Raw genomic sequence first — 72,089 nt, forward strand, 5'->3', positions numbered from 1 at the left:
TAGTCAGGATGTTATAGGCTAGCCTCATGTTTAGCTGTAATCGGCCAGGGCTTGGAGAATCCAAATAAAAAAATAGAACCCAAGTACTTATTAAGTATTCGCTCTGTATGGAATGGTCAAGACTGATGGGACATAAGTCTGTATCTTGACACGAGATCATTACATGGTATGTGAATTTTCATTTCGTACAGGAAGTCATTCTTTCAAATTCATTATCCGAGTTTAGAAGAGCCAGTGCACATGTTCTTTGAGAGGACCCCTATAATTGAGTAGGATCATATCGTACAAGGGGTACACCTATAATCCATTGAGAGCCAAATGATTGGAAGTTCTGGCTCAGCAGTTTTGATATGACCAATTATGTATCCTTGTTTTAGACTGTGGAACATAAGTCTATTGGATCGATCTAAGACTTAGCGAAACATCATTCAGGACTAGCCCAAGGAGTACTCCGATACCTATAGTTAATGCCTGAGATCTCAATATACCTTTTGTCTAATTTTATAATAATGAGAACAACCTAATAATTGCTCAAAAATACTTTAAATATTTATTGTGAATTTTAAAGAATTTTTCAAAATTTTATTTGCTAAAAAAATGAGGGTTTTTATATTATTTGGCTCAAATTCAACTTTAGTCCTGACCTGGTAGTACAATGTGGCGTCCGAGTGGCTATAAGGCTGCCACATGGCACCCCACATTTTGGTCGAATCTTTGGAGCCCACAAGAGAGCTCAGAGCAAATACTTAATGGAATATCGAGTCCTTTATCCTCTTCGGCCCAAGATTACTCCAATCGATCACAGTTTTGGCTTGAGGTCCTTCAAAGCCTCAGAGCTAAGTGTGATAGAGGTCTGCGAATTATAACCAAGCAAGTGACTAAGGCTATCAGAGAAGCCAGCTCTGACGACCCTCTGTGCCTGAATTCTTTCTACCCTCTTCAGATAACGAAGCTTAAAGAAAAGCTCTAAGAGCCTTGCATTATGGTTAGTGTCGTAGAAGATGACCTAGCCTCTTAGCAGCCATGGTCCCAAGACCGTCGAGAACCGGTCTTCACGTGTTCGCAAGCCCTCAACTGCGGTTAACACTGATCTTCGTGGAGAAATAGTTTGCGTAATGGTTGTAAATGAGCCTAACGACTCACAAGAAGAGCACATGAACAAGTTCAAGGATATGGTGCCCGCGATGATGGAAAAGATCAATCGCATAGACGCCGCAAGACAATCAGCTAACCATGAGATCAATTCCCATCACTCATATGGTGCACCTTCAAGGCAGCCCCTTCCCTCTGCCACATAGGATAATTTCGTCCCTCACCCCGTCTCTCAAGCCGACATTGATGCTATGGTAACCCAAAGCCTAAAGAACAGACAAATTTCGGGATACATTGTGCAACACCTTATCAAAGGCTGTATCCTTCATACATTGACCAGGTCCCGATTCCCTCAGATTACAAGAAAGGGAAGTTTCCCAAACCACGTCCCAAAACCTGCATATCACCCACTTTCAGGTAACATGTCAAGAAACAACTACTGATGGGAGACTTCTTCTCTGTCAGTTTGTTGCCCTTGACGATCTAGCTTTTCAATGGTATGCTGGACTCCCTCCAAACTCAGTACATACATGGGAGGAAATGGAGAAACTATTCCACCAGCGCTTCTATGAGGTCGAGAGAGAGGTTCAAACCATCGAGCTTCTCACCCAGACCTAGGATCCTGACGAGCCCGTGGACTAGTTCATATCACGATGGAGAAATTTGGCTGCTCGCCATCCCAATCCTATGCTTGAGAAGGAAGTAGTTCAAACTTGTGTGCGGAACATGCGACCTAAAATTGCTCTACACGTTGAGGCCTCTAATCTGAATTCCATGTCAGAGTTGACCTCCAAATTAGACCGCATAGAAAGTCTATCACGCCACCATGGCTAGTCACGACAGTGGCCTCCAAGCTCTAGGAACAATCGAGGCAATGATAGCTCTTGGAACAACACCTGGAGTAGCCAACAAAAAGGAGTAATCAGTGCAGCCGTCACGGTCACCGATCCAAAGAAGGCTCCCTCCCAAACTTTGGACCTCTCCAAAGGGGTGACCACGGCGAAGACAACGCCTTGGCAAGCAAGCAACAACAACCATATAACCGAGTACCCCCGCTGGCGAATCTTATTCGAGATGATTATTTCACCAGGCATAGGAACAAAGTCTACCCCTTTGAGAAGGAATAGGTCCCTGCACGACTCCGGTTATTATTGGAATAGAATATGATCGAGCTTCCAGAAGCCACGTTCCCTGAGCAAGCTGGGCTCAACACTCAGGAAAATTATTGTGCTTACCATAGAAGGATCAATCATCCCTTAGATGACTGCTACAAGCTAAAATATATTATCGAGGTCCTGATTTAGAAGGGACTGATACAGCTCGAAGAATTAAAGAAGCCTCCCATGCAGTAAATGTCCAAGAGGAAGAAGAAGCCACGCCTTATTTGTTATAATGCTTTAGGAAGGCCTAATCACACTGAAGCCTGCAAGGTAGCCTCAACGCCTTGCTCAGGGGACTGAGGATCATTGGTGCTCGTATCACCAATATGGGGCCACTACCTATCAGAATGCACCAATTTCCATGACATCTTCGTAAAGAAAATGTGGGAATGTCATGAGTTTTACAACGTCCCAGTAAGTGATCCCCAAGCCACTGCTCCATCAGTGAAAGAGGACCTCCCAGCACAAGACTTTCTTAATTATTCAGACTCTATTGATCCCTCGACTTCTCATCCATGGATAGTCTACCACGGGCGAAGCATACTCAAATCCTTAAGGCGAGAAGCAGTTCGCCAAGCTAGGGTTGTTCACAAGCCTAGTGAGAAGGAGACGAGCACCAAGGGCTGCTCACAGAAGAAACAAGACCGCTCAACCGTTAGTTGAGCAGGAATTTCTCAAGCCTCTTCCCCCACTGCCAACTTTATTGAACTTTTATCCCTGGCATGATCCTGCTTCCTTCTCATCGAGAGGACCTCCTAGAGTCATCTTCGACTCAGAGCACGTCCAATGAGAGTGATGACATTCAAAGTACTCCCCAACGGTCTAAGCATGGGAAAAACCTATACCCCTAACACACATCCAACCCTGGTAATGACGTAAAAAGCTATCCAGATCAGACTGATGAGGGGAACGACCTTAAAAGTCCCCCACCTTCTGACCCTTCTCCTTCTTCTTCTTCTAGTTCTCATCCTTCCTCTTCTATGTCTCCTACAGGTACAACCTTGATATGTACGGACTTCGAGGCTCTCGACAGAGAACTTGAAAGATCCAATATAACCAGGATGCAATGGAGGCGGTTGAAGAAGACGCTCGATTAAACAGCAGGGTTCTTAACAGTTGCTTACGCCCTGACAACTCGAGCCAAAGCACAACCATCCTCTTCAAAGATGCACAAAAATTCAATGCCAAAGAAACCCCAGTGGCTCCCTGAGCCAGACTTTTAGCCGACATTGAAAGAATCAAGGGGGCAGAGTTTTTATTCTTAGGAAGCTTGCCACATGGTACAAGTCTATAAAGCGCCACCCAGTGCGGAGCAAACACTCTAGGCACCTGTGCAAATATCGTGTGATTCATACGAGGAAGCTTCTCCCCCAACCATCACTGAACCTCAATTTCCCTCTAACTTTCAAAACAAGTTCCTGCAACCTGATTTGTTTTCCACGTTTGAGGTTGACCCTTCCACTCCTCGGTTTGAGAAAGGCGTAGAAATCATGACCTACTTTGGGGCCCTATTGGAAGCAGAGATGTCAAGGTCATGGGTCTCTACACTTGAGGTTGGTGAAAAGACCTCTGAAAACAACACGGAAGAGTTGCTAGAAGCCCCAGAAGAATGGGAAGAAGGTGGTGAAGCTACTACTGACGAGCTTGAAGAAATAAATCTAGGGGATGAAGCTGACCCTAGGCCTATTTTCATCTCGGCACATATGTCTCCAGAAGAAAAAAAACATTTCACTACATTCTTGAGAGCAAACTGAGACGTCTTTGCTTGGCATTACCATGAGATGCCTTGTTTAGATCCTCAAGTCTCCATTCACCATCTCGGCATTGATCCAACTGTCAAACATGTCAAGAAAAAATCAAGGAGGTTTAGGCCTGACCACGAGATGCAAATAGATGCCGATTTGACCAAACGCAGACAAGAAGGCTTCATTCACGAAGTCAAATACCTAAAATGGCTAGCAAATGTTGTTCCAATCAAGAAGAAGAATGGTCAAATCAGGGTTTGCATTGACTTTTGTGACCTCAATACCGCCTGTCCCAAGGATGACTTCTCGTTGCCATTCACCGAGATGCTCATCGATTCTACGGCTCACTATCAAATTTTTTCCTTCATGGATGGATTCTTCGAGTACAATCAGATACGGATGGCGCCCGAAGATGAGGAAGCCGCTCTCCAAAAGGAGTCTTTTGTTACACAATGATGCCTTTTGGATTAAAGAATGCTGGTGCCACATACCAAAGAGCAATGACGACCATCTTCAAAGACATGATGCATAAGGAGGTGGAGTGTTATGTTGATGAATTGGTGGTAAAATTTGAAGAAAAGAATGCTCACATGAGAGACCTTGAAAAGGTGTTCAAGCGATTATGCCTTCATCAACTTAAAATGAATCAGTTGAAATGCGCATTTAGCTTGCGTACCGGAAATTTATTGGGGTTCATTGTCAGACATGGAGGGCTTGAAGTTGAGCTTGTCAAGATCAAGGCGATCCAAGAAATGACATCACCAACTACATTGCGAGAGTTACGCTCTTTTCAAGGGCAGGTAGCATACATCCACAGGTTCATCTGAAATCTCTCAGGTCACTATAAACCCTTTACGCATCTACTAAAGAAGGATACTAAATTCATCTGGGATGTAGCATGTCAAGCCGCTCTTGATGACACCAAACAATATTTACTCAACCCTCCAGTACTCTCTACACTAGTGCTGGGAAGCCTCTCATCCTATACGTGACCGCTCTAGACGAGTCACTTGGGGCATTGTTCGTGCAAAATAATGACAAGGGGAAAGAGACAATGTTATATTATCTCAGTCGTAGAATGCAAGGGGCCGAGAAGAATTATCCCCCTATAGAGAAGATGTGCATGGCCCTAATCTTTGTAGTATAAAACTCCGACATTACTTGATTGGTTATGAAGTGAAACTTATATCAAAAGCAGATCGTGTGAATTTTCTCATGGCATGCCCATGTTTGTCGGAATGGGTGTTCTTGCAGATGGAATTCGACGTCACGTATGTGCCACAAAAGCCCATCAAGGGCCAGGCTTTGGCTAACTTTCTCGCAACACACCCTGTACCATTGGAATCTCTGTTATCAAGCGACGTCCCTGATGAAGAAGTATTTTGTGCTGAGCTTGCTCATCCGTGGGATTTGTACTTCGACAGAGCCTTCCAATCAGACTAAGGAGGCGCCAGAGTTGTAATCCTAACCCCGAAAGGAGCATTGCCACATTCTTTCTCTCCGCCGATGTCTGTTCTCACAACTAATTGGGTTGGAGATAGCTTTTGATCTAGACTTGGAGCAGCTCAAGATCTATGGAGACTTTGAGTTGGTTATTTTCCATCTCAAAAGAATCTATGACGTGAGAAAAGATACTCTCAAGCCTTATCACGATACTGCAAAATCATATATGGCCCAGTTTGAGGATATATCCTTGAGTCGCATCCCCAAGAGGCTAAACTCTTAGGCTGACGCACTTACAAAACTCGGGGCTACAATTCAATTATCCTCATCAGGGTCTAGGTGGTAGAATGGAGACATATTGAACTAAGAACTGAGGTCGACGCAGATGATGAGAAAAATATCTTCCCTGAGTGCCCTCCTTATCCATTCGGAGCACTTATATCAACTAAAGAAGTAATTAAGATTGAACAAGAAATGGCACGGAGTCAAGGAGCTAAGGTTTGAAATCAAATCCCATCATTGTGAGTCGCTATACATCAAGGACTTACTAAAGATGAGATAATCGAACTTCGATATCAAGAGTTTGATGCACTCGATGAAAAGCGGCTAGAGGCTCAGCAGAACCTCGAACTCAACCAAGGGAGAATGAAGAGGGCTTTTGATAAGTCTGTCAAGATCCGCTCATTCACCTGTGGCGATCTACTTCTAGTTGTCAAGAGGCCTATTGTTGTGCATGGCCAGCGTAAAGGGAAGTTTGAACCTAAGTGGGAAGGTCCCTTTATTGTAAAAAAGTCTCACCAAATGGAGCCTACATTCTGGCACATCCTGATGAAGAGGAGGCAATGCCCCCTATCAATGGGTGACATCTAAAGAAGTACTATACGTGATATATATTCAAGAAAAGAGACGCAATGTAGAGCAAACAAGATAGTCAAACAAATAATAACTCTTTTTATTGCATTAAAAACGAGTTACAAGATATAAGCCAAAAAGCCCATTATTAGGGAGGTTACAATTCTCTTATAATTGAGGGAAAGAAAACAGCTGATACTAAAAGTGTTGCTCTAGCATCTAAGGATAAGAGGATGGTTACAAACCAAAACCTGTAGTGTTGCTCTTACATCTGAGGATAAGAGGACGGTTATAGGTCAAAAGAAAAGCCTTCCTCATGAAGAAGAAGCAAACCCACCAAAGATATGCTCTCCTCATGAAGAAGACGCAAAACCACTTGGAGAAGTTAGCTTCAATTCATCTGACAAGTAAGAAGATTGTTACAGGCCAAAAGAAAGAGCCAACCATTTTCGAGTCATCTTTAAATCATCTGATGTGTATATCAAACATACAAGGCAGACTTCTCTGGCAAGGAACTGACCTATGATGGAGAGCATACCCTGTTCACAGTGGATGCCCTTCCACTAAACAACGTGGACTTCACTGTTGTGTTGGAGGACTTGGCTCCCAACGAGTATCATAAGCTAAGCCTTACCACCCATCACCACCCTTTGCCGACCCAAGTCAGCACTGTGCATGAGCACTGCCACACATAGCTCATTGTCATGCACATCAATTCCTACACGCAATGCACTACCACATGTGAGTAACATTGTGCACATCATGAAGCTCACCATGGGCTGATAAGCGCCGTCTGAGGCCAGCATCGGCTATGTCCTCCAAAGGCCAGCACCAGTTGTGCTCCCAACTCTTAGCGTCGACTGCCTTTTTTGAGGATCCGCGTTGATCATGTCAACGTCGGCTGGGTCAGCGTCGGCTACTTGTCCTAAGTCAGCATCGACCATGTGCTTCACCGCGACTGTTCACCTCCCGAATACTCCTCGTTTTCCAAGACCCCTTATTTTCAGGGCCTAAGACGTTTCGCCTCCCCCACCTCTCGTGACCGTTCGCTTCCCTGCGCCCTTTGATCTTCCTTCGGAAACCCACTGTGAGACTTTCCTCGCTTGTGCCTTGGTCAAAAAGTCACTCAAACACTGTCGAAAACCTCTGCAACGTCACTAAGTTATCAAAAAACAACTTACGCCCCTCAAAAATCCCCTAAAACCTAGTGAAAATGCCCACTACTGCAGTACCCGCTTCTTCTACCCTCGATAACCATGACCAGGATTCACTATTTCTTGGGCAAAACTCGTTGTTGGAAACTATTGCAACTCTGGTAAACCTTGACGTCCTTGTTAGAGTTACCCCCTTCTTCAGTCAGAGCCTTCCCTTGATGCCGATGAATTTCTGTTGATCTTCCCGAAATAATTGATCTCCTTGCCGGAACACCCACTGCTTGTCGGAGCATCCACCGGTAACCCTCTTCTCACAATTAAAAAATTTGCTTAACTCTTTTTTTTTTAACCTTTGGTGAAAAGTAGGGAAATGGAGTTTTACCCCTTTATATAGACAACACTATTCTCAAATGCCCCTCGCAAACTGGAATTCCAATCGCCTCCAGGAAAGCAAAATGACAAACGGGTTGGACCGGGTCGGGCTTTGACATGAGGCCCGAGTAAAGTTTCATTGCTGCCTCATCAAATGCCAAACGACACAGACTAAGACCTAGTCGGGCTCAGGTCATGGCTCGAATATCAATCCCTACCTAGCAACGGCTACGCAGTCGAAGTTACCTAGCGTCAGCTGTGTTTCAACAACTCTAGTTCCGGGTGTATGCTAAAAAACGCAGCACCGACTATGTTCAAGCAATAGCACTGGCCGTCCTTAGTGCCGATTGTGTGCTCAGCAACTTAGCATCCACTGTATTCAAGCGATAGCACGGGCCGTCCTCAGCGCCGGTTATGTGCTCGACTGCCCAGTGCCGGCTGTGTTCAAGCGATAGCATGCGTCATCCTCAGCGTCGGCTGTGTTTTTAATCCAACGCCGGCTGAGTGGTTAAGAAGCAGTGTTGGTTGTCTTTAGCATCCGTTGCATCTTCGAAGACTTATCGCCAACTGAGTGCTCAAGAAATAATGGTTGCTGCATCTGGCGCCGACTGTATTTTAAATAGCCTATTGTCGCCTACTCCAGGCCGAAGCTATGTGTGTCTTATTATTATTATCCCCAGTGAAGTTGCACCTTGACTCTGACCTATTATCCCAAGCAAAGTGGAACATAGGTCGATCAAACTCAAGTCATGACCTCTCATCCCCAGTAGGAGAGTCATACTCGTACTACAGCTTGCTATCCGCAGTGGAGTTAGGGTGATTTTTGCTGCTGTAACCCCCAGTGTCTGTCTCACACTAATTTATTTTTTCCTCAAGGATATAAAAAACCCACATTTGTCCCCTTTTCCCTGATGAAGTCGGCCTTCCTATCTGAACCCCTTGCTGGTCTTACCTATTTTGTCGCTAGGGAGTCATAATACTATCTATAAACCTATTCCCCATGGAGTCTCACCTACATGACGACCTAAGCCTCAATCCGCACTGCATGACCTTAAACTGCACAGGCTCGGTCTACGCTGCATGATCTTAAAACTACATAGCCTTGGTTTGTTGTATGACCTTAAATTACACAGCCCTGGTCTAGCTACACGACCCTAAATTCCATGGTCCAAACTATATGACCATAAACTATAGTGAATGTCTAGTTGCACAACCCTAAACTGCACAGTCCAAGCTATATGACTTTAAACCATAATACATGTCCTGACTACATGATGTAAAAAGGCTTCGCACTATGGTACAAATTATATGACCATAAACTGTAGTGGACGTCTAGTTGCATGACCTTAAAATGCATGGTCCTAGTTGCATTACTTTAAATTGCATAACCACGATCCAGCTGTATGACCCTAAACCATAGTACACGTTCTGATCGCATGACAATAAACTTCTTTGCACAGGTCCCAGAGGCATGACCTTAAAACTTACCCCCCATATGCGCACACAGCTTTTACGTCCATTTTCGAGCACGTCTTCCCTAACCGACCTGTTCGTGTGCGGGGACCACCTTCACTACCTCCCCAGTGTGTCCATTCATTTCATCGTCCTCCATCATTCCCTAGTGAGTCTCATCCTCGCTCGCGAAACAACAAACCATCCTGCCATTCGCAAGCTGGTGGGTCACTATTTTGTACCCACCTTTCATACATCATCCATCTTTTATAGGTAGCCTCGTGCCATCTCCCCAAAAGTGAGCTAAAATCGCTACCATACTCACTTCATGGCCCCGACAGACTGCTATCCATCCCCATTATGGTCGAGCTATATGACCTTAAACTGTAGTGCACATTCTAGCCACATGATGTTAAAAGGCTTTGCACAGGTCCCAGAGGCATGACCTTAACCACGCCTCCACAAAAATAAGGGGCATAGTGTATACCTTAACAAGGGAACGTCATGAGTAAAAATGACGGTTGGGCATGGTCACGAAACCATGAGTAAAAGAGTTTCATGGATAAAAAAATGGGCACGGTGAAAACTTGAAAGGGCATCGTAAGTAAAAATGGAAGAATCAGGGTGAACATGGCCAAATTTCATGGGTGAAAGAGCCCTAAATTAAAAGGAAGTTGGTGAAAACCGTCTCTACGACGTCGCTTCCCAAGTTCAAGTGAAAACCAGCAAAGGGCGCTCGGATCAATAAACAGGCTAATGCAGCACTCGCCTGAATAGGGGCCTTCAGCCCACACTCAAAAGAAAATTCCTTGGTGTCGCAATACCAAGGCCTCGAAAATATGAGCTGCAAGGAAACGATTCTAACAGCCTGAGTCCAGTTGGAAAAAGGACTCGAAGGACAGAAGATTCGCCAAGACGGCAAGACAAGTCTCATAAGGAAGAACAATATTCCCACTAGGTGACAAACATACTCTAAAAATGCTAAAGACCACTACGAAAGAAAGAAATTGACAGCTTACCTGCCAGATACTTCAGTCTGCCTCGCCCAATTCCCTCTAACCGACAAGCCCAAACTTTCAGGATCGGCTAACAAAATGCCCCCAACTGGACCCTGCAGATAGGGCCTACAAAGGTATCTTGACTGTCAAAAGCAAACTTGGTGTAGCAGCAAACAACGCCAACCAAAGGCTCTTTAGCAAACCATCAAGGAAATCATTTTGACAAACAAAAAAATGCTCCTAGAAGGCTAAGTCAGCCATGACTTTTAGCCTGCTATGTAACGACCTGCATAGTAGTGGGTAGGGGTTATACCTAGAGCTGGTCACCTCGATAAACTGAGGTACCCTATCCGCCAAGGAACAATTGGTGCACGACATAGACGAGCGCCACCCAAAGGCTTTTTTGTTGTCTATCCAAAGATAAAGAAACCCAGACCAAGTGGGAACAATTCCCTTCAACATGGCACTTAATTGCCAGACAGGCCTGATTCTAACTGACGAGGTCTGTACAAAATCCTCAGCTTTAGAATCACAAACAATCCATACGAGGGTGAGGACTTCGATAAGATCCCTCAAAAAGTCTCTTCTCCCGCTAAAGTCTCCACAAACGAACTCGCGAACAATGCATCCCTACATCTAAGCATCCTAATTGTACCATTGTGTGAATCTCTTAGGCGTTCACATGGTCTTGTGGTTAGGAAGAAAAAAAAAGTAATAAGCTGGAGGAAATTTTTTGAATATTGTCCTTCTCGCTTCTCTAAAAGCACAACATTCGGTGGGGCAAGCTGTTTGAATGCATTTTCTAGCACCTTACTCCCTGATGCGGAATAAAGAGGAAGTAGGTCCATAAAGCCTACAAAACAGTGGAAATCTCGACAGTCTCAAAATTACCCTAGAAATTTTCAAGATCTTAATCAACACTCCAAAAGGCCACTTGCTAAGTTTCATCACGATCAGACATGTCCAAGACCATGAACACAAGAAAACAATTTCGAAAAAATTGGCCCCCGTAACCAGAACTATATTTTTGGTGCATCAAACTGTGATACCAACACCATTGGACCCGACATGCTCGAAAACCCCTACGGGATAAGTTTTGGCTGAATCGAGCACTCCAGGACAAAGGTAGGAGTAAAATACTAAAAAGGGGTAGGCTGCAAAACACCATTAAAGGTGGTGGTTTTTACAGTCACGGGCAATTACTTTCAGGGGCCATATCTCACTCCGTCTAAGTCGAATCACGATAAAATTTTGTGAGCATGTTCGTCTCGTCAGGACAAGAGTTTCGATATGTAGTACACCCTGTGAAAATGCTTAAGCCTGAAGAAAAACTAGAGTGAATTTGCTGATCCGTGAAGACAATTGCAGAAAATTCAGCAATAGCACGCCTCACTCGAGTGACCACATCATGGCGCTTGCATACCCGATCTACACGAAACTAATTACATTATGTGTGTAAGGTCCAAGGCTATCGTTGATCTAAACGTCGTGTATGATGAATATTTGGATTTCACACATGGAGGTGCCGAAGATGCTGTAATTTTCAGTCGATGGATTTCAAGATTTGCGCCAAAAACTCAGGAAGACGAAATCTTCATACGGACACGAAATTAACTTGCGTTTATTGCAAAATGATCGTGACAGCAAGCTCAGTGTGATTCAGTGAAGAAACTAAAGACAAACATCAAGAACCGACCACACAATCGATTCAAAGTTTTCAAGATTCATTAGAAATTCATGTCTCATAATCATCTCCTAAAAACATGATTCATGGCTCGAAGTTGGTATCAAATCACTCGTCATACTGAGCCCTACAAGAAAGCAATCATCTCTCGATCAAATGGGCATCAGAACAACCCCGGATCATTCATCGAAGATCGCACAAGTTTTCGAGCAGCAGCAAGGACTATTTTGTAATTCCACAGATTGTTAGACAGGGCAAAATAGTCCTTTTGCACCAATTTTTAGAATTTCTTTTAATTCCATTAAATTGTAATTATCTTCAATTCTAGATAGTTTTTGGGCATCCACACATGTTTGGGCTCAATTCTATATAAACATGCAAAGCGAAATTGTAAAGGACCTTCATCATTTCACACAACCATCAATAAAGTTTCAATTTCTTCTTGAATTTGTGGGTGCATCTTGGAGATAGAAAGGAAAGAGGTTAGTACCATTCAATAGGGTAACTTTCTCTGTCCTCCCCTCTATCTCTCTCCTCTTCTTTCTCTCTCCTCCCATCTTTCTTTCCTCATCTTCCTCTTTCTGTCTCCTCTCATCTTTCTCTCTCCTCTTCTTTCTCTTCCTCTCTCTTCCTGTCTTTCTCTTATCTTCTTTCTCTTTCTCTCTCATCCCCTCATTCTCTCTCCTCCCTCTTTTCTCGTCTATATCTCTCTTCTTCTCATCTTTATCTCTTTTTCTCTCTCTTCTTCACATCGCTATCTTTCTCTCTCTCTTTTTCTCATCTCTATCTCTCTCTCCTTCTCATCCCTATCTTTATCTCTCTCCTTCTCATCCCTATCTCTCTCTCTTCTCTTTTTCTAACAAAGCCAGTGATGTCCAACACCGACGATGTCTAGCGCCGCCTATATCTTCTTTCTGCTCTTCGTCTAAACCTAACTGATGATGACTAGCACTGCCTGCATCCTTCTCTCTCCTATTTTCTAACACAGTCGATGATGACCAGTGCCGCCTGTATCTTCTTCCTGCTATTCATCTAAACTCAATTGGTGATGAATAGTGCAACCTGCATCCTTCTCTCTCCTCTTTTCTTCTAAACCAAACCAGTAATGATTAGTGCCACCTGTGTCCTTCTCTCTCCTCTTTTTAGCACCGCTGGTGATGCCTAATGCTGCTTGTGTCCTCCTCTCTCCTCTTTTTTAAAACAATCGATGATGCCTAACACCGTCTGTGTCGTTCTCTCTCCTTTTTTCCTAACATAATCGGTGATGTTTGATGCCGCCTGTGTCTTATTCGTCCTCCTTTCCTATGATTCCATGTTTTCATGCGTTGAGCCACCCAACTTGAGGGGCGTTAGCTACCTCCAGTCGCGATCCCGCACTCATTCGCCCTCTGGCAAGGGTCAGGAGGCGGGGTAGTGACAATTTGACTCACTTTGGGAAATGACATTAAGCTACCTATGAAATATGGATGCTGTTTGAAATGCGAGTGGACGATGGTGACCCACTAACTTACAACGAGCATGGATGGTAAGATGGTTCGTCATTTTGTGAGCACAGGTGACACTCACTAGGGAAAGGGGGTAATGAAGGTGGTTCCCGCACACTAACAGGTAAGTTAAGGAAGACGCACATGAAAGTACACGTAAAGGCGTGTGCGCTTATGTGGGGGCACGTTTATGGTCATGCCTCCTGGACCTGTGGAAAGCAGTATATTATCATGCGGTTAAGAGGTGCACTATGGTTTAAAGTCATACAACTGGACCGTGGTTATGCAGTTTAAAGTCATACAACCAGGACAGTGCAGTTTAAGGTCATGCAACTAGACTTCTGCTATAGTTTAGGGTGATATAGTTCGGACCATTGTGCTGAGCCTTTTAACGTCATGCGGCTAGGACGTAGACTATGGTTTAAGGTCATACAACTAGATCATGATTATGTACTTTAAAGTCATACAACAAGGACCATGCAGTTTAAGGTCGTGCAAACTAGACCTCCGCGACAGTTTAAGGGCATATAGTTCGGACCATGGTGCTGAGCCTTTTAACGTCATGTGGCTAGGACGTACACTAAAGTTTAAAGTCATGTAGCTTGGACCGTGGTTATGCAGTTTAATGTCATATAGCTAGGACTTTGCAGTTTAAGGTCGTACAACTAGACCTCTGCTACATTTTAAGGTCATATAGTTCGGGCCATAGTTGTGCAGTCTATGGTCATGTAGCAAGGACCAAGGCTGAGCAATTTAGGGTCATGCAAAATGGACCAAGGCTGAGCTCTTTAGGGTCATGCAGCATGGACGGTAATCCAACTCTAGGGGATAAAATGGTTAAGACCATTCACAAATTGAGGGCTCAAATTGAAATGGTGACCAGATAAAGAATGACCAACAGAGGTGGACTTCACTAGGGGTTAAGAGGGTAAGCATACTCTTTTGGGTGAAAGATGTCTTGGTGAGAAACAGAGCCACCAGGATTTGAAGTGGTCAGAATGTCCCTACCTCCACTAAGGATAAAGGGCTGCAGTACGGGTGTGACTCCTATTAGGGAATGAAGGACAGCTCCTGACTCCATTGAGAAGGTCATGGTTTGAGTGCAACTGCCCGGGTGCAAGTCCAATGAGGATGACATGTCACGGCTTGGGTGTAATTCCATTAGGGATAGTGGTAGGACCTATGCGACTTCAGCCTGGGGTAGGTGACAATAGACTACTTGAAATATGACTGGCGCCAGGTGTGGCGCTAGTGGTCTCTTGCAAGTATTGAAACGGCGTTGAGTTCTCAAAAACACAAGCGGTGCTGGGTTATTAAAAACTCAGCTGGCACAGTGAACGACCCATGACATTGTTTGAACACTACCGGCGTTAAGTCAACCGGCGTTCGGGTCGTTATGAATCACACTTGGAGCAAAATCAACTGACGCTAGGGTTGTTTAGAAACACACCTGCCGTTAAGTCAACTGGAGCTGAGGTTGTTTGGGAACACACCAGGCACAAAATCAACTGGCACTAGGGTTGTTTTGAAAACACACCTAGTGCAAAGTCAACTGCCGCTAGGGTTGTTTGAAATTCACTCGGCGCTATGGCAACTAGTGCTAGGGTTGATTGAAATTCACCCGACGCTAGGGGTGGATCGATGAGAGGTACCTCGGGCCTCGAGTCAAAGCCTGGCCTGGCTCATCGTCACTTGGCTTACCTTGAGCGCGACTGGAATTCCCAGTTTGTGAGGGGCATTTGAGGTAGTGTGGTCTATATAATGGGATAAAATCCTGTTTTCCCTCACTTTTTCACCAAGAATAAAAAAACTTAAGCGAAATTTTTCTTAACGGTGTGGAGAGGGTGATCAGTTTAAGTTTCGGCAAGCAGTATTACTCCGACAAAGGTTTTGCAAGGAAGACCTTAGCCAACAGTGGGATTTGAGCAAATGTTTTACAGGGAAGACCTTCGGTGTGCAAACATTTCCAAGAATTTGGTGAACTTGCAAGGAAAGGAGCAGGAAAGGGGAGTTCTCCGGGGAATTTTTCGGGAAACAGAAGAGGCTCTAGCTGCAGTAGGTTTTAGTAGAAGAGGTGGGAAGTGAAACTGTGAACATTTTTGTGCATCTTAGGAGTTTTTCAGGGATTTTTAAGAAGTTTCCCGGGGATTGTTGCCACTTTTTGACACTGTTAGTGGTGTTTGCAAAGGTTCCCAGGGACTTAGGGAAAGTTTGCAGAAGTTTTCTTTTTTGATGAAGTTTTGGGTCTGTCAAAGCCAAAAACAAAGACGGGAGGGTTTTTCAGTTGGTTTTCAAGCCGTGTAGGAGAAGTTTCGGCAGGAGACAAAGGATCACAGGAGGTGGACCATCATGGAATGTGTACTGTTGGTGGAGGTGAACCGTCATGGAGGTGAACTGTCACAAGGGAGGCATACGGTTACCTCCAGAAATTGTGCCACCATTAAGGAGGTAGGAAAACCTAGGCTTTGAAAATGGGGAGTCTTGAGAAGTGAACAGTCGTGACAGGGTCGACGCTAACAAAAGTGTAGCTGGCACTGAGCCAACCGGCGCTGATGGTTTGGACTGCTGACACAATCAGCGTTGAACCTCAAGAAAGGCAACTGACGCTAGTGATTAAGAGCACAACCAATGTCAGCCCTTGCAGGACACAGCTGTGCTGGCTTTTGTCGGCGCTCATCAGCTTGTGTGGCTTATCATGGTACAGAGAGTGATCCTCGCTTGTGGCAGTAAGTTTCGTGCGAGATTTGCAACACTTGGCGACGAGTTATATACGATAATGTTCATGAGCCAGCAAATAGTGGTGAATGATGATAGGGTGTGGCTCGTGGTACCTATTGAAAGCCATATCCTCCAGGCTTACAGTGAGGTACATGTTGCTGTGTGGAAGGGCACTATGAACAGGGTATGCTTTCTGTTATAGGCCAGTTCCTTGCTAGAGCAGCCCGCATTGTATGTTTGATATACACGTCGAATGACTCCTTCGTTGTATAATTGATATACACGTCATATGAGATATCTGGCGTGTATGTTTGATAGACACATCGGATGAACTGAGGTTAACTTCTTGAAGTGGCTCTACTTTGTCTTTTGGCCTGTAACCATCCTCTTACTCGTGAGATGAATTAAAGCAAGCTCTCCAAGTGGTTTCGCTTCTTCTTCATGAAGAAAGCATTTCTTTCGTGGGTTTGCTTCTTCCTCATGGGGCAGGCATTTTTTTTGGCCTGTAACTGTCCTTTTTTTCTTAGATGCAAGAGCGAAAGTACAAGTCTTGGTTTGTAACTATCGTCTTATCCTCAGATGCAAGAGATTTGTAACCTCCCTAGTAATGGCCTTCTTATAACTTGTAACTCATTTTTACTGCAATAAAAAGAGTTAGAGTTTGTTTGGACTATATTGCTTGTTTTCAAGTTGAGTCCCTTTCTTTTAAATACACATCACAGATAGTACTTCCTTAGGTATCACCCATTAATAGGGGCATTGCTTCCCCTCCTTCAGGATGTGGCAATATGTAGGCTCCATTGAGCAAGACCTTTTTGACTATAAAGGGACCCTCCCATTTGGGTTCAAAGTTCCCTTTATGACGGACATGCATGACAATAGGCCTCTTAACCGCTAGAACTAGATCGCCACGAGTGAATGAGTGGATCTTAACAGACTTGTCAAAAAACCTCTTCAATCTCACTTGGTTGAGTTCAAGTCTCTGCTGAGCCGCTAACCTCTTTCCATCGAGTGCATCCAATTCTTGATACCGAAGCTTAACTCTCTCATCTTCGGTTATTCCTTGGTGAATGACGACTCACAGTGAAAGGATTTGTATTTCAAGAGGTACAACTGCTTCACCCCCATAGAACAGAGAATAAGGAGTGGAATCAGTAGCATTTCATGTAGTAGTACGATAAGCCCATAGTGCTTTGGGAACCTCCTCATGCCATTTTTTCATGGTTTTTGATACTGACTTTCTTAAAATGTTGCACATAGTCTTATTGAAAGCCTAAGCTAATCTATTCGCCTGAGGGTGGTACATAGTTGAGTACCTCCAATTGAAACTGAATTACTTAACTAAGAGATCGATGTGATGACTCCTAAATTTAAGACCATTGTCGGATATAATCTGGTCGGGCACTCCGAATCAATATATGATGTGAGAATGCATGAAGTAGGCCACCGTTGTCCCAGGAACCTGCATAAGGGGTACGACTTTAGCCCACTTGGAGAAATAATCTGTTGCAACTAGGATAAAAATGTGGCCCATTGTGGAAGGAGCGTCAATAAGCCCTACGATGTCCATACCCCATTGTGAGAAGGGCCATGAGCCATTGGTAAGGTGTAAGGGCTTTGGAGGCTGGTGAACTAGACTCAAGTGTATTTGGCATACTTGACACTTCTTAGCATTGCTTAAGGAATCAGAGATCATGGAAGGCCAAAAGTATCCCAACCTACATATTCATTCATAGATCTTAGGACCGGACTGGTGTAATCCACAAATGCCTGAGTGGATCTCTTCTAACACTTTATTTTCTTCTTGGATATCGACGCATCCAAGAAAAATGTCGTCAAACGATCGTCAGAAGAGAGCATGTCCTTCAAGGAGGGTGTACTTGGTAGACATTTGAAGTACACCACTGCATTTGGTACGATCTTCCGGGAGCCTGTCATGCTTTAGGAAACTGGTGATGGACTCTTTCCAATCTTCTACATGCTCAATTTTTGCATACATTGGGTCAAAGAATTCTGGTGCTTGATTCCGACCCTTATCGACTTTACTCTGTGCTATTTCTTGTTCAGTCTTGATTACCTCTTTAACTGATAAGTTCTCCAAATGGATAAGGAGGGCACTCGGGGAAGATATTTATCTCATCATCCGCATCGACCTCAGGTCTTAGATTGATGTGTCTCCAGTTTTCCACCCAAACAAGCGTGGGTCTTGATGAGGATAATTAAATTGTAGCATCGAGTTTTACAAGTGCATCAGCCTACGACTTTAGCATTTTGGGGATGTGACTCAAGGATATGTCCTTAAACTGAGCCATATACGATTTTACAGTATCATGAAAAGGCTTGAGAGTGTCTTCTCTAACATCATAAATCCCTTTGAGCTGTTGGATAACCAACTCAAAGTCGCCATAGATCTTGAGCTGCTCCAAGTCGAGGTTGAAGGATATCTCGAGTTCGATTATAAGGGCTTGATATTCTGCTTCATTATGAGAACCAGCTTGAGCGCGAGAGAAAGAAAGTGGCAATATTCCTCCTCTCAGTGCTAGGAATACTAGTTCAACGTCTCCTCTATCTGATTGGAAGGCTCCGTTGAAGTACAATTCCCACACAAGAGCAAGGTCAGCGCAAATTACTTCTTCATCAAGGAGGTCGCTTGATAGAGGAGATTCCGTCGGTATGGGGTGTGTTGCGAGAAAGTCAACCAAGGCCTGGCCCTTGATGCCCTTGATGCCAACTTAGCAAGGCGTCCTGAGAAGCATGGGCGTCATGAGAAACTTTACAAGATCAGCTTTCGATATAAGTTTCACTTCATGACCAAGCAAGTAATGGTGGACTTTTTGTACCGCGAAGATCAGGGTTAGACACATCTTCTCAATAAGGGGATAGTTCTTCTCGTCCCCTTGCATCCTACGGCTAAGGTAATACAACGCAGTCTCTTTCCCTCTTCATTGTTTTGTGCCAATAATGCTTTGAGTGAGTCGTCCAAAGCAGTCACGTATAGAATGAGGGGTTTTCTCAATACTTGTGTAGAGAGTAATGCTTGATGTCGTTAAGAGCTGCCTGACATGAATCCCAGATGAATGGGGTATCTTGCTTTAGCAGATATGTAATGGGTTTAAAGCAACCTGAGAGGTTCTATATGAACCTACACACGTATGCCATCTGCCCTTGAAGAGAAAGCAGTTCTCGAAGTGTAGTTGGTGACGACATTTCTTAGATTGCTTTAATCTTGACAGGCTCAACTTCAAGGCCTCGATGTCTGACGATGAACCCTAAGAATTTTCTGGAGCTCATGCCAAAAGCTCATTTCAGCATTTTCATTTTTAGTTGATGAAGGCGCAGTCGCTAGAACACCTTTTCAAGATCTCTTATGTGAGCATTCTTCTCCTTGGATTTTACCACCACGTCATCCACATAACAGTCCACCTCTTTGTGCATCATGTCTTTGAAAATGGTCGTCATTGCTCTCTGATACATGGCGCTAGCATTCTTTAGTCCAAAAGGGATCATTGTGTAACAAAAGACCCCTTTTTGAGTTAAGAATGCAGTGGCCTCTTCATCTTCGGGAGCCATCATTATCTGATTGTACCCGGAGTATCCGTCCATGAAGGAAAATATTTGACAGTGAGCTGTAGAGTTGATGAGCATCTCTGTGAATGGCAACGGGAAGTCATCCTTGGGATAAGCAGTATTCCAATCGTGACAGTCAATACACACTCTGATTTGACCATTCTTCTTCTTGATGGGAACAACATTTGCTAGCCATTTCAAGTATTTGACTTCACGGATGAAACCTACTTGTCTGAGTCTAGTTATCTCGACGTCTATTTGCATCTCGAGGTCAGGCCTGAACCTTCTCGATTTCTATTTGATGGGTTTGATAGTCGGATCAATGCCGAAAAGGTGAACAGCGACTTGAGGGTCTAAACCAGGCATCTCATGGTAATGCCAAGCAAAGATGTCTCGATTTTCTTTTAAGAAGGTAATGAAATCTTCTTTCTCTTTTGGAGACATTTTTGCTGAAATGGTAGTGGGTTAGGGATCCGCTTCATCTCCAAGATTTATTTCCTCGAGTTCATCAACTGTGGCGTGACCACCTTCTTCCCATTCTTCTGGAGCCTCTTGCAACTCTTTGTCGTCACTTTCAGAGTTCTTTCGATTGACCTCAAATGCAAAGACCCATGATCCTGCCATTTTTATCTCTGATAGAGGTCCAGAGTGGATCATACTTTGTGCACCTTTCTCGAACTGAGTGACGGATAGGTCAACTTAAAAAGTGGAAAATGCGTTAGGTTGAAGAGACTTATGTCGAAAGTTAGAGGAAAATTGAGGTTCAGTGATAATGATGTGAAGAGTGTCTTTGCAAGAATCACACGGTATTTGTATGGATGCCTGAAGTGTTTCCTTCGAGCTGGCTGGTTCTTCGCAGACTTGTATCATGTTGCAGTGTAGAAACTCTCCCTTCTTGACGCTCTCAGTCTCTGCTCAAAGTCAGGCTCATTGGGCCGCTAGGGTGTCTTTGGCTTTGACTTCTTGCACTTCTTTGAAAAAGGTGGCTCTACCTTGGCTTTAACTGTCAGGGCTTCAGCAACTATTAGGAATCTTGTTGCCTATGCGAGGGTCTTTATCAATCATTTCCACTGCATCCTTCTTATGTTGGATCTTGCAAGTTCTCGGTCTAGAGCCTCGAAGTTGGGACATATCAAGGTTGTACCTACAGAAGAGACAGAAGAGGAAGAATGAGAAGTAGGAGAAAAAGAAGGAGAAGGGTTAGAAGGTGGGGTACTTTTAAAGTCATTCCCCTCATCGAACAAATCTGGGCAGATTTTTACGTCATCATCAGGATTGGATAGTGTAGGGGGTCTTTTAGGTCTTTCCTTTTCTTAGACCATTGGGGAGTGCTTTTAACATCGTCACCCGCATCAGACGTATGCTGATTGGAGATGACATGGGGACGTCTTCTTGACAGAATGAAGAAGGAGGAAGGATCGTGTCAGGGATGAAGTCCAGTAAAGCTGGCAGTGGAGCAAGGGGCCTGAGAAATTCCTGCTCAACTGTGGGTTGAGCGGCCATGTTTCTTCGGCAAGTATCCCTTGGTGCTCGTATTTTTCTGATTTTCTGAGGTGACGTTTGATTCATCTTGTTGGGCAGGCGAACAGCCTGAGCTTGGTGAATTGCTTCCCTCCTTAAAGACTTGAGTCTGCTTCGACCATGGTAGACCATCCATGGTTAGGGAATCCAGGGTTCCGCAGAGTCTAAATCATTGATAAGAAGGTCTTGCCTTGGGAGATCACCTTGCCCCGATGGAGAAGTTACTTTGGGGTTACTTGAAGGGAGATTGTAAAAGTCTTTACACTACGCCATTTTCTTTACGAATATATCAAGGAAACCTGTGCATTCTGATAGGTAATGGCCTCTTATCCGATGGTATGGTCACCAACAATCTTCAGTCCCCTTAGTAAGGCGACGAGGTTGCCTTGCTTGCTTCAGTGTGATTATGCCTTTCTGAAGCATTATAATGAAGAAGGCGTAAAGGATATCGAGCATTTCATCTTCCTCTTGGATAGTTACAGCATGAGAGGCTTCGGCTACTCTGAAGGCCTTCTTTAAGTCTTCATGCTTTATCTGACCTTTCAGAATCAGTGCCTCGATAATATCCTTCAGTGTGTAGCAGTCGTCTGTGGGATGATTGATCCTCCGATGGTAGACAAAACAATTTGCCTAAGTGTCAAGGCCAGGTTGCTCAAGGAATTTCGTTTATGGAAGCTGGATCAGATTTTCTCCCAATAATAACCGGAACAGCGTAGGGACCCATTCCTTCTCGAAGGGATCGACCTTGTTCTTATGGTTGGCTAAATAATCACCCCAATCAAGGTTGGCCAGTGGGGGTACTCGATTATACGACTATTGTTACTTGCTTGCCTGGGGTGCTACCTTTGTTGTTCTTACCCGTTTAGAGAGGTCCAAAGTTTGGGAGGGAGACTTCTTTGAATCAGCGATCGTGATGGTTGCACTGATTACTCCTTTCTGTTGGCTGCCCCGTGTGTCATTCTAAGAGTTACCATTGCCCCGATTGTTTGTTGAACTGGTGGACGACTGTCGTGTCGCACCATGGTGGCGTGATAAAATTTCTAAGCGGACTGATTTAGAGATCAGTTTTGATATGGAGGTTGGATTAAAAGCCTCAACATGAAGAGCGATCTAGGATCACAAGTTTCCCACGCACGTTTGGACTGCTTCCTTCTCAAGCATAAGATGAAGATGGTGGGAAGCCAAGTTTCTCCATCTTGATATGAACTGATCTACGGGCTCATCAAGCTCTTGAATTAGGGTGAGAAGTTTGATGGTTTGAACCTCTCTCTCGACCTCATAGAAGCTTTGATAGAATTTCTTCTCCATCTCCTCCCACGTATTCATCGAGTTTGGAGGGAGTCGGGCATACCATTGAAATGCGGGGCCATCGAGGGTCCCAACGAACTGTCGGAGAAGAAGTCTCCTTGATTAGGTGCCTCGATCTTGCCTTTCAAATCCCTGGAGGATCCAGCGGCATGTGTCTCGGGTTTCAAGAGAGACCTGAGACACTTGTGAAATCGCTCTCTTGGGAACCTCATCAAAAAATGGGGGTAGGTTTTACCACGCGGTGAGAGAGGAATTTAAGGGTGGGTTCGGGACTTACTCAGGCTGACTCGCGTGGGCGCCCTCTTAGATCACGAAGAAATCCCACCAGTAATGAAATTGGTTCGGAATCGCCTCCCTTGACATATATTCTTCTTATTTTCTTCTTTCTGCAATCACATACATATATGGCAAAGGTTATAAGACATGTGGGTCAGACCTCACCCTTTTCCTCTTTGATGATCATACGCAAGCATGTGTATTCAAAAAGAAGAAAGAAAGACAGGGGGAAGAGAAGAATTCGACTAAGCAAGAAGATCAGAGCAGTGACTAGGCTGGTGGATAATTGATGTAACGTGGTAGCGAAACGAGCTCGATAACTGAGACCAGCTCATGGGATTGCTACTTGACGCTATTGCCAATATCGACTAGCTAAGCACAATGGTCGGTCTATCGTTGCAGTAATGCGGGCCAAGTGAACCTGGCGCAACAACATTACAACTAGACGACAAGACTATCATGAGATGCTAACCTCAATCCCTCTTGGTTGAATGTAAGAGTATCATAAGAATGATTAAAGAGACAAACGGAATGGACGGAAGGAGAGAGAAGACGGAAGAGAGGAGGGAGAAGAAGGAAGAGAGGAGGGAGAAGAAGCAGTAAGTGCTAGGCTTCATTGACTGTGTCAGATAAGATGAGAGGCAGAGAAGCAACTGACGCTAAGTCTCGCCAACTAACAAAAGAGAGGGAAAGCCAACCGCCGTTAGGTCTCGCTAACTGACAGAAGAGGAGAGAGAAGACCAAACAACGCTAAGTCTGACCAACTGATAGCAGACGAAAGGGAAGATCAAGCAACGCCAAGTCTCACCGAATGATAGAAGAAGAGAGAGAAGACCAATCGACACTAGGCCTCATCGACTGGTAGAAGAAGAGAGAGAAGGCCAACTGACGCTAGATCTTACCGACTGATAGAAGAAGAGAGAGAAGGCCAACCGACATAAGGCCTCGTCAGTTGATAGAGGAAGACGGAAAAGACCAACTAACGATAGGTCTCGTCTACTGATACAAGAAGAGTGAGAAGACCAACCGACGCTAGGCCTCGTCGACTGATAGAAGAAGAGAGAGAAGATCAACCGGTGCTAGGCCTCATGAATTGATAGAAGAAGATAGAAAGGATCAACCGGCGTTAGGTCTCGCTAGTTGATAGAAGAAGATAAAGAGGGCCAACCGGTGCTAGGTCTCGCTAGTTGACAGAAGAAGATAGAGAGGACCAACAGACGTTAGGGCTCGCCAGTTGAGAGAAGAAGAGAGAAAGAGAGAGAGAAAAGAGATAAAGAGAGAAGAGAGAGAAAGAGAGAATAGAGAAGAGAGAGAAGTGAGAGAGAGAAGAGAGAGGAGAGAGAGAAGAGAGAGAAAGAGAGAGAGAAGGGAGAGAAGAGAGAGAAGAGAGAAGAGAGAAGAGAGAGGAGAGATGAGAGAGAGAGGGGAGGAGAGTGAAAGTGGAAAGAAAAGGTTACCTTCCTGAAGGGTACCAGCCCTTTTCTTCTCTCTCCCCTCTCTCTCTCAAAGACGTACTCACAGGCTCAAGCAAGGAATCAAAATTTATTGAATCTTTTAAGAATGAATCGAGTGTCTAGCATCCCTTTTTTTTTTTACAATGAGGTAGTGCCTATTTATATAGAATTGTGCCCAAACATGGGTGGATTGACCAATATTAGACCTAATTGTTGAAAAGCAAGATTTAATTAAATTAAAAGAAATTCTAAAAATGGGTGAAAAATGACTATTTTCCCCCGCCTAACCACATGTGGAATTTTAAAACTGTCCCTGTTGTTGTCAAAGATCTTGCGTGATCTTTCATGGCTGACCTGAGGGTGTTCTGATGCTCCTTTAATCAAAAGATTATTGTTTTCTTGTAGGGCTCTACATGGAGATAGTTTTGGTACCAACTTCGAGTCATCAATCGTGTTTTTGAGACATGATCACGAGACTTGAAATTTGTTTGAGTCTTGGAAACTTCATATTGATAGTGTGGTCATTTCTTAATGTTTTTCTGTGATTTCTTCATTGTAGCGCACTGAGCATGCCGTCACGATCGTGTGGCAACAAATGGAGTGTGATTTGGAGCCCGAACGAAGATTTCACAACTTTTGAGTTTTGACCGGAATCTGGAATCTGGCAACCAAAATTTCAGTCAATTCATCAACTTTGTGCATAAACATTGACCATCACTGATGTATGGGGTTCAAACCAATGGTAGCCTAGGACCTTACGCACACAATGGAAATGGTTTCTCATAGATTCGTTGAGCAAGCATCGTGATTTGGTCCATTGAGCGAGGTGTGTCACTGCTGAATTTTTTGCAACTTCTTCATGGATCGGCAACTTCTCTCTAGCTTTTCTCCCTGCTCGGACATCATCTCGGGGCGTGCCACATATCAAATTATTCATCTTGATGATACGAATATGCTCACCAAATTTGGGAGCGATCCAACTTGGAACGAGTTAGTTATGGGCTCCGAAAGTAGCTGCCCATGCTTGTAAAAACAACCACTTTAAATGGTGTTTTGGTGTAGTGAGGCCACAAGGGAATAGTGTGCGGCCCCTTTTGTTTCAATGTTTTGCTCATATCTTTGTTTTGGATTGTTTGATTAAGCCAAAACTTGGCCCATAGGGGTTTTCGATTGTCTCAAGTCTAATGGCGGTGGTCCCAAAGTGATTTGAGACACTAAAAATGTAGTTCCAGTTGTAGGGTTTGTTTCGAGGTGCTCGAGGCCATTATTTTCTTAAAATGGTTCCTTTGTGTTCAGTTCCTTAGACATGTTGGAATGAGATGAAACTTGGCAGGTGATCTTTTGGAGTGCTGATGACGATCTTGACCAATTCTGGTGCCATTCTAATACTGTCAGGAATTTTCACTATTTTATAGGCTATTGACCTGCTTCCTACCAGAGACCAAGGTGATGAAAAATACGTTCAAACAACTTGCCCCATCGATTGTTTTTCTTCAAGGGAAGAGAGAAGGAAAATCATTCGATAGTTTCCTTCGACTTTTACTTTTTCCTTCCTAGCCACCACTCCACGTGAATGCCTAAGAGATTCACGTAATGGTGTAACTTGGCTGCTTAGACGTAGGGATGCATTGTTCGCCGGTTCATCCGTGGAGTCTTTAGGGGTAGAAGAGAATTTTTTGAGGATCTTGTCGAAGTCCTCACCCTCATGTGGACTGTTTGTGATTCTGAATTTGAGGATTTTGCACAGACCTCATTAGTCAGAATCAGGCCCATCTAGCAATTTAGTCCCACGTCAAACGACATTGTTCCCATTTGGTTTGGGTTTACTTGCATCCTCTGGTGTTGGCCCACGTTTCAAGGATGAATGGTGTGCTGAAGGGCCTTACGTAAGCACCATTTTCTTTACGATTTAGTCATTCTTTGGCGAGTAGGGTACCTCTGTTTGTTGAGGTAACCAACTCTGGGTACAACCACCCCTACCCACTATTTTGTAGCTAGGACAATCACCCCTATTGCCAATCTAAATTCTGACTGACCCGTTCTTCCATTAGGGATTTTCTTCCTTTGAGTGAGGGTTGAAGCTACCTGTTGAGATGTGTGCTGCATTAATCCGTTTATTGGTTCAAGCATCCTTTACAGATTTTCTCTTAAACTTGGGAAGCGCATCGTGGAGACGGTTTTCACAATGTTTTTTTATTTGGGGTTCTTTTATTCATGGCATTTCGACCATGTCCACCCTTTTTGTCCATTTTTGCTCATGATTCCCTTTTGGGTTTTCACCGTGCCCAGTTTTTATGCACGGAACTCTTTTACTCATGATTTCATGACCATGCCCATCCGTCATTTCAACTCATAGTGTTCCCTTATTCAGGTATACACTATGCCCGTTATTCCTTTATTCTATTTTATTTTATTTATTTATTTATTTATTTCTGAGGACATGTTTAAGGTCATGCCTCTGGCACTTGTGCGAAACAGTTTAACGTCATGCAACTTGAACCTGTACTATGGTTTAAGGTCATACAGCTGGACAGTAATGGTGATGCATGATAGTCTATGAATTCCATGGAGCGAGTATGGTGGTGGTTTTGCTCACTTGGGGAGATGGCTCGAGGCTACCTGCGAGAGATGGATGACGTATGAAATGTGAGTGGATGATAGTGACCCACTATATTACAATGAGTATGGATGGCGGAATGGTTCGCCGTTTTTTGAGCATGGGTGAGACTCACTGGGGAATGATGTAGGATGATGAAAGGAATGAACTCACTGGGGAGGTAATGAAGGTGGTGCGGGCACCTGAACAAGTAGTTTACAGAAGGCGTGCGTGAAAGTGGACAAAAAGGTGTGTGCGGGTATGTGGGGACAAGGTCATGCCTTGGGGACCTGAGTGAAACAGTTTATCTTCATTCGGCCAGGACATGTAATATGGTTTATGATCATACAGTTGGACCGTGTTTATGCAGTTTAAAGTCATACAACTAGGACCATGCAATTTAAGGTCATGCAACTAGACCTCTGCTATAGTTTAAGGTCATATAGATCGGACCATGGTGCTAAGGCTTTCATTGTCATGCGGCTAGGACGTATACTATGGTTTAAGGTCAAACAGCTGGACTGTGGTTATGTAGTTTAAAGTCGTACAACTAGGACCATGCAGTTTAAGATCGTGCAACAAGACTTCCGCTATAGTTTAAGGTCATATAGTTCGGACCATGGTGCTGATCCTTTTATCGTCATGCAGCTGGGATGTGTACTATGGTTTAAGGTCATACAGCTGGACCGTGGTTATGTAGTTTAAAGTCATAAAACTAGGACCACGCGATTTAAGGTCGTGCAACTAGACCTCCGCTACAATTTAAGGTCATATAGTTCGGACCATGGTGCTGAGCCTTTTATAGTCATGCGACTAAGACATGTACTATGGTTTAAGGTCATACAACTTTTATGTTGTTTAAAGTCGTACAACTAAGATTGAGGCTGGGTAGTTTATGGTCATGCAGTATGGACTGTAGCTACAGTTTAAGGTCATATAGTTTGGACCATGGAGTTTAGGGTCATGCATCGAGACCATAAGCTGTGCCGTTTAGGATTGTGCAGCATGGACAGAGGTGGAGAAGTTTAGGGTCATGCAGTATCGACTGCAACTACAGTTTAAGGTCATATAGTTTGGACCATAGAGTTTAGGGTCGTGCATATAGACCACAAGCTGTGCAGTTTTTGATCGTGCAGCATGGACTGAGGCTGAGCAGTTTAGGGTCATGCAGTATTCACTGCAATTACAGTTTAAAGTCATAGAGTTTGGACCATGGAGTTTAGGTTCGTGCATCTAGACCATAGGCTGTGCGTTTTAGGGTCATGCAGCATGGACTGAGGCTGAGCAGTTTAGGGTCATGTAGTATGGATCGTGGTGTAGGTCGTCATGTAGGTGGAGCTTCATAGAGAATTAGTCTATGGATGGTAATCCGACTCCTTGGGGATAAAATGGCTAAGACTATTCACAAACTGAGGGCTCAAATGGAAATGGTGGACCTTTGCTGTGGTTTTAAAGGGGGTAAGCATACTCTCTAGATGAAAGATGAGTCTCTATAACAGGTAACCCGACTCCCTAGGGGTAAGGTAGCTTAGTGCGAAGTTGACCCACTGAGGATTGAGGAAGTGAGAGTGACCCTAACTTCAATAGGGATGATGGGCCACAGTATGGGTATGACTCCTAGTGGGGGATGAGGGACAGCTCCTGACTCCATTAGGGAAGTCATAGTTTTGGTGCAACGGCTTGGTACAAGTCCACTTGGGATGACATATCCTGGCTTGGGTAGAACTCCACTAGGGATAGTGGTAGGGCATACATTGCTTGAAATACCCTCGCCTCCATGTGTAGCGCTGATGGTTTATTGCGAATATTCAACAGGTGCTGAGTTCTCACAACACAACTGGACAAAGTAATGAGTGAAATATCGAAAAGGGTAGGTCGCATACTATTCCCATGTACTTTTATGTGCAATCATCTTATATATTTGGAAAACGTTCATGTAAGAGTGGGGCCATAAACAATCAAATTCAAGCATGCCTCAAAAATTCACTAGAAGATGGCGTTTTGACGCTAAATAAATCCTCAAATTAAGAAGAGTCCTTCAGGGCGAGGACGATGAAAAAAAGATCCCTCGAAATCAAAAAGAGTCCTGAAGGTGAGAGGTTAAATCTAATTTGTTGAAGATCCAGTCTTGATGCATTAAATTTGTTTTCATCATTTTGACGTCTGTATGATGGACCTTACTTGCTATGCTTAGTTCATCACATGTCTTTTTATATTTGTTAGGGTTAAAAAAATAGTTAAAAGTGGGTAAAGTTAGTGAGGGGGTAGGAGATTCATCACCGTCCATGACAGGGGAATGAGAAGGGAGAAGAAACATGGGCGGCGATGTACTTCTGCTGTCCATGACAGAAGATTACGAAAAGAGAGAGAACAAGGACGGCGACGTGCTTTCATCGTCCGTACATATATATATGTACATATGTATAAATGTATATACATATGTACATATGCATACATATATATATATGTATATATGTATATACATATACATATATATGTATATATATGTATACATATATATGTATATATATGTGTATATGTATATATACATATGTAGATATATATATATATATACATATACATATATATGTATATACATATGTATAAACATATATATATATCGACATATATATATATATATATATATATATATATATATATATATATATATATATATATATATATACACATATGCATATACATATGTATATGTATAAACATATATATATATATATATATATACATATATATGTACATGTGTATGTATACAAATACATATACGTATGTGTATACACATATATGTATACATGTATGTGTATATGTACATATATATACGTATGTATATATATATATACATATGTAGATATATATATATGTATACATATGTATATGCCTATATGTATACATACACATATATATATATATAGATATATACGTATACATACGTACATGTATATATATCTGTATGTATATATGTATATATGTATACACATATATATATAAATATACATATATGTATACGTATATGTACATATAGATATTTATATATTCTACCTATATGTACATGTACATATACATGTGTGTATACATATATGTGTATATGTATAATTGTACATATATATGTATACATATATACATATATGTATATACATTGTATGTACATGTATACGTATATATACATAAATGTATATATGTATGCATATATGTATATACATTGTATATATGTACATATACGTATACATGTATATACATATGTACACACATATATGTATATTGTACATACATATATATACATTATGTATATATGTATGCATATATATGTATATGTACATATACATATACATATATGTATTTGTACATATACATATCTGTGCATACATATATACATAATGTATATGTATTTACATATGTATACATGTATACAATATACATATACATATATTGTATATGTACGTACATACATGTATGTACGTATGCACATATATACGTATATGTACGTATATGTACATATGTACATATATGTACATATAACATATGTACATATATATACATATATACATTGGATATACATTTATGTATATATGTACAATTGTACATATTGTACATATATGTAAGTTTCATTTTAAATATTTCATTTGAATGTATATATATGTACATATTGTAAAATATACATATATATATAATGTAGATATGTTAATATATATGTATATATATACATATATACATACATATATGTATATATGTACATATTTGCACACATCCTTTTTGGGTGGGAGGGTACTCCGAGTAGTGGGTACCTCGTAGGAGCTCGACCTGCCTACTCGGCTCTTGTGTGGATATGCAAGAAGGGGTGCTTCTAGGTGTGTGTTGGGGGTTTTTTTGTTCACGAGAATTGATTCCTCCTCAAGTAAGTTTGGGGGGTGTGGACACACTTACGTGAATTTGGGTGACGGTTACATGGGAGAAATAGAAAGGAATATGTACCCGACCAGGGATGGACGTAAACTCGTAAGCTACTGAGGGTAGGGATAATTGTCCTGGTCTTTTTGTGAAACAAAAGAGTCGCCCCGCCACTGCAAGCAGCTTGGTTCCTTTGTCGTCATCGGGGAGCTCTTGGCGAGGAGACCGCAGGATGAGTTGCTATAACAAACGGGAGTTCCATTCAGTACGTACACCTTTTTTTCAGGTCGGGGTCGCCCTCCCTCTTGCTAATCCAGCCATTTCCAAACCCCACCCCATTTAATAGAGGACTTTTCAATTCTTGCGATTCCCAGCCCTACGGCACGACTAAGGCTAATAGGCTCAATGATCTCTTTCTTCGATAGACCATCTCGACGCACCGCGTATATTCGTACATGTTCCGACTCGTTGGTCATTATGGATCTAGTGGCATGGCGAGGCGAAGGGGGGGAAGCAAAACAACTACGAAGCTTCGTAGACTCGACTCGTAACTTCTAGTCAGTAAGCATTCTAGGTTGGAAGGAAAGGGACCAAGCAACCAAGCAACAAGAATATTAAACTCACTATATATTGAACTCGTTATATAAGAATATTGAACTCGTTATATAAGAATATTGAACAAGTTATATATAAGAATATTTAACGAGTTATATATATAACGAGTTCAATATTGAAAGAGTTATATATAAGAACGAGTTCAATATAACAAGTTCAATATTCTTATTTATTAAACTCGTTCAATATAACAAATTTATTGAACTCGTTCACTATAACAAATTTATTGAACTCATTCAATATAACAAATTTATTGAACTCGTTATAAGAACTTGTTTTCTAACAAGTTTAATATAATGTTATTTATAAGAACTCGTTATAACAAGTTCAATATAATGTAATATATAAGAACTAGTTATTGAACTCGTTAAATATAATGAGTTCAATATATTGAAGTCGTTCAATATAACGAGTTCAATTTATTGAACTTGTTAAATATAAGTTATATTGAACTCGTTCAATATAACGTTATTACAAGTTCAATATAACTTATATATTGAACTCAATATGAGTTATATGAGTTATATTGAACTTAATATTGAACACATATTGAGTCATATTGAGTTATATATGAACTCATATTTAACTCATATTTAACTCAAATATAATCAATATAACGAGTTTAATTTGAGTTCAATAAACATTATAACGAGTTCAATATATATATTGAACTTGTTCAATATAATGTTATAACTTATAACCAGTTCAATATAACGAGTTCTTATAACGAGTTCAATATATAAGAACTCTTTCAATATTCTTATATATTGAACTCATTCAATATAACGGGAATATTGAACTCGTTCATTATAACGAGTTTAATATAACAAGTTCTTATAACGAGATCAATATATATAAACTCTTTCAATATTCTTATATATTTAATTCATTCAATATAACAGGAATATTGAACTCGTTCATTATAACGAGTTCAATATTGAATGATTTATATATAAGAACTCGTTATATAAGCCACCAAGCAACCAACCAATAAACTCGTTCTTATATAAAAGAACATGTTCTTTTATAAAAGAACGAAAGAACTTGTTCTTTCATCTAAACTTGTTCTTTTATATAAAATCGTTCTTTTATATAAATGCATTCTTTTATAAACTCATTCTTATATATATAAACTCGTTCTTATATATAAACTCGTTCTTATATAAACTCGTTCTTATATATACAACTCATTCTTATATATATAAAAAAAATTATATATGTATATGTATATATATAGTCATATATATAAGTATATGTATATATACATATATATGCATGTATATATATATATACTCATATATAAACAACTTTCTAATAGAAATAGAAAGAATGACTGGGGCTGCATTTCCCGTTGCCCAAACGAATTTTTTCATCTTTATAAGGGAGCTTATTCGTTTAGTCTATGAATGGCTGGCGCCTAAGGTCCAGGATTGGCAAAGAAGAAAGGTCAGCCGTTAAGAACAAAAGGAGCACGCCTGGTAGTGAGAGAGCCTCTTAGGAAGAACCAAGCCCTAAAGCCAAACAATGGCAGAATATTAAAAGGGCAAACAAAAGAGCTTTCTTCAAAGAGGGAATGGGCAATGCCCTCCGGAATGAGGTAGGCTCTTGTGGGACTATCGGCTTCATCGACAAGAAACTTCCTAGCTCGCGGCAAGAAGAACAGGATCAACTCAAGCTCCAACACTTTCGACGGGAGAGAAAAAGCTTCTCTCCATGGCCCTTAAACACAAGCCAGCACTCAAACACTCAACTGATCCACACCTTACACCGACAACTCCACTACACTCCACTGCATCCAATCTGACATAACTTACACTTAGAATGGTTACCCACATCCAAGTACTCAACTCACCATCAATACGTATTTGCCCTCTTAGCTTAGTAAGGCTTTGCTTCCCTTAGCTTCTTCTTTTGCTTTCCGTTAAGCTTGCCTTGGCTTAGCTTTCCTTATAGCTTACATCTAGCTTGCACAGTCCCATCTCACAGACCAAACATAGATAGCGAACACTTAGCTTACTTCAACAGAGTAATCCCTCTAAATTTCATGACTTGTATCACCATGCTCCGAGAGGCTTCCTCGTCAAGCCAATAAGAAGTGCATTAGAAAGACAAGTGCACTAGACATATAAGTCGAGGTCGCAATATGTACTGAGAGCCTGGGGGAGGGACTCTCTCTGGATACATGGCACAAATTATTTCTATCCTAGTAGGTAGCTAGATAATGGAATACCAATCCTTCTAGCCAAGCCTAACTTTCTGCATAGCTAGGCATATCATAAGTTCTATGGTTTGAGCCTTACTCCTTCGGAAGACTCACTCGCGGCTTAGGAAAGACAAGAGTAAGAACTAATACTATTATTTTTCTGTTCTAGAATAAAATAGAGAGTAGCATTAGCCTTTGGAAATAGGTGGACAATCTTACCTCCCGTAACCTCTATCTACTCTATAAATTCTGTCCTATCAAGAGAAGCCTAAGGGTCCTAGCTTAGATAGAGCTATTAACTTAATAAATAAGAGCAGCTAGAGTCCGGTTTTTTTCTTCTTTCTGTTTTCTTTTTCTTTCTTGCTTGTGAAAGAATATTAAGACATGAACGCACGCATAGATTTTTTTTTCTTCGGGTCTCTGCAAATGCAATGGAACCCTCGTCCTCGAGCTCATCTGAGTCGTTCAAGTCTTTCGCCTACTTTCTACTTGCCCTGGATGATCAGGGCGAGTTCTTCTTCTAACTATATTACTACAGCTTCTTCGTCGGTGTTATTAGACTTCCTTCTTTCCAACCCTGATGGGAACTCGGAGTGGAGTCAATATGTCAGGAGAAAACTTGACAAAAGTCAAAATATGTTTCCCCGTTTGATGGAAATGAAAGTTCTATCATATGCAAGAATAATCCTTAAAAAAAAAGGATTACTCTTAGAAAAATTGAACTATTAATGATTTTAAGAGAATGATTTGATAGATTTTTTCAAGGAAATCTTAGAGAAAGATCCAGATAAGAGGGACTGGGAGAACAACCTCAATCAGTACCATGATATCTTTAAGCATCGAGAATAAACATAAATCACTTTTTTATAGGATACTTCTTTATTGTAACAAACAAATATATCATGGATAAGAAAGAAATCCACAGATTGACACAGAGGATTCAATTTTTTTGAATAAGGAAGAAGTTACGATGCTCCGGGCAGCCAGCTAAGCTAAGTCTAAGTAAGGAGGAGCGCATCTGAGCGAGCGGGGGGAAGGCCTAGGGCTCACACTAGACTAGTAAGTGAAGGACCCCCTAGCCTTAGGGCCTTTCTTCAGTGTGGCCCACATGGCCTGGGTGGAAAAGAAAGGGAGGGGGGAGAAAAGAGGGAAGCCTTAAAATTCTACACTGGTGTGGCGCTGTTGGATGCTTCAGATCAATAGAATAGGAAGAGGAGGAAGAATAAGAAAAAATCTTATGATGAGCATCTATTTGAGTCAATCATTGCGAAGATCCAATGCAAGTTTTCTCCTATGTAGTGGAAACACCTCACAATCTTCAATTTTATGCTTAGGGGAAGAGATGTCCTTGGTGGATACAGGACCTGGGACCCCAAGAATTTGTATGCAAGATGAGCATACAAGAGTACCAATAGACCGAGCCGCTTTGAGAATAAGGTGGGATCCACAGATGTAGTGTCTGGTGAATCACTTATCAAAAAGTAGATTTTTGAGAGATTCTTCATCGATCTAGTGGTCGGTGAAGCACTGATCAACGAGCGAGCAACCGCTAGGATTGAGAATAATGTGGCATCCCTAAATGTAGTGGCTGGTGAACCGCTTCTTCTTCTTCCACGAAGAAGAAGACAAAACCGAGCTTGGATGGAACTGAGCAAGATTTGGCAAACGAATAAAAGGGTTAAAGGCTTTCTTATGGATAAAGTCAAAGGAGGTTATTTAGTAGCAATCGCAGGTTTCATTACTTTTCTTCCATTCTGTACTCTCAAATCTAAAAGAATAGCGAATGATCGATTCACCACTGAGATCATTAATCCAAAAAGGATGAAGATTATGGTGTGGTGTTCTAACAGCAGTAGATGAAACAAAAACTTGATGAGCACCGCTTACGAGAAAAAAGAAAGAGAACCAATTTTTAATTCCGAAGGCTAGCATCTCCTGATAACACTCTATCACCTTAATCCATCCATTTTAAGGTTAAGCATAGATTCCGGCCCTATATTTCCATAGCAAAGAAAGGCTCTTGCTCGAATGCATGACTGTGGAGCGCCTGTCGCCCTAGCAATCTAATTTGGTTGGGGCCGACAAGAAGATTGCGACTTGGGAGAGGAAGAATGGAATTGACGGCATTGTCTCACAAAATTGAACACCAACCAATGTGTTGGTGGAAGCCACTTAGGAATTTGTCTAGTGTCAAATTGGTCAGAAACTTCCTTCCTAAATGAATCTCATAAGTCACTATAGCTATTATTATTAGTGAACAGGTAGTGGCGTATACTGAACTTATTAACAAGCACCACCACATCCTCCTTTGCCTAGGTGATCCGCTCCATCGAGAGTCCAAATAAATTCCTGATCAGATCTATTGGATTTTGACCTACTAGTGGTTTTGTGGCTTGCAGTGAACCTCGTCAGCTTCTGTGTCCGGTTCCTGATCAAAGTTAGCTCGGCCCTTCAATATTTTATATGATTCTAGGATCACTCTTCTTATCTAGCCCCACGTTTTGCTAAGATCCAGCCATAAAGATTTTCCATTGCGTAGTTTTCAGATGATTCAGCACGTAACTATTGAGATCAGCGTCCACATCCTCTTCGCTAGGTCTCCTCTTCTTCTTCTTTTGATGTTGGCCGCTTGACATAATTTTCCTTTAGATTGTCCTCCAGGTACAGTGTCTTCCGCCACAAATCCTGACTCCATCTGTAGTCAAAGAACAGATGCTGGCCTATTTCGATCTCCATCATAGTGGGCAATAAAGGCCATTGGAACCCCAATCTAAACGATATGTCTCTTGTCTTGTCAGGTTGATTCCTTGTAATGTTGTCCATTAGAAAGTAAGGATCCTGCGGTAGCAATGGTGCCAGATTGTTTGAATTTGATTTGGTCATCAGTCTTTTAGTGGAGATTGCTTCGTAACCAGTATCCTATCTTGCTCGAATATTCACCTATCTCGGTGGACAGGCTGTAGGCCATTGCCTCTTCCTCATAAGAGTCACGCCATTGGCTGGGTTGGAGTTCTTTGAACTTATTTTGTGTAGTTGTCGATTGCAGTAGAACCTGCTCTTGTTTCCATTTACCCTATGCAGTTAGGACCTCAACAAGGCTTCGGTCCTTCTTTCGATTGTAATGTAACCATTTCTCTTTTAGAATCCATTGCTCGAATTTCTTTCTATCCCATCATCGAATTCTCTAGTAGGTCAATGCTCCTTACATTCCCGGGGATCTATGTTGTTAACTCTGTTATTCTTTTCCTGTCTCTTAAGATGTTATGTTGCTCCTCCATACCAGTGAAGGTAGTGTAGGCAACGAGCTTTGCCCCGACGAGCTTTGTGGTTAGCTAAAAAGCAAGCAGTAGCGTCGCTCATCCATTTTCTTGCTTGTCTTCACGTCGAAGTGCATTTGATGGTTTGCTATTTTACACGTAGTTTTCTTCGCAGCTAGCGCGCTCAGCAAGAAAACTTATGTGCTACCGTGCAACGGCTTTCGCACTAGCACACAGCAAGAAAACGAATGCACGCACTACCGTGCAACAGCTTTCGCGCTAGCGTGCTCTCTTGTTGCTTGGTTGCTTGGTGTAGTTTTCTTCGCTTCAACAATGAGTGCTTTGACATTGCTACCACAGGCTTTGCTCTTTGCCTACACTGGCCTTAGACGCTGCATAAAGAGTTACATATATATATATATATATATATATATATAAATACTTATATTAGTTGATGGATATTCACCGAAAGCCAATATAGTTTAGGTAGTTATCTAGTTTCATATAGCCCGCGAGATAAAAAGCCATCATAGGTAGTAGACTTAGACACAACTATAGTGACCCGGATGACTGGCTATAGGTATATAGGGTACCTTAGCTACCTATAGTAATGGATTGCGCTCGTCCAAGCCTATAGTCAGGTTCGTTGGTAGCCTTAGTCTGATAGCAGTAGCATCCTTTCACATTCTCCCTTGGTCTATCTATTGGGTTCCTTAGTTTAAGATAGCACCATATGAAGTTCGCCTTTGGATCTAAGGAAAGAGATGTCTTAGATGGCATCCCTAATTCCAAAAAATAGAAAATTGACTTTCACCTAGTCTGAGCATGCCAAGGTTTCGTTTTAGGTCCATGGCCTCGGTCTCTTGCCTATGTAGTAGGCTTAATATGTTCTATAGTCACGCAAAAGTGATGGTCTCCTTTTTTTTTCTAACTAGCAAAAGATAAAACATGGTCGCATGATTTATGAGCAATGACCTACCTAGTTTAGTTCTATAGTCGCAGCGGCAAGTGATGGTCGCCCTTTTTTTTCTAAGTAGCCTTAGATCAGAGTAGGTTGATGTGGGCCTTTAGACCTCGGTAGTAGTTCGTTAGTGAAATTGGATTTAGCCTCACATCGCAAGCCTTGGGATTTAATCTAAGGTAGTCTCAGATAGCTTGATTAGTCGAGACTGTTAGTGTTAGGGTAGTAGTTCCATAGTCGCAGCTACTGAAGTAGTCGAGCCACGAAAGCGTACTTACCATTACCAAACTTGCTATTGTCGGTAGCCTATAGAATGGCTCGATTAGTTCAGACCATTTTTCTATCTTGGGTCTTCCTTAGAGCAAACTTTTGCTAGTGCCTAGCAAGAGAAAGATCAAATTTTGACAGTTTAACACCTACAGCTCAGTAGATAAAAGATTTCCCTTCATCAAAATCAAATAGTATAGTAAGGAAACTCATTCCATTAGCTTTCCTTATAAATAGAAGGTCTAACCCTAATTCCATAGTTCCAAGATAGGCAGTCTGTTAACTTCCACAAAACCAAATCACCGGCTGTTCACCCATCTATTCTAATATATAAGGTAGTTCCACAGAAGTGGTGCAAGCCTTCGTCGGTAGCCGCATAGCACTACTTTAGTTTAGTTTGGTGCCGAATTAGTTCATAAATAAGTGGTCTGTTCGCCTTTGGAATATAAGTAGCAGACAGGGTTGTTCTCTTCTAGCTCTTATTCTACATCGGGCAAAGTCAACCCCCTTTGGAAACTCTAAAATCGTTTCAAAAGTCAACATCGAACTTACTAAAGTAGCGACGAAAGAAAAGATTGGGATAGATTTGTCCAGTTGTCCGAGGAACTTGCTCTCATGTCTGACGTTTTGGAATGAACAGCGAGTGAACTAGGTTTTGGTAGTCCTTCTCGAGTTTCTATTTCTTCCGTTAAGGGAAATTCGGGAAAAGATGGAATAAGAATATGTGTTTCCAGGACGAACAAGATACGTCTTGAGAAGCGGGAGTTAGCAAAGTTGGACACTATTGGAATGGGCATAGGAACATGTATTGATGTACCAGATCGGTTAATGATCCCAAGTTGATGCAATGTATTCAACCAGTTTATGGGAGACTATACTATTGGTGTATCGATCTGTCCAGCACGGATTGAAATAGGAGCCGGTTCAACAGGAAGCTTTTGATGCACCCAGGCAAATAAGGAACGAGATGAATACAGAGGATAAACGAGCATCCCAAACCTGAAAGGTGCCCCACATAGGTCTTGCCCAAAACCCCCCAGTAACTAAGGTAAATCATGTAGGAAAAGCACCTATTTCTGTACCGATCCAGGAACATGTACATGGGGAATCCGAGAATTTTCACCTTGTTGAAGATTTGGTGGTGCTACACGGAGACTTCAATGAATAGCCATCACTGTTAAGAACCACCGAGATCCAATGAGAATTTGTGCGTAGCTTCTGGTCTATGACTAAAAGAAAGAAGGTTGTAATAACGAAATGGACATGTGAAAATTTTGTCCAAGCTAGTGGAACAAGAAAGACATGGAAAAATATGAAATACAGAATCCAAGGATTTCGCATGGGATACTATCATTAAGATAGGAATTCCCCTTGCTTTGTTTTTTCTCCTCTCGTGCGTGGCACTCCTTGCTTGCGAAGCGGCATATCGGAAAAAGAAGGATTGACTTATATATTACCGTCACCAGACTATGAAAAAGGAGTCGAAGCCTTTCGCTTTTTTCATTGGGGGTGCCTATTGAAATTATAGAGTGGTCTAATATAGGCCTTTCACGACTCATACTGCCGGTACACTCTCCAACTACAATAGACTTAGCCACTTAGTGGCGGTAAGCAAGCTACATTCTAAAGCTCGAAGCTTAGCTACATTCTAAAGCTCGAAGCTTAGCCAAGCTTCCTATACCAGAATGCCTCCTTGGTAGAAGCTAGTCGCCAGAAAGAAGGAGGAAGCGAAGTGAGTAAGAAAAGCACTGAGCGAACCATTATATCAGCTTCGAAGCGAAGCCTTTTCTTTTAGTATACTCACTTAACTCCCTCCATTCACTTCTCAAACTGCTTTCACTCCCTTAACTTAACATAGGAGGCGAAGCAGCATGCTTGCCTTCCCTCTGTCTCTCCGCTTGGCTCGCATGCTCACCTTCGCTTCGTATGCATTAAGTGAGGGAGGGAAGTTTCCTTGTCTGCTAAAGGTTAGTTTCTCTCCTTGCCTTCGGGGAGTTTACAAGGGAAGTTAACTTGCCCACCTGTTGGGCAAGGTAAGCAAGTAAGCCTTTAACAGGCAAGTAACTACATTGTCGAAGGGAAGGATAAGCCTTTAAAGCAGGTTGCCTTTAGCAAGGAGACTAACTTTGCTTGCCGGAGGTTAGTCGAGAAAGTCAAGTTCAATTTCTTGACTTTCTTGACTAGCTTAGATGCAAGCTTCTCCTTGCTTTCGTCTCCTTACTAAAGGCAAGTTTCTTTATGTGACGTTCTTTACAAACTTTCTTGACTAGCTTAGCTGCAAGCTTCTCCTTGCTAAAGGAAAGCTTCTTACCATTCCTTTCCTTGCCTTCAACAAGTTAGTTGCTTTCCTTGCTAAAGCAAGTTAGTTTACTATAAATAAAACTAACACTACTTCAATTCAATGCAAGCGAAGCTACTACTAGTACTGTACTCTTCCTTAGCTACCAATTCAAAGCGAATCGAAGCTACAAATAGAATTATGTTCCTTAACTAGCGAAGCAAAAGCGGAGCAAAGGAAGCGGAAGGCAAGCTAACAGCGGAACTAAACTCCCTTACACACTAACACATGACGAGCGAAGGCAAGCATGGCGTAGCCGGAGTCACGGAGCGAAGGCACAGAATGAAGGCAAGCGAAGCTAACAGTCCAACCAAACACTAGCACAAGCACGTAGTTTGAATGTGCTAGCGCATTGGCCACCGTATAGCTAGAACTCTTTTCCTGAGCAAGCGAAGCTAGCCTTTTACTCTAACTGTAGCAAGCTACAGCTACGGCTAGCCTACCGATCACTAACAGAACAAGCGAAGCGAAAGCTATCGACGACTACACATCAAAGCAAGCACTCACTCCCCTAGGTAGCCAAGTCTTGTCAAAGCCCTTGTTTTAGAAGCGTGTGATGTGAAGAAAAGAGTGTGAGAACCAAACAACCAAGCAACAGAAGAGCGTGCTAGCGCGAAAGCCGTTGCGTGGTAGCGCATCCGTTTTCTTGCTACGCGTTAGCGTGAAATCCGTTGCGTGGTAGCGCATTCGTTTTCTTACTAGGTAAAAAAGCAAACCAACGAATGCAAGCAAGAAAATGAATGCGCTAGCGGCGCGTTAGCGCCCTTGCTTCTTGCAAGAAAATGGATGTGTTAAAGCTAGCGTTAGGCTAGCCCTTGCTTCTTGCTTTCGAGCAGCGAAGACAAGTAAGAAAACTAATGCGCGTTAATGCAACGACTGAAGCACAAGTCGCTCAAGTCATTGCTTGTTTGACTTAAAGCAATAATTAATGCAGGTTCTGACGTGGCTATGATTTCGAGTACCTCTGTCTCTCTCCCAAATGTCCTTTCCCAAGGGGGCTCTTCACTACTTGTTGAGAATGTCATTGATGGAAGGGGCCTCTGTATTTGCATGCTCCCGGAAGAGCGAATTTGGATGCAGCCGATCTAACCGAGATTGCTAAGGTTCGAGCTCTCCTTCCCATCGACAAACCGATTCCTATCGACCAACCAATACAAACGAACAAGATCCATCGCGATTCAGACAGAAGGGGATGAGGCGACGAAGCAGCTACCAAGCATCCAATCCACTGCACCGGGTGCGGAATGGAACGCACGAACCCTGGAACTTGTAAGAGGTGAGATTTTCGATGGAGAGGGAGAGAGAATGCGGTAGAGAGCAGCAGCCAGTCCCCCCGTCCAATCCAAATAGTAAGAAAAACTTCCAAATCCGCCTAGAAAACTGTAGATTCCTAACGGTGTTGATTGGGCCAGACTGACTGGAGAGAGCTCAGTCAGATCGATCTACCTTAGGAAGCAAGCTATGCGGCGGGCCAGGGGGCTAAAGGAATAATGGACAGATGATCGTGGGCGGGAAGGACGGAACTGGTGCAATACGTACACCCAACTTGCTCCTTGGTATGGTACGGCATGGGCCGAATCATAGGAAACTTCTCTAGTTGGATTGGGAAGATTTCGAAATTGAGTTCTTATTTCGTTTTCAGAGAAAGCGTCGAAACATAGGATTTTGGAGGATTGGGCAAACCCATTCCCATTGTTGACAAACTCTACTCACCATGGGAAGAAACCCAGAGTTTCTATTACATACGTATAAACAAATAGGAGTGAGATGCACCTTTCTCGATTCACTCAACCGTGTGATTTAGGGACTCTGGGATGGCATCACTAAAGCCCACGTTCCTAATACGTTTCTCAGCTATGGGCGATTTTTGGGAGGAATAATTAGCAGACAGAGTCGGATGGAACCAATTATTCGCAGGCTCTAGAGGATTCAAATTCATTACAATGAGTGAATGAGGGGGTGGTTATTCAACAATTGGGTCCGGAGCTTTCTCTCTATCCCTCCCAAGCAATTAGCCAGGAGCAGTTCCTGATGTCTGAGAACCTGAGGGATCCACATCGACAAGGCTGATAGATCAAGACTTTTCCACTTATGATGAGTGGAGTGAGCCGAGCAAGCATAGAACCCCCCGGTTTCAATCGTGTTGCGTTCGGCATATCCGATATTGAGAAGGGCATTCCTCCCCATCCCGTTATCCCCTGAGCCAGGCATATCCATTCGTCGGGGGAAGGGGGTAGGAATAATAAATGCTCCGCTGGCCAGGCATATCCATTCGTAGCAAGCAATTCGCGGGGAGGCACAACATGCATGCATCTAAGTATCGACGGTCGGTCAATTCCCTGAGATCGCTCACACCCCCTAGGAGAAGAAATAGATTCCTTTCCCTCCAGACCTCAATTCTCAGAAATAAGGGAACCATGAACAACCTTTCACTACTCATTCCGGGATCGAGCTATTCACGAACATCGGAGCCAGATGAAACTCGGGACTATGACTACAAGCCGGAAGCGACTCGGACAACTGACTTTGCTACTAGTCTATATGGATCCACTTATGTCAAAGTCTACAGTTGGTGCTTCTACCTTCATCGCATGCACCAGGTAATGCTCTAAATCTACAGTTTGAGCTTTTCTAAATTTGATTTCTTTGACAGTGGGTACGGAACGTTGAACATGGGCCCTCTCTATGCTAGGTCCCGCACGCTTCTCCTTCCCGAGTATGATTATCCTTCTCTTTTTCATCATTAAATGATGAAAAGGTGGATGACGACTACATGAGGAACTTGGAAAAAGAAAAGTTTTGTTATCTCACTCGATTCGTTTCCTGGACCTTTTTCGGCTTTCTCAAGGTTATTTTACTAATGATTTGTTCTTTGCTAGTTCTAGGTAGATTAGTCATGGTCAAGCTTTCAGGCTAGGCCTGGAAGGACTCTGACTCACAGTCAGGCAAGCCAATGAGAAATCATAGATTTAGCAACCCGTCCATTCCAACCTGGAAAAGGTAGAATCCGAAGGAGGGGGCAAGGCTCAATCAATGGTACAACATTGTAGTTGAGTCTAAGAATGTGGTTTTTGCTAGTGGATTCGAGCAGCTTCGCTATCCCATGCAAGTTAAGGGCCAGTCCTTCTATCGCAAACCTATCCACTTATCTACCGTATCATGGCGAACATCTCAGATTGGTTGGAAAGCAAGCTATATGGCAATAAAATAAAAGGCGAAGGCGAGGAAGCCGAGGCCGAAGGCCGAAGGTGCAAGAGGAGCCGAAGGAGCAAGAGGAGCCGAAGGAACTGAAGCCGAGGCGACGTGTCGTACGGAGCTAGAGGCCCGATTCGTTGAGAAAATCAGCCTCACAAGGTTGTGAGGCTCAATAAATCGTAAATCATTGCGTCGAAGCATCGTGCGATATACGACATGCTAGGGCCCCTTGCCTCGTGGCCTAGAGTCCATCTGGGGGATGGACTCTAGCCGCTATTGTACGGAGGGAGGAATACTAGAAGGCAAAAGAAATGAGTGCTTAAAACGCGTGATAGGTGTAGGCGATAGCATAGTACCTATCGGCCTTTAATATCATGTGTTATCGGCCTTTAATATCATGTGTTATAAGCCATAAAAAGGTAGTGATAGTTCCTCTCACTCTGTACAAAGACTACTGATCTATCTATCTTCTTGTTAGTGTCAGTTAAGAGCGTACTTGTTGAGCAGAACGGGAATCTGACTGAAGGACTTCTTGAGGAAGAAGTCCGAGGGAAACGTTCAAGTCTTCATCCATCTTTGTAAGCATACTACCTCCTATCTTTGCTTTTCTGCACACACATTGGGACCATGTGTCATGAAGAAGGCTGATCCCTATCCTCCTTAACTAGATATGGTCGCTGGCCCAGCCTTTGTCCATTAAGGTTCTTGGGATTTGGGGCTTGCCTCGAATGCACCGATATAGAGGGAAGCAAAAATGCATCTAAAGAATAACCCTACGAAGATGCTGCCAAGATAATTAGTGAAAAAGAGACTAAACCGTATGCCAAGCCAGACCGAAAGGAACCTTAACAGAGATTTAGAGTATGGATCCAAACAATTAATAAGAAAAGAAAATGAAGAGATAAGGGGCTGAGAAGGAGAGTCGCCACAGCCTTCTTAAGTCAGGTTTGTGAAGCCGCGACACCCGCGCTTATATTTGCCACTAAAAGAATCAATTGCACCATCAATAGAAAATAGAAAAGAAAAGAAAGAAAGAGAAAAAAATAAAATCAAAGCCATCACTAAAGAAAAAAAGAGACCAACGAAGTAATTCCTTGGGGATGTGGCCGAGTGGAACGGGTTTACACTTTTCAGCAAGCAGTAAGTCTTTACCCCGCCTCCGAATTCAGAAGATAAAGTATCGACAGTTCTTGGCTAGGCAAGTATCAGATCGGGTGGGTCATATCACAAGAGAAGAGATTTGTCGTCCTTTGTGTAGAAAACGACACCCGGAATTGAACTAGGAGGAGGGGATTTACAGTCCCACGCCATACCACTCAACTATATCGTCAGTCTATCGTCCTCCTCATTATAGTCCTCCTAAAATCAATAGCATTTCTTCTGAATACATCCTGTCTTTTCACTTCCCCAATCCTCTCTATATCTTCACTTCATTTTTCTTCACCATAGCAAGGAACAGAAAAGTCTAAATAGCAATGTCAAACCAAGTAACAGTCTCCTAAGTAGCAGCATCATAACATCATAATCCCATATCCTATAATCGATGATCCTACAAACAATGGCTCCAATCATGGCTGCTAATGCTACCGTTTTTGTATTCAGCTTAAGTTGAAGAGGATCAAATTCAGGCTCAATAAATGCTTCCACTAGTTTATCATGGTATCCTCCATGAATACAAGGGTCTCATTAGACATTGTACCGCTTCTTTGAGTTCTGTAATCTATTCTGGACAACAGCAAGAGTCCGGTCGAACTAATAATTCCTCGGAGACGATCAACCACCAAACACCAAAACCTAAAAGAAGAAAAGTCAATAAAACAAAGAGGTTGTCTTTTTCGTAGGTGAATTTGAGTGCTTCTTGATAAGCCAAATGCTCTTATTTGGGCACTTTCCCTCATGGTGTCAGAAAGTACAATAACGCGATCAGGCGATCTTAATAGGGTCACATTATACTTTTTCAAGCCCATCTTTGAGGCAAAGGGCAACTGGCTAATGCTAGTGGCCAAAGGTCACCATAAAGAGATAGGCTTGAGTTCTATCTTTCGAAAAGATGATGAAAAGGATTTACTCCTATATATTTCCTCCAGCCGCTGATCCATTTTCTCACATATCAAGCAGTTTAAATGGCTCCTCCAATCTCGTTTGTTCGAGGAAAGAGTCGTCTCACATTTGGGTGAAGACGAACCCTCTTATCTTCTGATTGGCTTTGGCTTAGTGATTTTTCATTACTCACATTGATAGGATTTCTACAAATTGTTTCTTTAGTGGAAAGTACCTATAGGAGTTTGAACATTTTTTCCTTAAAAGTTGTCAACTGCTAAATTCCCTAGCACCCCCTATTAGCCCCTACACCCGTTCCAAGCATCTAGAGAGAGGGAGAGAATTCTTATGTTTTTTTGTGTTTTTTCTTTAAAGAAAGAAAAAACCATAAAAATAGAGTTTATAAACCCAAAAAAAAATTGGGAAAAGGAAGAAGGTGTACCACTCGCTATTGGTTCTCTTGGAACACATTAGTGTAACAACCATGTCTCTTGAAGAAGGCTTCTAAAAGGCCCCTTTCTTCCTTTTGCAAATCCTTCTTTTGAGGCTCGACCCGATCCTTCAACCTAATATAGTCGCACCTGCCCTCTCAACCAATTCTTGACATATCCGCTTCTTCTTAAAAAAAATTAACAACAAGAAATGGTCTCTATGGCTACTATAATTGGGGCTATCATGCTCTCTATGGCTTTGTGCGAGTCCATTTCTTATTGTTAGTAATAAATTAGTAAAGCGCGGATTTCTTTCCTTGCTTGACTCTCTTCATTGTTCATGGCATCCACTTATTCTCTTCTCAATATTCCATTCTTTTCTATAATTCCCGTTGAGTACATTCTTAGTTATCTGGAACGGATTTATTTAGAAATCGGTATCCTGGCCTTGTACGCTAAAGAGAATGCCCCATATCCAATTTTCGAACATGAGATGAGAAAATTTGTGCTAAAATCCTCTTATATTTGATCGTCATTGAGGCTCACAGCGGTGCCCAATGATGTGGATCCTTCCAACTTTTTAATCACTTTAGTTTTGAAGGATTCGGATAATTTCACTTCTTTTAGGGCCATTTTGCTTCTAAAAGAAAATGATTTACTTCTCTCAGACTCCATTATGCATGTTCTGAATACGATGTTGGATTCTTCCTTTTCAAATAATTCTTATGGCTTTAAGAAGGATCGCGGGAAATCAACCTTTCTACAAGAAATGATTCATTTAGGTTCGATTGGTGGATTAATCCACTTGATCTTGAATTCCAACTATCATGCAATAGATCGTGCCCATCTTCATTCAAAATTGTATTTGAGAACGGCAGATCACCAACTCCCTTTTCTCGTGTAGTCTTTTTTCAATCTTCTTATACTAGATAGGGAAGGAAAGGATTGGTCTACGGATCAAGGACTATCACCGATGGGCAGCCTTTTGACGTTAGTTTTGGTAAATTTATATTTAGAGGATTTCGATACAAAACTATCGAATCTTCCATATCCTCTTTGGTACGGTAGATTTGTGAATGAGGGAATTCTCTCTTTTCCTAAAGGAAAGAAATAGAATTGTTATGAAAAAGATTTAATAGAAATAGAGGGGCTTTTAAAAGAATGTTGTCTTGTGACCGAACTATTCTGATAAGAGGTGGAAGCCCAATTATGTTTCAAGGTATGCCCTTATCTATGGATGAAGAAGGCATCATCCACTATGTCGGACAAGAATATGTCATAAGATCCTCATAGCATCTTCTATTTCGATAGCATAATAATATTCCAATTCTTTGGTTGCCTTGTTTTAGGATATTGGTAGTAGATCTATCTTTTTGGAATGTGGTGTTAAAGGGAGAACCAAGAGAAAGCAAAAACCTAATCTGATAAGTACGTAATCTCATACTAACTTAAGTCAACAAATCTATGGACGACTGCCTCTGCTTTGTAAGACCCAACCTCTAGGCAGCTCGATAAGGGAGACTATGTTGGCATAAAAGAACTGCGGCGATGCAGGGCTCTATACGAGTTCTCGAAAAGGGTGTACAAAATGCACCTGGATAGGCGAGAGGTGTGACCCCATAAGGGAAAACCCACAAGTGGAAGCGCAATCTCATACTAACTTTGTGTGTATCTACTATCGCAATCTCGTACTAACTTTGTGTTACTATCGCAATCTCGTACAAACTTTCTTTACAGTAAGATAGAAATTTGAAAGAATAAAACTATCACTTACGAGAAATGTTGAAAGAATTTGTCGTAAGTTATAGTAATGTAAATCCTCTTTTCAAGTCCATCACAACAGTCATTCCTGGACTGAACGTACCGGTTGAATACTTAAATTCAAGGAAGGACCAGTTTCACATGCAAAAAGCGCGGACTTCAAGTAGGTCGATCTTGCATATACAAAATTTGAGAGTAAGTGTTCAGTGCCTATCGGCTTGGTTCACCGTCAAAAGAACATCAACATCTTAGTAGCATTTCAATAATTAGTTGACTTGCTTGGGAGACTGAAGGGATTGCCGAAGGCATAAACAAGGCACACAAGGAGTCCCCCCCATTAGCATGAGTTCCATGCCCTCGTGCTTCTCCTCAACCGAGAAGCACATCGTTCACTTCACGCTTTCAGGAAAATTGTAGATGACCATAGAAAACAGTTTTTTGTTGAAGCAGAGTTGGAATCATTTCCCCAACAAAGGACACATAGCCGAGTAGTTCACAAGAGCCTAGCTTCACCTAGCCGGGATTCCAATGATTACTTCAATTTGTAGTTAGCGCTTTCCATGATGTTGACTCAAAAACTGTACGAGACGACAATGGTCTACTACGGAGACTAAGATTTGGTGTTCCACATAAGAAAAGGTTGAAGCGAACATGATGCCGTAGGGGGCACAAAATCTCCTTAGCGCGCGTGCATGTCCACCTTGCTGATGGGTAAAAGTCGGATAGGAAACATGAAGCACATGCCAACCGACCAACGCTGGCTCCATACGGAGATCGATCTCTCATGCACTAGTTAACTTGTTTCAACCTACTTCTACCCCTTTTCCCTGAAAAGACAAAATTTTCCAAGAGAAAAGGTTTCCTATTAGGGAAGGAGGGGTAGGCTAGATGCGCTAGCAGATAGCCGAGTGAGGAAGGGAACACTCGCTCTTCGCCTTACGGGAAGCACTCGTGTTTGGGCAAGCACGCTGGCTGTAATGAGGGATCCCCGGAGGTGAAGCAGAGGGAAGGGAAAGACCTCACTTTAGGTTAGGGGTGTGGTCCTATCATAACCCCAGCTTGTTCTTATAACCTCTAAAAGTAGCAATATAAGCTTGTTTTAGTGCATTTCAAGATGTCTAAAGAGCGATTGAATGCGGGTTAGGGAATAGGTTAAAAAGTGGGTGTATATAATGATATTGACATAGAGTGTTAAGTTTGTTTGATTACCTGCCTTCCATTGATGTACCTGAGCTTCTTGAAGGGATTAGATTGCCCCGGCCTAGCCGAAGTGCGAGTCCTTTCCCTATCGACTGCCCACCTCTTAGCAACCCAAGCACAGAACGAGGGATTTGCCCAGGCCGAGTGAGAGCTGAGAGCATTAAGCCAAGATGAGTCCCTTCGCTAGAATAACGAAAAAGGGTATAAACTATATACATTCCCTAATCTTGCTGCTCCTTCACTGGCATTCCACTCTCTCCGTATTGAGTTTTTCCATTGGTTTATCCCCGTATGCCTCGCAATAGACGAGGTCTTCCGAGCTTTCTTTTTTGCGAAGAATAGCTGAAGAATACAGAGAAGAGGATTCCCCGCCTGGCACACCACCCGACAAATCGGCACTCCCATTTACAATAGCCCCCACATCTGAACCAAAAGTGTCGGTTCCTCTTTAGAGATGACAAAAAGATCACATTTCCCTTTCTTGCTAGCTAAATAGACTTCTCTTTTTTCGAGTCAACGGCCCCGATTTCTACCAAATGATCATAGGCTGGAGGCGCATAGTCGCTTGAACCATCCGACGAATCATATGATGAGTGGGCACCCTCCAGCGTATCTGAATAAAGGTATGGATGATTTGCCAAACTTGGGGGGGTGAGATTAGACAAAGCTTGCAAAAGTGGCCTTCTCCTCTCTTACAGAGAAGAGATTTTCCGTCCTTAATTACGGGTTTATAACTTCGTCAATAAGGATTCTTCCTGTACTAATTGATCAACAACCTGTCACCCACTAGCCCAATTGACGACAACTTTTTTATAATGTAATATAGGCAGGTTTCTGGACCTACACTAGGAATCGTTCGGAGGACCTTTAATCCTATACCCCCCGGCAAAGGCTCAGGAGAAGTCGGTTCGGGGCTAAGGGGAGCTTACACCTAGGGAAGGCTCTATCGTAATGTTTTCACGCACTCATCAAAAACTGCATCATCCTTCATGATATGTCGATCATCGGATTATGCATGAGTTTTCTTGGTCATACATTGCATATAAGGGGTTTAGGGGACCCACCATAAATTACGGGACTGGATGGGGTGAAGCGCTTATCCAAAGGAAGTGGGGGCTTTTTCAGGTAAACACACAGCTACGGGAAAATGCGTTCACTTACCTGGAAATACTAATTTGACTCTGGGATAGGTTATAAATAGAATAGGAGCCCCTACCTTCCGGAAGGTGGGCTTTTTATTCACTTTGATTGAGGTCTGTCCGGTTCTGAACCAGGAAGAGTTCCTTGCCTATAGGTAGGTGCTTATTTCTCTCCAAGCCTCTGACCTTTCACCCCGAAAGCTTCCTTCAATAACCCCTTGTATGGCTGAAGAAAACCCTCACCTATAGAGTGAGACCGCACCCTAGATTCTACTCCTGATGATCCTACTGGTTCAGTTGTTTAGTCAAATAGTCCCCTACTTTGTTGAATACTACCCATCGGCTTTCTGCACCTTTGAAAGTGCCGGAGAGAAGTATGCTACTCCCCCTGTCTCGAGACAAGAAAACTCCATTTTTTTCTTTCTGATCAATTGAAGCAGGAATCGTCCTTTTCTTTTAGTAGGCCTACCTTTTTCTTCTCCTCTCAATAGTAAACCTGTCAATAGTAGTAGGTCTGTCAACAATAGGTATCGAGTCTTCGCCGACTGAAAAGACCAAGTCAGTAGCGGAGGAATAGTAGTCCCATGGATCTTCCATTCAATAGTCTTCTTTCTTGGGCTTAGTAGCCCAAGCAGAATAAGCCTTCAGTGCTCTTGATTCTTTCTTGGCATATGTTTGGCTTCTACCAAGTACCACAATGGAGGGTGAAAGCGGCGTGGAAAAGTGACCTTTCTCACCTTGGAACATCATCTAGTGGCTCTACCTCATGTGCCCCTCTTTTTTATCTACCTCGTCGAACCCCTTTTGTCCCTTTCTGCCTGATTGACCGAAGCGCGAACAGTAGCCCCTGAGAAGAAAGCCCCTTTGATGAATAACTCCTGAGTATAACTCTTTGGGTCTACGTTTTTTTATCCTGCCCATCGTCCACCTTTCTCCAGCTGTTATCCTATCAACTGTAGGTCAGGAATACAAAATTACTCTTAAAAACTGTCTAATTGAACTTCTTGATTACAAAATGTAGATTGAGTTATTTGTTGCCGATAACCAGAATCGCTTTTTTTCCTAGCATCAATATCCATCCGCACCCGTGTAAGACAAGAAGGAAGCTTTAGTCGGAGCTGGCTTTTGATTTGTCAAAGCAATAGAGGTTTAATCCGTGGCTGCGGGGAAGAAAACAATATAGTAAGGATTTCCAACCGCAGGAAGGTATGCATAAGCAGGCCTGCCTAGAAAGAGGAAGGTTCGAATCGAGCTTTGAAAGGAGGGCAGTGGGTGGGAAAAGATAAGTAAAGAAGCACGGAGGGCTTCTTTCCCTATGACAAAGGGGGAATATAAAGAATAGGCACACGAATCCAATGAAAGAAAAGCAATTGAATCCAACTGGAGTTGACTCCTCAGGTTGTTGGGTGAGATCCCAACTGGAGTTGACTCCTCAGTGAAGGTTGACGTAAGCTCATCAAAAGTGCTTGATACGGGCGTTAGAGGTGCAGCGCCTAAATGGCATTGAAGGTGTGTTTACCAAAGAGACCTCATTTTCCTCTTAGCTCCCACTTAACTTAATATTACAAATAAGACAAATTGGTTCCCAAACTTCACTTGGATACTGTCAGCACACTTTTACCTTGACTGGGGAAGGCTCAAATCAAGACCATTAGTTGGTAACCTAAACATCACATTACCAATGTCGGTAGGGGAGTTAGCCAAAGCCAGGGTGGCAGGTGGGGTCAAGAAAGCCAGTTCCATTGCCGGTAAGAAAAGAACTCAACCAATGTCAATGCCATCGGCGGGGAACAGTGCCCCTGCTCACTTCTAATGCCTGAAAAAGCCGAAGCAGCCCAGCCTTAGTCTAACTAAGTATTCTATCCATACTATGACACTGCACAAGTAGTTTTTGCTTAGTAAATGATTAATTGTTCTTATATTGGATAATTGAACTAGATTGACCCATTCACCAAGAGGGACCCTCCCTTCTTAGGTTTGAGTTCTAGCTTGAGAGGCCGGTTACTTGAAAAAACTGCCAGATCAAGCAGGAAGTTTTCCACCATGATGGTGTGGCGTGTGAGTTTGATGCCCGCGATCGAACGGCTTCGGTCGACTCAATAACTGGTAAATAGCCTACTAGAGCTTATGCTTCTATGTTTAAGAAGTGGAGCAACTAGGCCAATAGAAACGAAGGAGGTAGTGTGGTGAAGGAGTGAGCCTTAACGGTTACTTTGGGTAGAATGCGTTAGGCATTCCTTTGGTGGACAGAGTTTTTCGAGGGAGAGCAAGGAGAAGAAGGTAATCTGTACAGAAATTGACCATTGTCTCCTTTCTTAGCGGGGTCTGCGCCATGTGTTTATCCTTTATTGGGGTCAACCTTGACATTGTGACCCTCGACTTATGTTACAATTTAGCAGAATCCACCACCTTACCGTATGAAGAATTTTCGGTCTCGTCCGAGACAAGGACTGGACAGTTCCATCCATTGAGGCTTCCGTCTCAGCCAACACAACAACATAAGCTTCAAGATCAGCAGTTTCAGTTGCCGAAGCTAAAAATAGAGGTGCATAGGAATTGCCTTTGTCAATACCAAGGGACAAGGCTTAAAGAGATAGAAAAACGACAGAACATACATTTATGTCAGTCTTTTGGTTGCGTAGAAACTAGCCAGCAGACCAGCTAGCCAAGGAAAGAAAGCAATTGCGTGAGGAGCAGTGGGTGGGGAGATCTAATTACATAGGTAAGTAGTTGGTCAAGATCGGGAAGGAGTCCTAGCCTAGAAAAAGGCAATGGGAGTTTCGAATGAAATGCACATTCTTTTCAAAAATTACCCCTCGCCTTGAGAAAAAAGAAAAAAAAATTGAACCGATGACTTTCTTTCAAGAAAAGAAAGTTGGTTGTTTTGATAACGAGTTTGGAAAGGTTCTTAGCCACCGGTGACCGGCTCAATGAGAACCTTTGGGCAATGGTTTTTCAATCCTCTCTTTCCCCTGAATGAATATGCCCACTATCTTTTCTAAGAGAAAAATGAGATCGATCCATCATGGGGGAATCGAACCTCCGTTAGTTCTTAAGGAATGTTTTTCCAACCCCCTCCCCTTCCTCTGTCAATGTTTCAGCTGTTACGGCGACATCTTGATGTCTTTCCTTTTCGAGAGTAGTCACTAAGTCAAGTCTCCTTTCACCGCATAGAAGAACAATAGAGAATGACACGAACACTGTTCCACCCGTCACGCTTACTCTTTTCCATAGCTCTTTCCTTGATTCCTCGTCAATTCCTCTGCCCCACGTTCCTTCCTTTTCTTTCTTTATTTATATATATAGATATAAATATAAATGAGTATATGAGCGGAGCGAGAGCGACTAGAGTGAGCTTCAGGTATAGCGCTCGTTGATGTAGTTGCTTGTAGCTTTTTTCATTCTATCCATGGGTTGGTTTTTAGTCTATCAAAAGATCCAGATGTCTGTAATTGAACAGGGAAACAAGGGGAGTTGGGACTGATCGACGATCAATGGGAAGAGGGGAGTGGACAATCTATAAGAGAATGAACCAAAAAAAAGAAAGTCATTTAATTGAAAGGGTGCTAAAGCGAATAAAGACTTTCTTTCATGAACATCCCAATCAATATATGATCAGTGAAATGGAGATGTGTAGTATCCAAAAGGACTTTAGAAATGCTTCCTTTCGCTTTTCCGACATCTTTCGATTGTTTATTCCCAAGCCGAACAGCCGGGTAAACTACGACCAATCACTGTACCATTTGTGAAGGATGGAATCGTAAGGGATCCGATCTCAATTCTCTTAAATGATATCTTTTCAAATATCTTCCTCGAGTGTTCTCACAGGTTCAGGAAAGGAAGAGGCACGCAACATTCTTAGCTGTCGTACAAGGCTGAGGGGAGGTTGATCACGTAATCAAAGCCGACATTCTAGGATTCTTTGATAATCTCAATCATCAAAGATTGATTGAAGCACTAAAACAAGATATCGATGATCCCCGATTCATTCATCTAATTCATTCATTTCTGATCACCAACATCAAGGACTAGGAAGGAAAGAGCTTTGCTGCTGTAGAGAAAGGAATTCCACGGGTCTCTCTCACCCGTACTGATGAATGTCTTTCTACATCAGTTCGATATTCGAATCCAACATGAATTTAGTAACAACATCTGCTACGCTTGATATGCAAATGATTTACTCTTTGTAACAAAAGAAGATTTGCAAGAGGTAGGGGCCATCCAAAATACAAGAATTCATGGCGGAATTGCAGCTCAAAACTACAACCAGTGTACTCACAAAAAAGAGTCAACAAGTAGCCATCGCATTAGGAAGAATTCTAAAAGTGGATCACAAAGGACTGTTACGTTTACATGCACCGTTAAAATGAATTAAAAAAAAATTAGGAAATCTCACTCAGCAAAGCAACAAAGGAAAGAGAACTCTAGAAAAAGGTCAACGTAAAAAAAAAAAACGAAAAACCTATTTAGCAACCTACTGCACGTGCGAAAATGTGAGAGAATTCTTTGAATTCCTCAAGTTATTGTGTAAGCATTCAAGTCATGAAAAAAAGAAAGATAAAAATCCACAAAATAAATTTATTAGCAGCAAAGATATGGATCGACTATTTGAAAAATCTTATATTAAATATACATCAACAAAGAGAGGAGACCAAAAAGCATCACAAGTTGAGAAGCAGAAATTCAAGAAGAAAGAAATGAGAAGAAAGGTCAAAAGTAACATATAACACATATATTTTAAAAAAAGTGAAAGTGCTCCTATACTTGCCGCTCTCTCAAGCTCTAGCGGTATCTCCTGTCGCCAAACAGATTTCGTGGTGCTATTTCTGAAATCGAGGAGTTGTTCGCTAATAACTCGTTGCACAATAAGGAAAACCCTAAGCGAGATTTGGCAATAGTACCAGAAGAAGGGTGAGCCTGCCTTTCTCATACAAGGACACCCAAGCAAATTTGAGCGAGCCGTTCGGGACTCTCGAAAAAGAGATAGCTTCTAGCTATCCATTGTCAAATGGCAAAAGGCAAGGCACGCGCTACTCAGCGGTCCCTAACCTTTGCCTCAAACGACACACATAGTAGAACGGGTTTCCCCGCAGGGGAGATTTGGGACTCCATCGCCTCTCGTTGATGCTGCGCAGCTTGCGGGCAAAGCTGGGCTAGGCGAGAAGACTCATCTGCCGATTCCCTACTTTGGGTAGTACCGCTCCCTAGTGAAAGGGCACACCCGCCACACACTTCCCAGGCAACACGAACCTATGGACCTCCCTCAAGGGCCAGCCCGGCAGGTATGGTGCCTTAGGGCCTTTCTCTCCTAAGTTGTGGTAAGTGTTCCACTCTCACTATCTCTTCCAAGAAGCGGTTCCATTCTAAAGTTAACACATAGATCTCCTTCAGGTGTACGCTGCTTACAGCTCTCACTCCAAAGTCAGGCCCCCCACTTATAAGCTAGAATAAGCAAGAAAATATATCACGTTAACTAAACCGCTCGAAACTACCTTTCTTTTATAAGGATTCTGTGGCCATAACCTTAAATGCATCCCAAGCTGAAATATCACAAGTATCGCCTCGTCCTTGACCATAGCATGGAAACTATAACCAAAATCTTCCTTATCTAGCATGAACTTGGAACCAAGTGCATCTAAAACACCTTTTACTAAGATCAATGTAGTTGTATGTAAACCTAAAGCAATAGCATGATGAACTAAGAAGTCACCAGGACCTATTGTTAGGAATAGTGAATTACCATTCTCATTAATAGCATTCAACCAGTCAGGTAACCATAAGCTTCGACCAGCATAGAATGTTGGGCCGTTCATTGAAGATAAGAGTGCATCGAATCCATATGAAGTCTTACCATGAGCGGATTGTATCCATTGGGCAAATATAGGTTCGATCAAGATTTGTTCTTCTGGAGTACCAAAAGCAAGCATGACGTCGTTATGGACATAGAGTCCCAAAGTATGGAAACCCAAGAATAAGCTGGCCCAACTTCAATTAGATTTTATAGCTTCTTTATGGTCTAACATTCTTGCCAATACATTATCCTCATTCTGTTTCGGATTGTAATCTCTAATGAAGAATATAGCTCCATAAGCTAAGGCCCCTGTCATGATGAAGACTGTGATGTATATAACGTAGCTTGAGTAGTAAAGTCTTGTGCTATGAATGCATAAGGAGGTAAAGAATACAGGTGTTGAGCTACCAAGGAAGTAAGAACCCCCAAAGTCGCTAGAGCAAGACCTAATTGAAAATGAATGGAATTATTGATTGTGTCATAAAGACCTTTATGTGCCTATCCCAATCGACCCCCCGAAGGAGTATGTGCTTCTAAAAGATTTTTTATACTATGACTGATCCCAAAGTTAGTATACATATGACCAGCAACGAGAAAAACAAATGCAATAGCTAAATGATGATGAGCAATTTCGGTCAGCCATAAGCTTTGAGTTTAGGGATGGAATACCCCGAGAAAGGTTAGAATCGGGGTTTTGAGCATAAAGATTCCACTGCCCTGTCAATAGTGGCCCCAAGCCTTGAGGAGATGGTAATACATCTAGGACTTCCATCTGACGTATTCCCCCTTGGATCTGGGAATAGCGACATGAACTAAATGTCTTGTCCAAGCCAAGGAACTTACTCCGAACTGTCCTGTCAAATGATGATTAAGGAGAGATTTGGCATTTTTGAACCACGAAACGCTTGGCTTCCATTTGGGTTGTAGATGTAACCAACCCATTATTAAAGACATCGCAGAAAGAAATAATAGAAAAAGAGCTCCAATATAAAGATCTTCCTTGGTGCGCAAGCCGATTGTATACCACCACTGATAGAGACCGTAATAAACGATATTCACCAGACTGAGAGCACCCCCTTGAGTAAAGGCTTCTACAACTGGTGACCAAAATGAGGATCTCAAATTCTATGAGCAGGTCTTACATGTAAAGGGACCTGTACCCATGACTCGAAATTTCCTTGCCAAGCCACATGAAACAAATTCCCAGAAGTCCATAGAAAGATTATTGCTAACTGGCCGAATTGAGAAGCAAAAAGATTCTAATAAAGACCTTCCTTAGTGATATCATGATGACTCTCGAAGTCATGTGCGGTGGCAATACCAAACCCAATACGACGAGTAGTAGGGTCCTAAGCTAAGCCTTGGCTAAACCTTAAAAATCTTAATGCCAAAATGCCTTTCAAATCCTCTTAGCCGTTATCCTACTGCAAGAATTCTTGCTAAGAAGAATGGCCATGTTGTGGCAATTCCACCCAAAATGTAATGGGTTACTCCTACAGCACGTCCTTGGACAATGCTCAAGGCTCTAGGCTGAGTAGCAGGAGCAACTTTTAATTTGTTATGAGCCCAAACGATGGATTCAATAAGTTATTGCCAATAACCGCGGTCGTTGAATAGAAACATTAAACTAAAGGCCCAAACAAAATGAGCACCTAGGAAAAAAAGGGCATATGTGGATAATGATGAACCATAAGACTGGATCACCTGAGAGGCCTGTGCCCAAAGAAAATCCCGAAGCCTTCCGTTAATTGTAATGGAACTCTGTGCAAAGTTTCCTCCCATGATATGAGTTACCACCCCTTGATTGATTATACTACACCCAACATCCGACTGCATTTTCCAACTAAAATGGAATATTACTACCGAAATCGCATTGTACATCCACAATAGACCTAAGAAGACATGATCCCAAGTGAAAACTTGACAAGTTCCCCCTCTTCCAAGTCCATCACAAGGGAAACAAAAACCCAGATTTGCTTTATCAGGTATCAAACGGGAGTGACGAGCAAACATAACGCCTTTTAGTAGTATCAATACGGTCACATGGATCATAAATGCATGAATGTGGTGTACCTAAAAATATGTGATTCCTAGTAGAATTGGTAAAAAACCTACTTTTCCCCCTACTGCTACTAAATCACCACCTCCCCGAGTCAAACTAGTGCTTGTTGTTCCAAGAGCTGTTGCACCACGTACTAAAGCATGAGTGTTTTGTATCCATTGAGCAAAGATGGGTTGTACTTGTATAGCGGTATTTGAAAGCATATCTTGAGGACACGCCAAAGCGCTCAGGGTATCATTATGAATATACAGGCCAAAACTATGAAAGCCTAGAAATATACATGCCCAGTTGAGGTGTGATATGATTACCTCGTGGAGCCTAAGGACACGATCTAAAAGGTCATTGTATCGAGTAATTGGATCATAGTCTATTACCATAAAAATAGCTGCATGTGTAGAAGCGCCAACTATGAGAAATCCACTGATCTACATGTGGTGTGTGAACAACGAGAGTTGTGTACCATAATACACAAACTGGAATTGTGTATTTTGGTACACAACCGGTATATGAAGGGTATATGGGTTGTAAGAGATATTGTGTGTACACATATGAGATGGTACATGTATATTTGTGTACATGTATTTTGATCTATAGGTACATGTATATGAGTGTACATGTACAGATGTTTTGATCTATTGGTACATATGTACATGTATGTACATGTACATATGTGTACATTAATAATGTACACATGTACATATGTGTACAATAATAATGTACACATGTACATATGTAAATATGTACCTGTACATGTATCAAGATCTGTATTTATAGATATATATGCACATGTACATGTATTTTTCGTACACATGTACAATATGTACTATATTGTACATGTACATCAACAGGTATAATAATACGTGTACAGATATGTACAAATGTACATGTACACATTTAATGTATTATACATGTTGTATGTACAACTGGTTGAGTACGTGTAGATATGTATTTGTACGTGTACATATCGTGTGTGTACAACCATGTGTGTACATGTACACAATACATGTACAGATGTACATATACATAATATTTTGATATTGTATATACATCTACATGTACATGTATATGTACATGTACATGTACATGCACACGTACGTGTACACGTACAATGTACACAACATCTACCATGAATATGTATAATGTACATTGTATACATACATGTCATGTACATTGTACATATGTACGTGTACGTCCATTTATACAATGTGCATGTACATTGTAAAATGTACTAATGTACATACACATGTATATTTGTACATGTACAAATACATATACACGTATATTGTACATGTATATGTACATATACATAGATGTATCTACACGTACATGTACGTGTACATGTACATGTATCGATGCATGTACGTGTACAAGTACATGGTTGTACACGTATGTATCTACAAATGTACATACATGTAGATATTAATATCTACATATACAAATATTGTACATATATTTGTACAACAATATACAACCGGTATATTTACAAATATACATGTACATACACAATATCCACATGTATATTTGTACATGTATTTGTACACCATTGTGCATGTATATACAATTACACATAGATATTTGTACAAATACAGTTACAAATATCTGTGTTGTGTATCTGTTGATGTTCATGTACATATCTGTACAATGTACAATTGTACACATGTATGTATACCAGTACACTCGGTATACCGGTTGATGTACAAATCTGGTTCATACATCTGTGTACATGTACATGTACAATTACTATATTTGTACGCAAATGTACACAAAATACATCCAACGTGCACACAAATACATATTGATGTGCACATCTACATATGTGTACACAAGTTGTATCGAGAAACCACATATCTAGTCGGTACCACATACAAGATGGTACATGTATATGAGATGTATATACTGAGCTGTGTGATGCAGTGCCAACTTAATACAATATGTATTTTGATACTACACAGTTGTATACAAAATTCACTTAATACATATTGTAGTACCAGGGTCTACAATATGAGTATACACTTGTGTTACAGGTATTTTGTGTGCCGAGTATATATACCTTTCGAGTGCCGACTTGTGTACACAAATAAGTGACCGTTTGATTGTCTATCAAAATAATTCATGTTGGGCTTTGCAAAGCCCATCGTAGAGTTATGTACACAATATCCTGGTCAATTGCTTGTATTTTGATACTGGCCGGTTGTATTTTGATACCCAGTAGGCAAGATCGGGTATTTCTACCGGTCTTCCTTGAGGATCATTTGCTTGGCCACACAAGCTCAGAGATATGAATTAAATAAGAAATACCTTAACTAAAAGTACATTTTTGGGCGTCGCCCTAGCGGCCTCAAACGCGGTTTATATCCTCAGATTTATAGATTTATTACACACAAAGGGCCTTTAAAAGGGGGATTTGCCAAGCCAAGCTCAGGCTGATAGCCAATTTCTCTTTCGAGCTAAATCATTGTTTGGATAACAGCAGTACGATACACGCATCAATATATGATCTTTGCTTCTCTAGCACAGGCATTCGAGACAAACGGAGAAAGCACCCTAAAGATCCAGATCGAGAGCCTGAGGACCGAGGTTGAACCATATCCAGATGATGTTGATTGAGATCGCCCCGCATTCACTTTTCAAGGCATAGCTATGGTGCGCAATAGCTCCGTATCAGCTCTGGTAGCATATCCGCTCTCGCCTTGTTTCATTGGGTAGAAGCTCCTGCACAGTTAAGTAGGCCCCTGAACGTGCCACTGCGGGAACGACACCCAATTCATACTTCACCCCCGACCTAAAAGAGAAATTTCGCTCAAGTCTCATCGCAATAGACTTTCTTTATATAAGCAAATCATTATCTTCTTCCTAATCCCTGAACCCCTCTTACTTATAATATAAAGATCATACTTTGAATTTGGCCTTAGTCATGGCCCTTCTTCCTTCGTCACTCGCTCATGGGGTTGAGTGCCCTCCCGTTTGATTAGCTCTCTCACAAAAAATAGAGGAACCATAATGAATATGTGTTGCACTTCGACTTGGTCTGCATCTCCGCTACACGACAACTTGGTCCTCTAACTCTAACTTTTAGTCGACTAACCACCTTCTCCTTCCTTGGAAGCCATTTTCCTTTGAGTCCCTTTCTTGGACAAGCTATCCTTTCTAGGCGACCTACCTTATTGATAGAATAGAAATCAATCTGGCTCCTTTCAAAGATGTGCTTTCACTCCACATTCAGTTAGCCTACCGCTTTCGAATGAGATGTGAAGGTCAATCGTGGGCTTAAGCTCTAAGATGTACAGCTTGGTAGAGCATTTGCCAAAACAGGTTCATTTCAGTAGCGATATGCTCCGCCTTGGGAGGGGAAAGAATATAGATTATTTTAAGTTAGCTCCTCAACAAATAGTGCACCCAATATGCTAGCTCAGCATTCAAGCTAGAGCAAATGGAAGTAAGGAACCTTGGCTCATTCACCGAGGCTTATACTCCTATGTACATACATTATGGGACTATCAATCAATAGGCTCTGTCAACAAGTTTGGGTACTGGGTCGAGGTGAAAGACACGAGCGTCCATCACTTGTGGTGAAGGCTAAGTAGGGTCATCCACAGGAGCAATCTAGGCTTCTACTCTCTAGCTCTGCCGCTAGTGCTATTTCCTCCGCCTCCACAAGCTTCAAACTCCTCATAGTAGTGCGGGATTCCACTACTTATTAAGGCTACTGGGCTCACTCAACTTGGTCTCGACACTACAATTGACCAAGTGACCAACCACTCCTGCCCTTACTTATGTGGACCTTGCTTCTTTTCTTGCCCTTGCTTCTCCTCTCCTTCGTACCTTGCAAATATTATACTTTCAAAGCTGCGCTAGAAAATCAACTTTCAAAGCTGTGCTAGCAAACGAGTTAGTGACAGGCATAAGCAAAGCGAAGGCACAAAGAAAGTGTAGCGAAGGTATAGACGTTGCCCTAACTTAAACGAGCGAAGCAAAAGCGTGTGTCTTCGTTCAACTCCTTAGCTTGTTGGTAGAAGAAAGAAAGCGACGCAGAAGGCAATAAGCGTAGCGAAGGGAGGAGTTAGGTTGTTGATGCCCTAAACTAACGTAAGTGAGCGAAGCGAAGCTACAGTGGAAGCAGTCAATCATTCCCTTTGCTCTATCGAGCTAAGATACTTCTACACATTAGATCGGATTTTCTTTGGCTTAGCTTAGTCAGTGTAAGCCACTTCTACACCTTTCTTGTCTTTGCCTCTTGAGCTCTACACCTGTTCTTGTCTTTCCATAGCTTAGTTAAGTAAGCCACTTCTACACCTTACTTGTCTTTGCCTCTTGTTTCTGCACCTTTTTTTGTCTTTCTATAGCTTAGTCAGCTAAGCCGCTTTGCTCAGCTCCGCTTGGCTCCGTAGCCTAGAGGGGTCAGCTACCTAGTAACCTCTTCTTCTCCTCTTTGTCTTAATCCTCTTATTCTACTATCAAAGCAGCAGCTCCACGAGTCAACAAAAGGTGTAAGCAAAGCGAAGGATTGAATGTGTCTTGCCCTAAACTAACGTAAGTGAGTGAAGCGCAAAGCTGGAAACCGTTGAAGCTAAGCAACAAAGTAACAAGCGTCAAAGCCCTCTAAAGAGTAAAAGCACTCTTAAGTGTACCAAGCAGAGCCAAAGAAAAAAAGCACTCTTAAGCATTCCAAGCAAGATTATAAACTTTCTATCTTAGCTTAAAAAGCTAAGGTGTAGAAGTAGTTGTAGCTTCATACCTTGCTTCTCCTTCTACTTGTTCGTTGTCTTCGACTTTCAAAGTTGTGCTAGCAAACCAAACAGGAGGCTTAAGTGAAGATAGAAGCAGATAGTAAGCATGTCGCTCAGCAAGAAGCTGTTGCCGCTTTCTTCTCCCTGCCTTAGCTCTATCGAGCTAAGATGCTAAGCTAAGTAACCTCTTATGCTACTATCAAAGCAGCAACTCAACGAGTCAGCAAACCTTGCCTACCCTCATCTCTGCCACTTCTTTCCACTCTCATTTCGCACTAAGTTGCTTTCTTCTCTTCGCTAAACTTTGAGCTTTAGAATGCAAGGTAGCTTGCTTACCAAGAGCAACGCAAAAAGAGAGCAGTTTCACTAAAAGTTCTTTCGGGGCACACCTTTTAAGCTTAAAAAATGCCCAACCTTCAATCGCTTCTTTGCTATGTGCAGGTCTCTTTCTTTTGTTATGCGTTCTCTCGAGCGAGAACGCTTTCTCTTTCTTAACGCTCCGCCAACGTTTAAGACAACGAGTTCAGTCGTTAAGCTAAGAACGAGTGAAGTCAAGCTAATGCTTCCTTTTCTTTTCTTTTTCTTGCTTTTCTTTTGTCCTGGCTTTCAATGGTTTGTTGAGGGTGGTAAAGTTGAGCTTTTCGCCTTACACTCTAACCAAGGTTTGCTAGGCATCCTTCTGCAGCAGCTTCTAAATTTCCGTACTTTACTCTAGACTTTCTATTAAATATTCATATTTTCATTACAAAAGCAAGAAAACGGAAAAAGATGGATTGGGCTTTGCTTGTTGCTACCTAAGGAGCGATTTCATACTTCGCATGGGCGGAGCATAGACATCAAAGGACAGACCCGCTTTTTCTTTTAAGCTTCAAATCGGCTTTACAAAACGAACCTCAATGCTTGAACTCGTATAGATTATAAGGGCTCAGGAGAAAGCCCTTAGCTCTTTTTATTTAGCGTACGTAAGCCAGTGTAGGCTTGCGTAGCACTCTTCGCACTCGCTTTACTCTTTGTCTCGCTCAGTGCTTACGCACTTTGCTTCAGTATACTGTTACGCAACGAAGAAAGCCCTCCGCTTTGTGAGTGCTTTACCCTCCTCTTGCTATTTCTGAAACTGGGAATTTTACTACATTTAAGAGGTTCAGTATTGGGGGATACCATGCAGCATAATAAGCGATAGGGATCCCCTTACAGGGAAGTTCTGGATGGAGGTTTTTAGACTGCTGGGGTCCTAATTAAACTTCACCGCTGCCCTTCATCCCCAGACACATGTCCAGACTGAGAGGACAAATGCCTTACTGGAGGAGTACTTGAGGCACTTTGTGAGTGGCAACCAGAAGGACTGGGTGCAACTCTTGGACGTGGCACAATTTTGCTACAATTTGCAAAAGAGCTCAACATCCCATAGAAGTCCGTTTGAGCAAGCCATAGGCAGAAACCCCTGGCTCCCCACATGGTTGCGGCTAGCTATGAGGGAAAGGGCCCAGCAGCTTATATGTAAACGATTGGCAAGAACAAACAGAGATAGCAAAAGCATACGTGGAGAAGTCAGCTGGGAGGATGAAGAAGTGGGCTGATAAGGGGAGAAGGTCTGCCTACTTCAAGGTTGGAAACTTGGTGATGATAAAGCTCCAACCTAACTAACTAAAGGCATACAGAAACGTGCACAAGGGAATGGTAAGAAGGTATGATGGGCCTTTCGCAATCCTAGGAAAGGTTAGCAAGGCAACTTACTAGGTCCAGCTGCCTAGAGATTAAAGCTACATCCTATGTTCCATGCAACAAACTTTCAACCATATCATAAGGATTAAGAGGATGAAGCACGAAACACGTTTGAGGGGCACGCACCTCCTAATACGGTAACCTCTTGTGATAAAGCGGTCGAGTATATCTTAGTGGACCGCACAAGTAGCAGCAGAGGTGTCGCCAAGCACAAACAAGACGTAGTGAAATGGAAAGGCCTACTAGAGAGCGAAGCAAACTGGTAGCGCGATGCGATTTTGTGGCAATTTGAGAAGCAGATCAACGAGTATCTACGTGGCAAATCGACGAGGATGTCAACACCATTCGGTGGGGCAGGATTGTCACAGGCCAAGCCTGAATGATTGTACATAGTGCAAAGAAACTTACACAAGGCCTAGGAAAATGCACATATGAGTGAGTGTAGAGGTCTCTAGAAGACCCTAATGTAGAGAGGCATGTAGTCTAGAAGACTCTAGAGACATGTAGAAAGGCTAGAGTCCATGTGGGAATAGAAAATTCTATAATATGGCATGTGAAAAATGTGAGGAACCCTTTAGAAGCCAATAGAGCTCAAAAAGGGTCCATAACTGTTGGTTCCCATGTGGAGCTATCCTAGCCATCGATTCCAAGGCCCCCCTACCCCTATAGAGGGGAGAACCCTCACTTGTTGGGCATCAAGTCCTAAGTGCTCAAGTGTTGTATAGCTCACTCTCTTATAAAGCTTCCCTTCTTACATCAATACCATTTGGTATTTCCTCAAGTGCTTGCCTAGTCTCTTTGTGCTGGTAGTTGTCCCTTGTAGTACTTGTTGTGGTTTGAGGGTAGTGTAGGCAAAGACACCCAGGTGGGGCAACTGGGTAGGCTGACTTAGTGCTCTTGGTGGGTTGGGGTACTAAGTGTCGCACATGCTAAAGTCAAATCAAACTAGAAGTCCGTGACAGGTGGTATCAGAGCCTCAATTTAGGCATCACCATGTCGACCTCATACATGTCCCTTGTGGAGGCATCGCAGGAAAAAGGCACTAGCGAGAAGCTACACACCAAGGACCGCCTGACCAAGCTAGAGGAGCGAGTGGATGAGTTAGAAACCTACCTTGAGGTAGTGGAGGAACTCACCAGTTGTCTTTTGAAAAGGCTCAACAAGAGTGGGTAGAAACCATCGAGGGCTTGGGCAAGGATGTGAAGAGCGCTATTGGGGTGCTCAATGCACAAATGGTGGAGCTCACCACGGAGCTCAATATTGTGAATAGGGCTGTTGGCAATGACAAGGTTGGGGTGGCCAATGGCCCACCTAAGATTCACGTTCCGGAGCCACGACGCTACGATGGTGCAAGAGACACAATCTCACCGGAGATGCCAAGCTATGGTGGCGTACCCGCTATGAGGATGTGCAAAGCAGGCCGTGCAAGATCGACACATGGGAGGACCTTAAGAGGGAGCTTAAGACCCAGTTCTTGCCTCCAAATGTGGAGTCCCTTTCATGGAAGAGCCTTAAGAAGCTTAAGCAAACGGGCTCTATTCGTGACTATGTCAAGCAGTTCTCGACCCTAATGCTTGACATAAGGGATATGACGAAAAAGGACAAGCTATCCTACTTCTTGGATGGCTTACAACTGTGGCCGGAGGCGGAGCTACAGAGGCGTCTCGTGCAGGACTTAGCCTCGGCGTAAGAAGCAGTGGAGCGGCTCATCGACTATAGTCGCAAGGCGGAGCCTAGTGGCAAGTCCAAACCAGCTAAGCCCTTTAAGAGGAAGGGCGCTACGGTGAAAAAGGAGGCTCCCAACTCCCTTAAAGGGTCAGGACTCCAAGGTAATCCCTAATCATTTGGGTTGGAGTTCTGAATGCTTTATATGTAATGGCCCACACCAAGCATGCAGTTGCCCCAAAAAGCTGCTGTCCTTGAACACCATACAAGCCCAAGCCAGGGAAGATGAGCCCAAGATGGGGGCTCTAAGGCTGCTCAATGCATTGAAGGGGCAAGTGAAGGAAGTCAAGCCCCAAGCATGAGAGCTTATATATGTGGAAGTGTCTATCAATGGAAAACCTACAAAGGCTATGATAGACACCGGCACACAACTTTGTGGCGTATCAGGAGGCACGTCGGCTGAACCTCAAGCTGGAGAGCGACTCAAGCCAGATGAAGGCCGTCAATTCAGAGGCCCGAGCCGTCTCAGGGTTGGCTAAAGAAGTGCCCATACAGCTCGACGCATGGACAGGTAAGCCCAACTGTCTAACTGTTCCTTTAGACAATTTTCAAGTGCTTTTTGGGATATAGGCTGAATTAGCGCTGCTAAAATAATCCCTATGCCTTTTATGGGAACAATATGCCTCTTTAATGAGCAAGCCTCATGCATGGTCCCTACAAAGGGGAAGGGAGTTGAGGTAGTGTCAACTCTACAACTGGAGAAAGGCTTGAAGAAGGGTCAAGCCACATTTGTAGCAGCCTTACTAGAGGAAGAGGGGTCAGGGGAGAAGCCCATACCTCAAAAAGTGCAAGAGGTGCTTTGAGAGTTTGAAGATGTGATGCCCCAAGAGCTATCCGAGGTACTGCCTCCAAGGAGGGCTGTAGATCATAAGATAGAGTTGGAGCCAGGAGCCAAGCCCCCAGCATTGGCCCCATACCGGATGGCACCTCCCGAAATGGAGGGACTATGGAAACAACTAAAATACCCATGCCAAATTCATTCAACCCGCGAAAGCACCCCATTGAGCCTCAGTGCTATTTCAAAAGAAGCATGATGGGAGCCTACGACTATGCATTGATTATCGGGCACTAAAGAAGGTGACAATAAAAAATAAGTATCCCATTCCCTTGATCGCGGACCTATTCGATCAACTGGGAAGCGTGAGATACTTCTCTAAGTTAGATCTAAGGGCGATGGCTTCTTTCTAACAGGTGCAGATCGCCGAAGGGGATGAGCCCAAGATGACTTACATAACAAGGTACGGTGCTTCCTAGTAATGCCTTTTGGCTTAACAAATGTCCCTACCACCTTTTGTACTATTATGAATGAGATCTTCCACACCTACTTAGACAAGTTCGTAGTGTCTTTCTTGATGACATAGTGGTTTATAGCCATTAAAAGAAGACCTAGAGCACCTACGGAATGTGTTTGAGCAGCTAAGGAAGAAGAATTCTTATGTTTTGTAAGAAAAGTGCTCCTTGGCCCTTTGTGAGATATTGTTCCTAGGGCATTGGATTGGGGGTGGGAAAATCAAGGTGGACAACTGGAAGATCAAGGCCATAAAAGAAAGGCCTACACCAACCAAGGGGATGAAGGTCTTTCCTCGGGCTAGTGAACTACTATCGGCGGTTCATCCTCGGCTACTCAGGAAGAGTGGCTCACTGACGGATCTCCTCAAGAAGGACTGAGCAGGTAGGATGAGTGCCAAATATTGCTAGGCATGTCAGAGAGCTTTTGAAGATCTAAAAAAGGTCGTAACAAGTGACCCGGTGCTATGCTTACTTGACTACAATAAGCCGTTTGAGGTTCATACAGATGCATCGGACTTCGCCTTAGGTGGAGTACTAATGCAAGAGGGCCACCCAATGGCCTATGAAAGCCGAAAGCTCAATGACACGGAGAGGAGGTAGAAGGTCTAAGAGAAGGGGATGACAACGATAGTGCATTGTCTAAGGACATGGAGACACTATCTTCTAGGGTCAAAGGTTCGTGGCGAAGACGGATAACGTGACAACCAACTACTTCTTGAATTAGAAGAAACTGACTCCCAAGCAAGTGCGGTGGCATGACTTTCTGGGCGAGTTTGATATGGTGCTCGAGTACAAGCCTGAGAAGACTAACCAGGTTACAGACTCCTTAAGCAGGAAGGCGGAGTTGGCTGCCATGAAAATAGAAGCCGTGGCAACCATAGAGAGGATACAAAGCACCCTACCAGACCGCATCATGGAAGGGTTGGAAAATGATGCACTAGCAAAGACCCTCATGGAGCAGGCAAGAGAGGGAACGACTCAGCGGTTTCGGATCAAGGAGGGCTTCTTGATCACCAAAGGTCATCGTATCTTCTAAGTACGGAGAACCACGAAAGGAACTCCTCAAAGAGTACCATGACACGTAGTGGGCTTGCCACCCACGCATGCAGCACACTTTGGCTGCATTATCAAAGTATGCAACCTTCATAGTGGTGGACCGATTATCAAAGTATGCAACCTTCATAGTGGCCCCATGGAACTGCACTGCGGAAGAGGCAGCACGGCTCTTTGTCAAACATGTAGTGAACATTTTGCTATTGCGAAGCACTCTATAAATATTGTTGCATGACAATAGGTACTTTTATCATCTGCCTAATGGGTAATGTTGAAATTTTTATTAAAAGACATTGACACTCTACAAATAAAATTCTAGAACACAAACTACAAAAATGCCATTGTACTTTGGTAAAAATTTCATATTTTCCCTTGCTTAATGGTTAAGTTACCTATTAAAATAAATTTTTAAACAAAGAGTAACGTTCATTTTGATAAACACACCCATCGCTACCCCTTCTTACTTTAACGATTGTATTTTGAGGGGTTGTTAGCTTTAGAAAAATCCTATCACTACGGGATAATTTAAATTTCACAACTCCTCAAATTACAAAGGTTAAAGATAGAAAGAGTTATGAAGGGTGGATTTACTATTTTTGTTGTCTATGTTTTTTAAAAAGTTACTTTTTGTGATATCTTACTCATTAAGTAATGGAAAATTTCTAAATATTTCTACAAGATAATGGGTACTTTTGTCATCTCCATAAAGGGTAAAGTTGAATTTTTTTCTATAAGATAAGCGCACTCTACAAATAAAATTCCAGGACACTAACTTCCAATGTACCATTGTACTTTAGTAAAGAGTTCAAATTTTCCCTGGCTTATATTAAAATAATTTTTTAAATAAAAAATAATGATATTTTTTATAAACACACTCATCAAGACCCCTTCAAACTTTAACCTTTGTGTTTTTAGCCGTTGTAAACTCTAGACAAACCCTATCACTAAGGGATAATCTAAACTTCACAACCCTTCAAATTACAGAGGATAAAGATATAGAGAGTAGAGAAGATTGGATCTACTAATTTTGTACTCTATTTTTTTTAAAAAAAGTTACTTTTTGTGATATCTTCACCATCAAGTAAGGGTAATTTTGTAAATATAACTACAAGACAAGGTGTACTATTTTCATCTCCATAAATGGTAAAATTGAAATTTTTACTAAAAGACTGGGGCACTCTTTAAATAAAATTCGAGGACGTTAACTTCCAAAATGTCATTGTACTTTTATAAAAATTTTAAATTTGCCCTTGCTTAATAGTTAACTTACCTATTAAACTAAAATTTTAAGCAAAAAGTAATGATCTTTTTGATAAACACACCCATCACAACCCCTTCTGACATTAACCTTTGTATTTTGAGGGGTTGTTAACTCTTTACAAACCCCATCATTATGGGATAATATAAACTTCACAACTTTTCAAATTATAAAGGTTAAAGATATAGAGAGTTGTAAAGGGTGGATTTACTAATTATGTAGTTTATTTTTTTTAAAACAGATACGCTTTGTGATAACTTCTTCATTAAGTATGGGTTATTTTGTAAATATTATTACATGACAAAGTGTACTTTGTCATTTCCATCAATGGTAAACTTAAATTTTTTATTAAAAGACTCGAGCACTCTACAAATAAAATATCAGGACAATAACTTCCAAAATACCATTATACTTTTGTAAAAATTTCAAATTTTTTCTTGCGTAATGGTTAAGTTACCTATTAAAATAAGTTTTTAAATAAAAAGTAATGATATTTTTGATGAACACACCCATCACAACCCTTCAAACTTTAACCTTTGCATTTTGAGCGGTTGTAAATTCTAGACAAACCCTATCACTAAGGGATAATCTAAACTTCAGAACCCTTCAAATTACCAAGGTTAAAGATAGAGAGAATAGTGAAGAGTTGATCTACTAATTTTGTAGTCTATTTGTTTTAAAAAGTTACTTTTTGTGATATCTTCATCTCTAAGTAAGGGCAAATTTTTAAATATTAGTACAAGACAAGGGGTACTTTTGTCATCTCCATTAATGGTAAAGTTGAAATTTTTACTAAAACGCAAGGGCACTCTACTAATAAAATTTCAGGACACTAACTTCCAAAATGCTATTGAATTTTTGTAAAAATTTCAACATTGCTTAATGGTAAAGTTATCTATTACAATAATTTTTTAAACAAAAAGTAATGATCTTTTTTTATAAACACACGCATCACAACCCCTTCTAACATTAACCTTTATATTTTGAGGGGTTGTTAACTCTCGACGAACCGTTTCACTAAGGATAATCTAAACTTCACAACCCTTCAAATTACAAAGGTTAAAGATAGAGAGAGTTGTTCAAGGTCGATTTACTAATTTTCTATTCAAATTTTTTTAAAAAATTACTTTTTGTGATTTCTTCATAATTAGGTAAGAGCAATTTTGTAAATGTTACTACAAGACAACGTGTACTTTTGTCATCTTTATAAAAGGTAAATTTGACATTTTTACTTAAAGGTAAGGACACTCTACAAATAAAATTTCTGGGCACTAACTTCCAAAATGCCAATGTACTTTTGTAAAAATTTAAAATTTTTCCTTGCTTAATGGTTAAGTTACCATTAAAAATAATTTTTTTAAAAAAAATAATGATCTTTTTTATAAACATATCCATCACAAACCCTTCTAACTTTATCATTTGTAGTTTGAGGGGTTGTTAACCCTAGACAAACCCTATCACTAAGGGATAATCTAAACATTACAACCTTACAAACTACAATGGTTAAAGATAGAGAGAGTTTTGTGAAGGGTGGATTTACTAAATTTGTAGTCTATGTTTGAAAAAAAGTTATTTTTTGAGATGCCTTCATTATTAATTAAGGGCAATTTTGTAAATATTACTACATGACAAGGTGTACTTTTGTCATCTCCATAAAGGGTAAAGTGAAGTTTTTACTAAAAAACTAGGGCACTATACAAATAAAATTCTAGGACACTAACTTCAAACTGTCATGATGCTTTTGTTCAAATTTCAAATTTGGCCTGGCTTAATGGTTAAGTTACCTATTAAAATAAATTTTTTAAACAAAAAGTAATGATGTTTTTGATAAGCACACTGTTTACACTCCTATCTGCGTCGATCTTTGTGATGAGATTTGCTCAAATCTTAGTAAAAACTGAGTTATTTTTGAGAAGGTAGAGAAAGTTGTATCGCTTAAATTATGGGTCTGAAAAATCTCAGATTTATATAGATTCAGTTTTTTTCTGAGACCAATGGAGGCGTTAGCTCCAAATCCGTATTTTAAAATAAAAACGCTTCTAATTTTAATTAAATCTAATAATGAATTAATTTTCAGAAAAAAAAAAAAAAAAGCAGATAATTAAATAAAGAAAAAAAAACTAAATTAAGCAAAGAAATATATACCTACCTCTCAGGACCCAAAACCAGGAGTTTCGGGCTTGGATCAGGCCGCTCTTCTGATTTGTGCCACCATCTCGTTTTTATGGATGTCTTTTGCTTGCTGGAATTTATTAGATCTAAGGTTCTTTGACTTAGA

This window comes from Amborella trichopoda, chromosome 11 (assembly GCF_054954075.1).
Source record: "Amborella trichopoda isolate Santa Cruz 75 chromosome 11, AtrichopodaSantaCruz75HAP2 v2.0, whole genome shotgun sequence".
In the NCBI taxonomy this organism is placed as follows: Eukaryota; Viridiplantae; Streptophyta; class Magnoliopsida; order Amborellales; family Amborellaceae; genus Amborella; species Amborella trichopoda.